Source organism: Rosa chinensis, chromosome 7 (genome assembly GCF_002994745.2).
Source record: "Rosa chinensis cultivar Old Blush chromosome 7, RchiOBHm-V2, whole genome shotgun sequence".
In the NCBI taxonomy this organism is placed as follows: Eukaryota; Viridiplantae; Streptophyta; class Magnoliopsida; order Rosales; family Rosaceae; genus Rosa; species Rosa chinensis.
Genome location: NC_037094.1, coordinates 66110022 through 66182110, shown reverse-complemented (window position 1 = coordinate 66182110; position 72089 = coordinate 66110022). Strand labels below are relative to the sequence as shown.

At 38.9% G+C, this 72089-nt stretch overlaps 3 protein-coding genes across 6 annotated transcripts; 1 reads left to right on the top strand and 2 right to left on the bottom strand.

Annotated features, from left to right (window-relative positions):
- Positions 1 to 26411: 26411 nt before the first annotated feature.
- On the top strand, positions 26412 to 36437 carry LOC112176453. Of its 3 annotated transcripts, XM_040510574.1 has the most exons (12): positions 26412 to 26659; positions 26998 to 27195; positions 27639 to 27772; positions 28077 to 28277; positions 28426 to 28548; positions 28740 to 28777; positions 28859 to 28967; positions 29328 to 34046; positions 34371 to 34526; positions 34681 to 34779; positions 34887 to 35029; positions 35723 to 36437. In XM_040510574.1, exons 3-12 carry the CDS (start codon positions 27695 to 27697, stop codon positions 35997 to 35999), a joined length of 5943 nt encoding a protein of 1980 aa, XP_040366508.1. In that variant the 5' UTR covers positions 26412 to 26659; positions 26998 to 27195; positions 27639 to 27694; the 3' UTR covers positions 36000 to 36437. The 3 variants fall into 3 exon arrangements, with proteins under 3 accessions (XP_040366508.1, XP_024170151.1, XP_024170150.1); XM_024314383.2 differs by lacking the exon at positions 26998 to 27195; XM_024314382.2 differs by lacking the exon at positions 26412 to 26659 and having other exon boundaries at positions 26731 to 27195.
- Positions 36438 to 43097: 6660 nt separating this feature from the next.
- LOC112180868 (membrane-anchored ubiquitin-fold protein 6) lies at positions 43098 to 45742 on the bottom strand. The gene is made up of 3 exons (XM_024319434.2): positions 45207 to 45742; positions 44324 to 44494; positions 43098 to 43583 (listed from the first exon to the last, which is right to left on the bottom strand). The coding sequence occupies exons 1-3, from the start codon at positions 45334 to 45336 to the stop codon at positions 43528 to 43530; spliced, it is 357 nt and encodes a 118-aa protein (XP_024175202.1). The 5' UTR covers positions 45337 to 45742; the 3' UTR covers positions 43098 to 43527.
- Positions 45743 to 48419: 2677 nt separating this feature from the next.
- LOC112178745 (F-box/kelch-repeat protein At1g22040) lies at positions 48420 to 51574 on the bottom strand. Of its 2 annotated transcripts, XM_024316953.2 has the most exons (3): positions 51400 to 51574; positions 49086 to 50547; positions 48420 to 48972 (listed from the first exon to the last, which is right to left on the bottom strand). In XM_024316953.2, exon 2 carries the CDS (start codon positions 50538 to 50540, stop codon positions 49104 to 49106), a length of 1437 nt encoding a protein of 478 aa, XP_024172721.1. In that variant the 5' UTR covers positions 50541 to 50547; positions 51400 to 51574; the 3' UTR covers positions 48420 to 48972; positions 49086 to 49103. The 2 variants fall into 2 exon arrangements, with proteins under 2 accessions (XP_024172721.1, XP_024172720.1); XM_024316952.2 differs by having other exon boundaries at positions 48941 to 50547; positions 51400 to 51573.
- Between the last annotated feature and the right edge of the window lie 20515 nt (positions 51575 to 72089).

Below are 72089 nucleotides of genomic sequence, written 5' to 3'. Positions count from 1 at the left end.
ACTCTCGGAGTACGTGAGAGAAAGCAACGGAATCCAGGTAGGGATTTAGGACTCTCCTCGGTTGGTGATTTTCTTATATATTTTATTAATATGATGCATGTTATGTGGTATGGTTTGGTTATGTTAAAATGCAATGCATTCTAACCAATCCGTGAGAAAATGTGTAATGGCTTGAGAGCGAAGGGTGGCTCTGACTTCCTTGGGTTCAATCCCCAAAACCTTCGGAGGGTTAGTTACGCCGATCGTCCGAGTATTCCGATCGTAATGACGGGCCCGATACTTGTGTGTAGCTAGGTAGTGGATGCTCTCGCTACGCTTACCTAGTGATAAAGTAAATTGAGGTAAGGTCGTGTAGTGGGTCTATGGGACCGGCCATCTGGTAAGATTCAGCGCGCGTATTCAATTTAGTATCATGCATCGATTTCGAGTAAAAAAGCATTCTTATAAAGTTTGTCGTTCTTTTAAATATTTGGTTTAAGCAAGTTTTCATACTGGACCGCTCCAAATACTTATCTGTTGATTTTCAAACCTAGTCGAATTAGAGTCCCTGTTGAGCAGCGAGGACGAAAGCTCACCCCTACTACAATATGGATGCAGGTACTGTGCACTGGGGACTGGACAGTAGCAGACGGAGCTGGGTGTGCAGAACAAGTTTGGTAAATTACCGTGTGAACTTTATTCTAAATTCTATTTCTCGAACCTCGTGTCCCAGAACTTGTTGATCTTTAGCCTTGTGTTAAATTCTCTTTCATTGGGATTCGTACCTCGTGTTAACCTTTATTCAAGTTCTGGACGAACGAAATAGATTTTAGCAATTCAAGTTTTCACCTCAAAAATATTTGTAGCTTCCGCTGTGTTTTACAAAAAGTTTTTTGTAAACAAAATGCCTAGTGGTTCTCTAGGATGTAAATCGAGAGTTCGGTTTATGTTTAAGAGACTCGCGGCACTGTAACGAGCTTAGGCTAATAAGGTGCAGCTTGGGGCGTTACACGTTCATCGATGCTAGCATCCTTTGGGATGACGAGGGGCGTGAACTCGTCGGTCTCAATTGTTTCGCTAACCGCAGCGGCTACTGTGGTAGCGGGGACTTTGGCCACCTTACTAGTAACAGAATTCTAGCCCTCAGTAGCGGGCGGCTGACTTCCTCCCTGCTCAGTTGACATGTCTGGTGATTGCAAGTTGAGAGAAAATCTTTGAGTTACTTGTTCTTCAGAAAGACCACGACAGTCTGCACGAGAGTGCGGGCTGTAACCGGAGGTCTTGTGCTTCGGGTAGTTAACGTAAACCTTTTGGTAGGGGTTTGCGCTTGACTTCCCAATGGTCGCGATCACGAAGAAACGCTATGTAGAGTCCCACTAGGCGTGCCAAAATGTTTGGCTCCAGTTTTGTTGCAGCTGGTTAACAGTCTCTTTTCTGCGCGGGCGTGCCAGCACCATTCGGGTGTGGTTGTCTAGGGTGTCCCTTGACCTGACTTATTTTGAGCGATTGTGGACAAGGAGAGCACCAACCTCATCGCGAGATTCTTTGTGCCTCTTGGTGAGGACTTTTGATAAGCTTCTTCAAAATCACACAATCGATACTCAACGTCGTTGATCGAGCAGAGCGAAAATCACTGGGAAGTGGGGAGAACTTGCTAAAGCGTAACTTTAGCTTGGCTGGTTTGCGAGGGCGTTACCCTTGCTTGGCTTGTTCCATAACCGTTGTGGTCGCGGTACTACAGTCGGCTCCCGAGGAGACTAGGACCGAAGTACATTGACAGAGGGTTTGGTGGCACTGACAGTCGGCTCTTGAGGAGACTAGGACTAGATCACCGGTAAGAGAAAGAGAAGGATTCTCTAGAGAGACTTGAGTAGTCGTAGAGATTAGTTGATGAATTGTGTCTAGTTTCTTCGTCGTAGCCTCTATATATAGGCTACTAAGCCATAGTGGTTGGCTTTAAACAAATCATGATGGGTTAAGCACTTAAGCACTAATGGAATTGTTAGGTTTAAGCACTTAAACACGAATGGAATTGTTATGTTTAAGCACTTAAACACGAATGGAATTGTTAGGTTTAAGCACTTAAACACTAATGGAATTGTGATAGGTTTTCCAATTAAGCCACCATAAAATGTAGTTGAATGCTTCCCCAGGTGCATGCCATATTTCTTAATTGAATGGAGTATGAATATTCGCATTCTTGTAGCTTGCATAATCTTCCATAATTCTGCAGGTAGGCTTTATTTAGCCTCTACATAATATATTTCGAACTTGTCGACAATATATAGCTTGAGCCACTAACATTGGCTCAATTTCTCCAAGACACGCCTTGTCAGGTTGGGTTCAAACAGAGGGGCCTTAGAGTGAGCAAGGGTATTATGTGACTGCATCCAAGAAGCACTTTTAACAGTAAACACGCCAAAGGGGGACGGGCTCCAGACAAACTCAGATGAAGTATGAAACATTGGGATAGGAAAAGCCACTATTTGACTAACAATGTCATCAAGCAGAAGCTGTCAGAGAGCATCTCTATTCCAAGAAAAATTATGAATAAAAGAAGAAACCTTGAGGGACCAATCCAAATCATTTCATTCATGTTCAAGAATAAGATGATATAAAGGAAAGGGGAGTACCCAATTAAAAGACCAAAATAAAATAGAATTACCATCACCAACTATCCATCTTAAGCCTTCACAAAGAATGTCTCTAGAATCTAAGATTCTTTTCCATGCTAAAGAAGCTGCAGTCTTTTTAGGAACTATGAGAAAATGATGGTGTTTAAGATATTTTCTTGTCACTATCTGAACCCACCAATTCTCAGGTTGGGTTAGTATTTTCCAACCAAGCTTAGCCATGGCAGCTCTGTTAAAACACTCTGCGGGTCTAATTCCAAGGCCTCCTTTCTGTTTAGGTAAGCAAGCTTGCTTTCAAGCAATCGAGGGCTGAGTATTACCCCAAAAGAAGGATCTACATTCTTTATCTAATTTATCAGTAAGCTTCTTAGGACATTTAAAACAGGACAAAATATGGTTAGGCATACCTGAGAGGTTGGATTTGACTTTCCCACCTCTTGACAGAGTATGGGATTTCCAGCCAGCTAGCTTCTTTTGCATTTTCACGATAAGATCGTTCATATTTAAAGGATCTTTCCAACAGACTATATTATGCACACCCAAATATTTCCCAATAGAGGATGTATGGTGTATTCCTAAACAATAAGCAATATCACGCTTGATTGAAGAATTAATATGTGCAGAAAAATAAATAGTAGATTTGTGGTAATTGATTTGTTGGCCAGAAGCCTCAGCAAAAGTAGAGAGAGTGGTAATAATTTGCTTAGCCGTTGAATGAGAAGCCTTGGCAAAAATGAGGCAATCATCCGCAAACATCAAATTAGAAACTCTATAACCATGAGTAGAAGTAAGAATACCCACCTGGGATCTTGCGCTCTCAGCAAGCTTATTGAACGTTCTGATAAGCAGTTCCATTGCTAAAATGAACAAATAAGGCGAAAGGGGGTCACCTTGTCTGATTCCTCGAGAAGGCCCAAAACAACCTTGAGAAACTCCATTATTCAAAATAGAAAAAGAAACAGTAGATAAACAGTTCTTGACTAAGTCAATCTAGCTTTGGTTGAAACCAAAATTATGAAGACACATGAAAAGGTAATCCCAATTCAAAAATCATACGCTTTTTCTAGATCTAGTTTTACCGCCATGAAACCGGTCTTGCAATGTTTCCTGTTGAACAAAGAAAAAATTTCATGGGCAATGAGGATGTTATCATGAATAGACCTACCCGGAGCAAAAGCACCTTGGTTTTGAGAAAAACATTTATGTAACAAAGGTCGAAGAAGCGCCACCATGATCATCGTAATAACCTTGTAAGCTACATTACACAGACTAATTGGTCTAAAATGATTTACTATCTCAGGATTTTCAGTTTTTGGAATAAGAACAATATTTGTTTTATTTATAAGTGAAAGATCAATATTATGATTGAAGAAATCAGACACTAGTTTGAATAACGGATCTTTTACCTGATTCCAGTAGGATTGGTAAAATATAGCAAGAATGCCATCAGGACCTGGCGCTTTAGGAGGACCTATATTATGAAGAGCTGTGTATACCTCCCAAGGTGACAGGCTGCATTAAAGAGTGATTATCTTGCACTGTGATACACGGATCCAAGCAAGAGGTAAATAGATTCAAAGCTTCCTTAGAAGGATTACTAGTATTAGTGAATTGTTTCTTGAAAGATTGGAGAAAGATGGAAGCAATTTGCTCCTCATCATTAGTCCAATAATCCAAGTCATTCTTAATACGAAGAATTTGATTCTTCTTTCTTCGAATGCAAGCTTGCATTTGAAAGTATTTAGTATTTTTATCTCCCAATTGAAGCCAATTTGTTTTGGCTCTTTGGCCCCAAAAAAGTTCTTCTTGTCTAAAGAGGGCTTCTAACTGGATCATTAAGTTCTGCTCTTGTTGAACAAGCAGAGAAGAATGAGTAGAAGGATGGGAGCTTTGAATAGTCTGTAACTGTGCATGGATATCTTTCAATCTCTGAAAAATATTTCCAAACACCGAGAAGTTCCACTCTTTAGCTAAAGCTTGAAAGGCATTAACCTTGGACGTAAAATTTTCAGTAGCATTTCCATTAGTGGCAGTTAGCCAAGCAGTATTAACAATGTTCTTGAAATCAGGATGTTGAAGCCACATAGCTTCAAGTCTGAAATTCTTTCGTTTCTTAGTAGTACCGGTATTAAAAGAAAGATAAATTGGCCCATGATCAGAGCCATAAATAGGTAAATTATTTAAAGCCATATGAGGAAATGAAGTAAGAGCTGGGCAATTAGCCACAACTCGATCTAGTCTTTCACTAATCTTGTGGTCATTCTGCTTGTTTATTTGTCCAAGTAAACATATTCCCTGTAAATGGAAGCGAAACTAAACCAGCACTATTTAAGAAATGCTGAAATTGAATCATATAACGGTTTGTTGTTCTAACTCCACCACACTTCTCATGTAAATTTAGAATGCAGTTAAAATCACCCATTAAAATCCAAGGATCGGATCTGCTAATAGGTAACTGCAAAAGAGAATTCCAAAGCTCTGCATGTTTCTGTTTTTGTGGATACATATACACAAAAGTCAAGAAAAAACTCAGACCATTGCTTTTATAAGTTAAACGACAATTTAAGAAACGATCATGAGTTTGTACAATATTAATGTCAAACAAACTATTATTCCATAGGAGTAGCAAGCCACCACTTTGGCCTACGGGGGGGATGCAACTATAATTGCAAAAAGATAGTTTAGTAGCTAATTTAGATGCTGCATTCTCATCACGCATCGTGTCTAAAAGGCAAAGCACATCAAAAACTAGAAGAGATCTAAAAAAGGTGACTTGTGCCAAAAAAAACCCGGCCGTGAACAGCCACGGCAATTCCAACAGAGGATACTCATAGAGATTGGGTGGGTCCAGATGGTTCTATATCCATGTTCTGAAAATAAAGAGGACCCGAGATAAACTGTAACGAGTGATCGCGACCAAAATTGTGGAAAATAGTGATCCTAAGTTCAACATAGAGAAGTGGAAGGGCATCTAGTGTGAGAAGGAAAATAGGAGCAGACAAGTTAAACAAAAACGCAAGGATCCAGGTAAATGTGTCAACTAGAAAGACAACAGAAGCAACCAAGGCAACTAGAATATCAAGGAGAACTACAGGTAAATTGCAGAGATGTGGGCAAACAACAGAGCAAAGAGTGGGTAGAGTTGAGTACTAGCATGTATTGTTCCGAAAATATATTTAAAGCGCGACATATGCCATATCCAATATTGTACAACTTTCAAGTCACTCTATTGGTGGTTTCCGGCTTTTCCTTCCACGTATAGGCTCATGTCATCCGACATGAGAAGATAGATGAAGTTACTTTCAACGACATTAAAGAAGACGAATTAATGGAAATGGCCTCACAATTTCCCTTTTTAGCTACGAAGGAAGACCTTTACTTGGCAACCAAGCATACGTTTGTGTACAAGACCTTCCAACCGATCGAGAGCCATCAGCCACCACTTTTGTCATTCTCTGGAAAAGAAAAGTCGGCAGTCAACCTAAACAAAAAAGAGTGAAATCATCGCCAATGTCATAATTGCCTCTTCTTGCTCCCCACGCCAAAGCAAACCTCAATAAATACAACCAATTCTCCAAAACCCTTTACAACATCCCCTTTTTCTTCCTGAAATCGAAGACCAATTTCCTACACACTTGCTTGTCTGAAAACTCTAAGACAATGTCGATGGCTACCTCTGGTTTTGCTGAAGCATATGTGATGAGAGACCTGCACAAGAAGAAGCTGAAGAAGGAAGAAGAAGAAGAAAGGGCCAGGTTGGGCATGGCTAGATCAGAAACAGCCAACTCCGGTGGTTGTTTCTTCTGGGTTATGAAGAAAGTGCATCCAAGCAATCCTCAGAGGACTAATTCTTCAGCACAAGTTGGGGGGACTTCCGATCAATAAGCTTGATCGTTGATGCTTTCGAGGAATGTAGGGGCTGAACCAGAAAACTAATTTCTGGGACGGCTTAATTTACAATACTCTACTTAGAATTGGCTTGGTTTATATATATTCAAAGCAGATTTCGCAAGGATATTTATTTCGACCACCCATATTTTTTTGTTTTTTGGCTATTGTAATTTTTTAATTAGATTGTTACTTAATTTTTCGTCGGCTGAAATTGTTTTTTTTGCTGCTACTCTATTGGTTGATCGACAATACTGCACTCCTATAATGAAATCCCAAATTCAAAAGGAGCTTTGTGCGTTTGATTGAAACTTGAAAGAAAATGTTGTATATGGACCGAACTAAAATTGTAGGAAAAAAAAAATATGGGAGTGATGTTTATCGATATGCTTCTATATAAATAGATATTTGTTGAAAATGTGAATTCCCATTGAAAAAATATAACCTTGCAACAGAGTAGATAAAGTTTTGGGTCTCTCCAACCATTTTGATTTTGAGTTTGATTCGAAAATTATGTTATCAACTTATCATAATATTAGAGCGGGTTAGTTGACTCGTCTGCATATATAGTTTGAGAAATCGCTAACATGTGGGGAATGTTGAGAGTGTGAATCAAAGCCAATTACATATAAGATGACATTGTTCCTTATAAAACCACTCTTTTTTTTTTTTTTTTTTTTTTCTCAATAAAGCATCAAAAATTCAAAACATTAGAAATCTCAATATTTATAAAAATGCCACGTGTTTAAGTTCACCCCTGCTACATGTTTTATCAAATCCATCATCCGATTCGAAAATTTTAAATTGATCTAATCTGCGGATGATAGCTAGCTATGGGAACTCTCTTTTTTTGTGTAAGAGTTCAATACCGGTTTCAACAATTTGATTCTTTGATGCCATGAAGTTTAGAGCTGTATTGATTAGTGCACAAGTTAATTATAAAGAGTCCTAGCCAAAAAGAAAGAAGCACACAAGTAAAGCAAGTTAAACAATACAACATTTTGAAACATTATCTCTAATCCATATCTGAGCTATACCAAATTAGCAGTGCGATTCAGATTCTTTTTATGAGAAATTAGATCATTCAAAGTCAGCTAAATACGAATTCATTTCATTTCTTGTGGAAGCTGTGAGCAGGGCTTTTGTCCTAACTATAGAACATGTCATGAGCATGATTTTCCAATTGTCTCATTCATCTCTCATGCTATTGCTGCCTAAATTGCTAAATCTGCCCAACTAAGGTGTAAGTAGAATGCATATTCATGCTATCAGTATCTCAACCTCTAAAACTACATGCATTGATTAATCATTTTCAACCAAGTTATCAACCTTATAGTTGTATATATGATGCTATTGTGTGTATTAAATTTTTAAGGTATTGGAGTAAATTAACAACCAAATTATCGTAATCTTAGTTAGTCATGTGAGTAAATACATATCATTGAGATTTTGATATGAAGGTAAAAAAGGCATTTATAATAAATAATTTGAAGTGCACCTATATACCGCCAAAGTCCCACATATGTAGGCTTGGGTCGGGTGAGTCCAAGACTCCAAGGTCTAAAACATCTATGTCAGCTTTGATTTGTAATTTAGTTTATTTCTCGTACAAAGTCGCTAATCTAGTGTAGTGGTTTTTGCTTACACATAGTACTCCGTTGGTCATAACTTCAATTTAAGTTCAAGCTAGCTTCGGTTGTGTATGTATGTTTTTTTTTCAGTTTTTGGACATTTTTTAGCAAAGAATTGAAACAGGTTCTATTAGACATCATTTTAAAAGTATTGGTATTTGGACCGGCCAGTATGTTTTTTTAGTTTTTAGACATTTAACACTGCTTTCACTTACTATGGCCTTTAATTAAACATGTTCTATTAGACATCATTTTAGAAGTATTGGTATTTAGACTTCTGAAAGTGAATGAAATATATACATACATATATATATATATATATATGTAACTCGTTCTCAGGTTAAGATTGAATAATCTTGTATCAGCTCATGGTGAGAAAAACTATTGAATGAAATATGCAACTCATTCCAATTAGTCAAGAAAAATTCATTAATTACTAGTTTTTTATAAGACTGAAGTCCAGAATTCTGAATGCTTTGAGGGATCTCGCGCGCTCACACATAACCAAACCTCGGCAATGCCAAAACAAACCCAAACTCTAACTAGCCTCGTAACTATATAGAAAAACTACTATATAAGTAGAGAATCAGCAAATGAGGACGACCAGAACTAGTATTCGATTGCAGCCCAGATCTTTCTAGAATTGGTTATACAAAGACATGGAAAATACTTCAGTACATTAATGTACCGATACATCAAATAAACTAGTTCAACACAGATGTATACTAGCTCGGTACAAGGGTATATTAACTCCATACATGTCTACCCATGTACTGAGCTAGCTAGTCTCCTTCTGTATTGAATGTAGTCTACTTGATATATCGGTACATTAATGTACTGTAGACGATCCCCAAAGACATGGGTAGATTGTTAATATATAGCTTTGAGTTTTTTGTTTTTTTTTGCTTGTATCGGGTGTTTATGAAGGCATGTGTTTGGTGGAATACTGGAATTAGCTCATGTTGATGCGGAAATCTCAATGACTTGGGCATATAGTTTGGGTTGACTTAAATTATTTAAAAATCTCCTTAACAAATAAGTTAAGCAGCAAAAAGTATACGGTAAAAAAAATTAAAAGCTACTTAATTAATTATATACCTAGCTTATAACAACATATTATAGAAGTTGATCGATGAGAGGCTGCTTCTATATAAAGGTTAAAGTTGTTTATTATTTAAGTTAAGTTTTACCAAACTAGACTTTAGTAGGCATGCCCACGTTGGGGTTCTAGCAATTAGGTTGAACCTCCCGTTTTGAGTAGCGGAGCTTGACCTAAAGTCATCTGAAAGTGAATTGTCACTCTATTTTGTTTTCAAGATTCCATTATTCCATTAATTTCAAGTGAACTTCGGAGGTAATGATGCTAAAGAAGTATGAGGACTTGAGGAGCTTGATACTATTTGGGAGCTGAAACCTCACAAGTTTAGCAACGAAAAAAAATGCATGCTGATTATAAACTATAAAGATACCTGTAATTACTAATTAGTAAGAATATTGTGGAGGAAGTGATAATGGTCAAAATTTTAATAAAGTGAAGTGCAGGCGAGAATCAAGATGACGGTAAATTTGTTTAAGATCGTAATTATTAATGGTAATTATCAAGGTAATAAACTAATAACTAGCTAGTATAATTTCCTTGGCAATCAAGCATACCTCAATAATATATAATGCATCCCATGATCAAAACAAAAGCAGCATGTTGGAATCTTGCCCAAGTTCAAAATCCAAACAACTTAAGTCAAAAGTTCAACGTAAAAAAAGAATAAACTTATTGCTACAGAAGCTTTGGTTGCTTGCTTCTCAAGAAAACGCTGCAACTATAAACTCCACTCGTCAGTGACAGTAATACCGCAATTAAGGAGCCCATCAATTCAAAGAAGAGAACAGCAGACTAACCAACACACTTGCCTTGAAAGTACTCAAGGCCATGTCCATGGCTGGTTTCGATCTTGCTGAAGCGTATGTGCTGCAAGATCGCCACAGAAAGAAAATGAAGATGGAAATGGAAAAGGCCAAGTCAGGCACAGCCGAATCTAAAATAGTAAAGTCTAGTTGTTTATTCTGGGAGTTGAAGGAAGTCTATGCAAGCAATGCAAAGAAGACTTGCTCAGCTGAAAATGCAGAAGTCGGGAGTTGAGACCATGAAGTTTGATCCTCAAGTCCTCATACTTCTTTAGTTCAAGTGAACTTCGGAGGTAATGATGCTAAAGAAGTATGGGGACTTTAGTTCTTTTCCCTTTGTTACATATTTTGGTCTTATCGACATCCGAGTGTCTGAAAGACAGTTTGATATAATTTTTTGTAAACTTTTGTTTTACTTTGTACTAGATTCAGAATAAATTGTTGTTAAAAAAAAAAAAAACTTTTTGCATGTGGGCTAAAATCTTTTGCTAGATGCATGTTCGAGCTTGTGAAAATGTTTAATACGACATGTTAAAATTAAATTGCATATTAGCTCATAATTTTTCTTCTTTTGAGTATTGCTAATTAATTAAGCAAAGAGATGTGGCTGTTTCTATTGACAGTAGAGACGGAGCAGACCTGATGATAAACTTGGAAACCCGTTAACTTAGTCAAAAGCCAGCACAGTAGCAACCCGACCCGTTAGGTTATGCTAACCGTGTTGTTATGAGGTGTGGTTTATGGCCGGTGGGAAGGCCACACTTCACTCAATGGTGTTCTTCTTCTTGTGAAATTCATCTACACTCAATAAACGACGAAATATAAAACCTACCCAAAAATATGTAGTGCAAAACCAATTAGATAATTCTGGCTTCCGAATTGTACTTAGTGCGGCATTTACCACTTGGTCACAAAACACAAATTACGACTAAATTATGTATAGTAGTGAAATTCAAAAGCATGGAGAGGTATTATGGGTTTACTATCTTGCTCACGAGTCACTCGGGCGCGAGGCATCTAATTTCTTTACGATTAAGAGTTTCATTTTCCGTCCTGAAGACTACAAAACTTCAAAACAAAAATTAATCTATAAATGACTTAATGCTCAATGAAATGAAACATGCTTTAACATATATGGAAAGGTGAATGGATATTTCATTCCAGACTTCGAGATATATGGAAGCTATCAGATCTACTTATATTGTCAAGGAGGAGGTATTTTGTTAAGGAAGAACCAAGCAAGGAAAGGTCTCTTCGAGGAAAATCTCAATAAGGCAAAACCCTTTAAAGAAGATCTCAATGAGGCAAAACCAAAATAGTTTTTATATACATTCTTGAGTTGAGCTCCTCATAAACCTAAATAAAGAGGGAAATGTATTCCTTGTGCAATTGCGATTATGTTGCATTCAACAATCTAAAATAGGTGCAAAAAGAGAAAAAAACACAATTGTATCCATAATTCTTAGTTCTTACAATAGAATACCAAATAAAAAACAGGGCTACTAAGTATCTGTGAGAACTTATATTCTAGCTATAAAATCAAAATCTAAGATCAACTTTGCGTTATAAGTATTTTTCATACCTGATTAATTGTAGAGCTTCGATCACCAGGTACTTTGTCCTCATGAATTGTGGATTGAATTTCAGATTTTGCGAGTTTTGTTCACTGTTTCATCACCAAAGACAAATGTATCTCCTTCATATGTTCGTGCTTCATAAATGAATGACAACATGGGATGCCCTCACATTGAAAAAGTTTACAAGAGCAAACTATGAGAAGATTGCTTTCCAGATGATGGTAAACAATTGTGCACTCATTCTCTTTATTGTTTTTATAACTGGATATTATGTACACACGACTTGTGCGCAAACGCATAATTCTTGATGTAATCAGTCCTTTAACCTCCTCTATCTCCTCGCGTATTAAGTGAGATACACTATCAGTGTAAATCGTCGCTACATGTTTCTCTAATTGTTGGAGTTGAGTAGTAAGCACATGACTAGAGTTATTTGATCATACGTTTTCTTGAAGGACATTATTTCTAAGCCATGCCAATGTTGTATCAAGTAACGGATGAGTTCAAACAATTTCACTTCGGTGCTAAGATAATCCTTCACACAATTGTTCATACCCTCAAACCGCTAGGTGCTACACAATCGAGCAAAAAAGTGACCACTGATAAACATTTTAACCCATTTATGCCTTTTTCAGATATCATCCTTACCCAAATTCTATCATGAAGATCAAATTTATTGACCATATAATTTCATTGTTTCTCAAAACCATATGGAGTTGCTTATCAAACATACATCTTCGAAACTCTGCAAATTCTTCAGGAATACACAAGTTACTTCAAGCATTCTTTGCAATATGCCATGTACATAAACAATGTGGGCAATCTGAAAATATTACCTCAATAGCCTTCTGCATTGTTTCATCCTTGTCTGTTAGCACAACAATGAGTTTTTTGCCCTCCAGAGACTCAAATAACATTTGCAAAGCCCATGTACATGTCTCAACCGTTTTGTCAACTGGTAATGCAAAATCAAAAATTGTAGTCAATAAATGATGGTTTGAACTAGCAAACAATACCAACAGTTTCTCATAGTAATTCGTTTTGTATGCTATCAAATACCAACACATCTCCGAAACAAGAATAATCATGCAATGAAGTTGAGTCTCTCCAAAACAAGTTAGCTAACCTGTTATTCTCATCTGTGCTATACTTGTAAAATAATTTTTTGTTTGTGGCTGCTTTTCCTTCCAAATAGGAAAGTTTAGCTTTTACATCCCCTTCGAGCAAAGTCTCTCGATGACTTGAGTCCAACTTATTGTACAAATCTTTAATTGTAAACCAACTTTAGTAAAGCCTCCAGCTCTGTCAGCCATGTATTGATATGTATGACAAATCTTAATGGTACTCTCCGGCATAGATCTGGCTAATGCTAAATGAAAATCTGGTACAAATTGTTGTGACCTGAGAAGATGTGACTTGTGTGGTTGTGCAAGAGCATGGGAATGGTTTGTTTTGAAATCAACTACGACATACAAGCTATTCTCCTTAAAATATCTTACCTTGAATAAACATGGACAATTGTACCTTCTCAAGTTCTTTAGCATACGGACCTTGTTACTGTTGGTCATATATTCCTCTCGTCTCTTTCCTTGTGCAGAAAAAAAGTAATTGATGGATTGTGACTCTCCCGGTCCTTGTACTTATATACTTGTCATCCTTTCTAACATCGAACCCTGTTGTCTTGAAGTAAGCAAAATAAAAGGTCTCTGCTTCCTCAACAAATTTAAACTCTTTGTCTAAAACATCATGTGCAGACAATTTATAAAACGTAATTCCATTATATTGTAGATGATTGATATCACTTTTCCACTCTCCATATTTTAAACTTGTAAATTAGCATCGGAAATTCGAACTTCGTTTTATACGTCTACACACTTGACATCTAATAGCACAAGACGAAAATGACTATATTACCATAACATTTTCATCTTCAAGTGAAGCCCATACCAGGAATTAGTGCAAAAACAAGAACAAGACATGAAAATGTGATACTAGAGAACTATGCAACGCAAACACTTGTGATATATATATATATATATATATATATATATAGAGGAAATAAAGAAATGAAAACTAGTGTAGCTTCCATGAAGTATACGTATGTTCGGTTTTGAATATTAGCAAGAAACAAATCCCAACAAGTAAAGATTCCACGTTAAACCAAATAAATGGAAGACAAGGAAATCTCAAGAAAAAGAAAAACAGCAACAGTAAACTGGAAAGAAGAAGAACAATGACACACACACACATATATACAGATCATATCCAGAGAGGAGCTCCGCTTTGAAATTAACGTGTGAAGTTCGAGTTTTGAGTCACTTTTCAGTCGCATATCCACATCTCGACCGTTCAGTTTTTAGGTACTAGTGTATAGATCATCTCTGTAAATTTTCAGCTAAATTGATGATTGTTAAGGCATTGAAAACTACTTTAAAGCTAGTACAGTTCAGGTTGACAGATTCAGTCCGTCCATTGGTTTAAGCGAGTTAGATAACTTAACGATCATCAATTTAGCTGAAAATTTACAGAGATGATCTATACAGTAGCACCTAAAAACTGAACGGTCGAGATGTGGATATGCGACCGAAAACTCGAACTTCACAACTTAATTTCAAAGCGGAGCTCCGCTCTGGATAAAATAAATAAATAAATATATATATGACTAAATTATGTTTAGTCCATGTACTATGACCATTTTTTCGTTTCAGTCCCTGACATTCTCAATTAATCTGAAAAGTCTCTAACGTCAAAATTTCCGTTTGATTGATCCCTCCAGCGTCAAATTAGGAGTTGACCTTAGGTGAAATGTCCAATATACCCCTCTGTTATTTTTTTTTCCTTTTTAATTACTTTTTTTTTCTTTTTCCTTTTTAATTCATTTTTTTTCCTTTTTTAATTTCTTTTTTTCCTTGTTTTCTTTTTTCTTTTTAATTTCTTTTTTCCTTTTTTATTTTTCATTTTTCCTTTTTAATTTCTTTTTTTTTTCCTTTTTTCTTCTTCCTTTTTCCTTTTTCCTTTTTCCTTTTTCCTTTTTCCTTTTTCCTTTTTAATGACCATCGTATCCTGCTGCATCGGTAGCGCCACGTCAACGAACCAATCCAGATCGACCCGAAACCCTAATTCTTGTTCTCCACGCCGGCAGCCCTTTTTTTTTATTTTTTTCCTTTTCCATTTTTTATTTTTTATTTTTTATTTTATTTTTTATTATTATTATTATTATTTTTTTAATGACCATCGTATCCAGCTGCATCGGTAGCGCCACGTCGGCGAACCAATCCAGATCGACCCGAAACCCCAATTATTGTTCTCCACGCCGGTAGCCATTTTTCTTTTCTATCACTATTCTTCTTCTTCACTTTTGGTTTTGGTCAACTTGGCCATCAAAAACCATCATTTCAACCAGACCGAAAATCCAAATCACCATTTTGAGCAAGACCCAAAAACCTCAAGGTCTGAAAAAATGGTAGTTTTCAGTGAAAAGTTTCCAAATTGAGGCTTGATGTGGAGAGAGAAAGTGAGATTTGAGTGGGAGAGAGAGAAGTAGGCTGTGAAAACAAGAGGGGAGTGGTTTAGCGGCGAATTTCAGAGCTGATTGGGATCTGCTTGTGTTTGAGAGATGGCGTCGGCGACGATGGAGGCGAGGGCGGATCCCAACAGAGGGAGATGGCTTCAGAGAAGGTGAAGAAGTGATCGATTAGCTTCTAGCCTCTTGCTTTTGCTTGATGTCTATCTCTGCACCGCCAAGCTAGGTTTTTGCTGAGTTTGGTTTCAATTTGGGGAGAGAAACAAATGGGTTGTGGAGTTTGATCGGAATGGGATTAGTGGGTTGAGGAAGGAGAAAGTTGGCAAAACAAAAAGAAAGAAAAAAAGAAAAAAAAGAAATTAAAAAGGAACAAGAAAAAAGAAGAAAAAGAAAAAAGAAATTAAAAAGGAAAAAGAAAAAATTAAAAAGGAACAAGAAAAAAAGAAGAAAAAGCAAAAAAAAATTAAAAAGAAAAAAGAAAAAAAAGGAAAAAAAAAAAAAGGAGAAAAAGAAATTAAAAAGGAAAAAGAAATAACAGAGAGGTATATTGAATATTTCACCTAAGGTCAACTCTTAATTTGACGCGGGAGGAACCAATCAGACGGAAATTTTGACGTTAGGGACTTTTCAGATTAATTGAAAATGTTAGGGACTGAAACGAAAAAATGGTCATATTACAAGAACTAAACATAATTTAATCCATATATATATATATATATATATATATATATATATATTATCTCTTCTTAGAAGTTGGAACTTCCAATAACTTATGCGGCAGATAGTACGTCCTTTTATTTTATTGCATTTTATCATTTTGTTCCGCTCAAAATTTTATCAATTTAACCTTCAATGAGCTGATGGCGCGCATCAGTGTTTTAACATCTTTACATGCAGTGGGCGGTTGAGGAAATGTTAATTTATTATTTATATGTCTCGCAACCGATCAAACTAATAAAAAAAGATAAGGAATTCTAAAGAAAAAGAAAAATAGCAATAATAAACTGGAAAGAAGAAGAACAACGACAGAAGCAACAAACTAACAACAACAACAACAAAAAAATAGTAGAGCTCCCCAAAATCAACTTCATTTGCCACAAGAATCACATTCAATAAAAACGGGTAGGTGAAATCTAGAATACCCATCAACTCATCAAGCCAAGAATTGTTTATCTTTATGAGTAAGTTTACTCGATGAAAAGTGAACAAGAAAAATAAAAAAAAGTTTGTACCAGAATTTGATGATAGGACTCCTCTTTTTCCCTTCTCTTCTTCTTGTTCTTATGCCAAATATCATCATATTATCTCTAAAGCTTACAGACACCGCCAGCAAACTCCTTTTTCCCTTCTCTTCTTCTTCTTCTCACGCCAAATATCCCACAAAATTCTGAAAAATAGAACCCATTCGATAATAACAAGTTTTCTCAAAATCAACTTGTCTTTCACTTCTCTTCTTCTTCTTCTTCTTCTTCTTCTTCTTCTTCTTCTTCTTTATTCTTATGAAATTTGCTATGAGGCTGTGTGTAGTATTCTTGGACAGTTCCAACTAAACTTTAAAGAAAATAAAGTAGTTTAAAGAGGCTAAGGGGTGAACTTGTTACCAAATTTTAAATATTTTGGACTATTGGATATATTACTAATTCAATGGTCCAAAATATTTAACAAAATTAATATATGCCAAATAGCCGGGTACCTATTCCCATTTTTTCAATAATGAATATATGATTGTAGATGCCTAGTTGTATTTCTGTTTAATATTCTGGTAGGACCTTTCCTTGGAAAACAAGCAATACCTGCATATCCACCATTATTCAAACCAATATGATTATCTTGCTTCCTTGCATCCCAAGCAACGCTGGACCTATAAATTCTACTCGTCAATTACAGTAAATTAATAACCCAAGTAAGGATCCCATTTCTCTTTTGAATTAAGCAGCTGACTAAACAAAAACACTTTGCCTCCAAACGTTTTAAGGCTGGTCATGTCTACGGCAGGTTATGATCTTGCTGAAGCATGCGTGCTGCGAGATAGCCACAGAAAGAAGGTGAAGATGGAAAAAGAAAAGGCCAAGTCGGGAACACCTCATGCATCTGAATCAGTAAAGTCTAGTTGTTGCTTATTCAGGGGATTGAAGAAAATCCATGCAAGCAATTCAAAGAGGACTTGCTCAGCTGAAAATGCAGAAGCTGGAAGTTGAGTTCGGATCATAAAGTTTGATCCCAAATTGTTTAAATATATACTAGCTAGCTAGCTAGTAGTAGTTTTTTTTGTTAATGTCTCCTTTTTCTTTTCGTTACTGTCATTATCCTAGAATTTGTATAAACTTCTATTCTACTTGTTAACTAGCAGTGAGAATAAATTGCTGTAAGAAAATATTGGGCTAAGATCTTTTCCACTACCATGTTTTTGTTTGGGTGGGCAAATTAATGTTTAATAAGACGAGTCAAATAGCATATTGGTGGTGTTTTTTCCTTCTTAATTTTGAGTCATGATTAACATTATTTAACAAGAAGACATTATGAGGGATTTCAATACTCCACTAATCAAAGACCACCTAAGCGATCAGTAATAAAAAAAAAAAAAAAAAAGATATTTAACCAAAAGCACCAAAATGAGCTAAAGTTATTACACTTATTTAGTAACAGATTTTTACTCTCACTAATCTAATTTAAACTAAAATGACAATTTTATCCTTAATCCAATTAATTAATTACAACCACTGCCATACCTCTCTCTCTTCTCTCTCTCTCTCTCTCTCTCTCCCTCCTCCTCCTCTCCGGCTCTCCCTCTCTCTCTCTCTCTCTCTCTCTTCGCAATGGCCGAGTCGACTCAGCTCCAGCAGTCGCCACTCGCGACCGTTCTCGGCCCCGACCCGGCCCCTTTCAAGACCGCAATCTCCCACCTGATTTCCTTCGACAACGAGCAGCGATCCAGGCCGAGCCCTCTTCAATCTCTGCAAGCAGACCGATCTGACTCGCTCTCAGTCAAACTCGCTCACCTCCTCCAGTTCTCGCCGCCGCAGGAGGCCCGAGCCATGTCCGCCATTCTCCTCCGCAAGCAGCTCACCCGCGACGACTCCTTTCTCTGGCCCAAGCTCTCTCCGACGACGCAGTCTAACGCGCGACGATCACTTGTCCTGTATTCAACGCGATGAGGCAGCAACTCCTGCTTCTTTTTTCTTTTCTTTTTTACTCTTTTTTCTTTTTGTTAATTTTTTTCCCTTCTTTTTTGTTTTTTAAATAGATATAAAATGTAAATTATTAAAGTAATAAGCTACAAAATGGTGCTATGCCAAGGGCAATACAGGTCTATTCAGTGGTGTAGCTACAGTAGGGCGAGAAGGGTCATCTCAGTTTCTGAAATTAGAGCATGATTGGCTGATATATACACAATTGCATACATATATTATATTTAATACCATGATTGACCATTCTGAGTTCTGACATAAAAACAAAAAATTGTTTCTAAATACTTTGGCCCATTCACCCACAATTTTTAACGGATTCCATGATAGTCTAGGTTTTTAATATATTTAATTAGTCCTATATATACACACACTTTATTCATACCACAATAGTTTAGGTAATTAATTCATGAATAATCATTTAGTTCTATATCTATATAAATTTAGGTATATACATTTTGATTTTGTGTCCTGTTCGTTCTCTCTATGCCGTTTTCTCTTGCATTTTTTTTTTCTCTCTTTTTCTTCTTCTTCTTCTCCTTCCCAGTGAAACGGCAAATTGTCTTTAAAATTATGAAAGCCTTTTTGAAGAAATGTCATAAGAGAAAAGCGTGTTTGTTTAGTATTATTATTTAAATTCTGACCCTCCTAATTAAGATTTCTGGCTACACCACTGGGTCTATTGGGAGGCACTAGAAGTCTATTGGGGGGCAATAGATGTTTTGAATTGATGTAATCTCTTAGTTTTTTTTTCTTTAATGAAAGTTTTATTTGTCTAATTTTAGGAATATTGGTTCTCATTTCGGCAACCGACAGTATTATTGGGGGCCAATGGACATCTATTGGAGGACAATATACATCTATTGGGGAGTAATATACTTCTATTGCCCCTCTATTGGGGGGCAATAGACGTTTATTATGAGGCAATAGACTATTGAGGCAATAGACGTCTATTGAGGGGCAATAAATGTCTATTGGGGGCAATAAACCTTTCCGGTGAGATTTTCAGAAAATTCCAGTGGGCGGTAGTCGATGACCAGATTCTGGTAGCCAGTGACTGGAATCCGGCGGCCGGTGAAGTTTCTATGGTTTCTCTCTCTTCCATTCTCCCTCTCTCTAAGTAATAAAGGGGTGAGGGTAAAATGGTATTAAAAAAAATCTTAATGGGGTATTAGGGAAAACCTCCTTAGAGTGTTTTGGGTAAGAGAGAATTAAAAAAACTTAATGGAGTAAGTGGGAAAAAAGTCTCTAAAAATGGGGTAAATGGACAAAAAAAAAAAAAAAACCAAGCATGCATATGATGTATTGTAATTATGTTAATGTTTAAGCAAATTCAATCCCACTAGATTAGCTTCATGATCGATATACCGAATATGAATGATGTTGTCAGTCACTAGATAATTGATGAAATTTGACAGGCCGACAATGTATATAGAGGCATAGATTTTAATTTCGATGGAAAACTAGATGTAACATGAGTTCTATATATAGGGTGGTTTACGTACAGTGAGAAACATATGACTTTGCGAAAATGTTCTCGAAATTATGTTACTTTTTTGAGAAGTTCAACGGTATATTAATATACCGATATATTAAGTAGACTTAATTTGATACAGATGTAGACCCATTTTTTTAGGGTCGTCTAGGGTACGTTGATGTATGCCATACCATTATTTTTTTTATTTTTTTTATTTTTAATAAATTAATGTAGTGGAAACCTACTGAACTGGTTAACAGGTTATCCACTTAAATGTTGACATGTGTCATTTAAAAAAATAAAATTTACTATATTAACAACAGATTCTATCTTGATATGTAATAATATTGTTCAGAAACATATAATAAATATTGTCAAAATAATAAATTACACCTGGTAGAACTAAAATTATGACTTATGACCACACTTATTGTGGTTATTGTAATTGAGTGGTCAAAGATGTAAATATCATAGTTAAACAACTTTTATCAAATGGAGAACATTAATTATCAAATGGAGAACCTTTTTACAATATAGAGTACTTACATATCTTTTAGTCTAATATTAATTTTACCATGTTTACAACACAATTGTTGTCAGAATTGTAAAGTTGTTGATTATCTTGTAAATGATGCAGTTTTTGAAGTAATTACTACAAATTAGGGCTGTCACTCGGTCGGTTCGAATCGGTTATAGGTATTACCAACTTCAAAACCAAAGCGTTCGGTTTCAAAATTGAGCTACCAATTACCAACCAAAATTTTCGGTTTTTAATCATATCTACCAAATTCGGTATTTCGGTTTTCGGTATTACCAACTTTAGAACAACTAATTCTTTGTAATATAAATTAGAATGAACAAAATTAGGTTTTTCAATTTTATAACAGTAAACTTCGTATTCATCTACTAATCATAACTTTCTTTTGTATATATGACATCAAATTTTATCTATTTTCAATAAAACTAGGTTATTTAACCATCTTGGACTAGGTTACTCAAAATACATGTACTATTAATTATGTAGTATATTGATTAATGTTCATACTATTATGAAAACTTTTATGTTTATTTCTTAATATACATGTATGTGTATTGAAAACCATAGTATATAATGCTAATATTTAGATAATCGGTAGATTCGGTATTTACCAAAACCAAACCAACTTTTTCGGTAATTTTCGATTTCGGTTTTATCGGTCTCGATTACCAAAAAGTCGGTTTACCAAACCTAAAGTATCGGTTGGTATTCGGTCGGTTTGGTAATTACCAAACCAAGTGGCAGCCCTACTACAAATAGAACAAAAGTGACCACTTTTACATCAATTGTTGGGGGTCGTGGCAAAATGTGTAGTCATTCTAGTAATCATTTCATTAATGAAAAAAAACATAAAGATTTACCTAGGCCCGACATTTAGACCCGTAACCCGCAAACCCACACGATACCAGCACGAACCCGCCCTATTGTTAATCCGGGCTGAAAAAATCTGCAGGTCAAAAACCCGCAAATAAACTGGCCGGGTCGTGCTAAACCCGTTATTACCCGTTGGAACCCGATAACTAAAACTCATTTCTTATTTTCCTCTCTTTCGGCAACCAAGAGCAGCCTCCATCTCCCTAGCCTCGGCGACCTTGGATCTCTGCTTCAATCCATTGGTTAGCGCCACAAGCAAGCCCTGCACGGAGCCTTTGAACTGCTCGATCTTCTCCTTGAGCTCCAAGAGCGGGGCCTGCATGCTCACCACTGCGGAGTCGACGTCGACGAGCTTGGTGGTGAGGTTGACAAAGTCAGCGTAGTCGTAGTTGATGAGGTCGTGGCTGAGGGAGGCGAGATAGGACTAGAGCTCGGATCGGAGGGTGTTGAAGGGGACGAAGGTTTGGAGGTCGGAGATGTCCGGGGAGAGGAAGAGCGCGGGCTTGAACCAGAGGGGGTGGGAGTCAAGGGGGTCGGAGAAGAAGTCGGTGTTGGATCTGTGCGGTGCTGATGGAATTGGATCCGCCATTGGATCACTTGCCGTTAACCGGTTCTAGTTGCTTTAAAAAAAAATAAAAAAATATGTTTAAGGGTTTGAACGGGTTCCAACAGATAACCCGCAAACCTGCCGGGTTTAGCTCGCGAAACTCGTTAAGCTAACGGGTTTTTACCGGGTCAGCCCATTAAGAACCTGCACATTGCCAAGCCTAGATTTACCATTGTGATAACAAATTTGTTATCACACTTGTTAAATTATCCATAAACTAGTACATTAGTTTATGTGGAGTAATTACTACAAATAGAACAAAAATTACCGCTATCACATCAATTGACATGGATTACGGTAAAATGCATGGTCATTGAAGTAATAATTTCATTAATGATAAAAACATGAAGGTTTTCCACTCTGACAATAAATTTGTTGTCACACTTGTTAAATTGTCCATAAACTAGTATATAGGTTGTAGGTGGAGTAATTGCTACAATTAGAACAAAAAGTATCTTGTTTATAAGGCCTGCTCACCTGAGGGACAATTTTTAAGGGACTGTGAGGGACAAGTGAATCTGACGGCTAAAAATAAATGTACAGTTTTAAGTTATTATAATTTCTGCTTTTATATTTAATACATGTGGTTAAGATACATTTGTCCCTCACAGTCCCTTAAAACTGTCCCTCAGGTGAGCAAATATGTCGTTATTTTATCAATTGTTGTAGTTTATGATAAATTACGTCGAATGAAAATATATTACTTTAATTACGTAAGGGAGAACTTCATTACACCAATGAGGACATACATGGTTTTAGTCAAACTATAATTGTTTACCTATATGATAACGCATTGTGGTAACATTTGTAATTTAGTTCAAAAAGCAGTAATAACAAGTTGTACGTGAAGTAGTTACTACATCTATAACAAAGATTATCTATTTTTATATTAATGGTTGTGGTTGTCGTAAAATGCATGCAAAAGAATTATATTTGGTTAAGAAATTAATTAATTAGTAATAAAGACTATTTAACTAATACTAATTTCGTGATCCTAGGTTAGAAGGTTTTTGTTTTTAATAAGGAAAAAAAAATGTAATTGTCAATTGTGTAATTTTCAATTGATAATCTAGTATTAATCAAACATTAATTGTTTTTTTTTTTTTAAGGGTTTGGAACCTAGCCTAGCTGGGAGGCTCAGCCCCACGCCCGGTTCCATTTATTATAGATAAATTATGAAACAGAGGGGACATAAAACCTGACCCCGTGCCATACAAAGAGAGTAAAGGGAATGGGAGGTTCAACTAAGACCACTCCCAAAAAACCCAAAACAAAAAATAGAATGACCAGTTCGTACAACTTGGAACTCTAAAAAAAAGCCCAAACAAAAAAACAGATCTAAGAGAATCTATAACTAGTACGTGAATTATAATCATGACTATACTGAGTATTGATGAACGAAGGAAGAGAAGCCCACCAGACAGATCCTTCATTTAAAGCGCCATAGTTAGCTAGCGCATCTGCAACACTATTGCCTTCTCTATATATATGGGATACATGAAAAGTAAGTTGGCTAGCTTGAAGCAAACAATTGTACCATAGAGTTCTAAGTCTCCAAGGAATAAGACTTGGGGCACAAAAATAATGTAGTACAAGCATTGAGTCTGTTTCTAACCATATGTGAGTCCAATGCCTAACCCAAGTCACCTGAATGGCTTCAATAACAACAAACACCTCAGCATCAATAGCACTAGGAACATCAACTCTGGCCGAGAAAGCACCAATAAAAGTTCCATCTGCATTCCTAAAAATACCACCATATCCAGCCCTAGTAGTGCCTCTAAAGGACCCATTTGTGTTCACTTTCAGCCAATGTTTAGGTGGAGCCAACCATGTCATAGGTTTAAAAGACTGTGCACTGCACCTCAACAGTGATATTTCCAGCAATAGAAAAATTGGAAGAGTAGAAGCAGAATTTGTATAAGGCTTAAAAACTAGGTGGGTAGTTTCCTTTAGAACCAAAATGAAACGCTGTGTAAAGCGCCCCAAATTAAAAATACTACCATTATGTCTGATGCTATTACGTTCAGTCTAGGTAAACCAAAGCAGACTGTAGACAACCATCCTCCACAATAGCTTCGAAGCAGGAGATAGGCGCCGAAGCAAAGCAGCCGAAAACAAGAAGGCTAGGTATGGTTCGTGCCAAGGAGGGAGACGAAAAAGAGAGAAAACCCAAGCCCAAATCTCTTTGATAACAACACATTCCAAGAATAAATGCGCAAAGGTTTCAGTGCTTACTAGGCAAAAGGAGCACTATGAGCAAAGATGCACTCCAAGGTTTTGTAGAAAACTGTCAGTCTTTGCTCGCCTATTAAAAACATGCCATGCAACCAAGCTCTTCCTTGGCTGAATTGACTAGTGCCAGATTAGTTGTCCCCAATCAACAGTCTCACCACGTGGAGATAAAAACATGTAGGCCTCTTTAGTAGTTAACGTTCCAGAGGTAAAACATTAATTGGCTAATGATAAAATTAATTAGTAATAAGGACTATTTAACTAATTGTAATTTGGTGAGCCTAACTTAGAAGGTTTTTGTTTTTAATAAGCAAAAAACGTAATTGTCAATTGATAATCAATTGGCTAAGGGCTAAATAGGTTACTAAATTTTAAATATTTTGGATCATTAGATATATTACTAATCTAATGGTCCAAAATATTTAACAAAATGGGTGTATGACAAACACCCGGTACCTAAGAAAATTTCCATTTTTTCATAGAGAAAGGAGAGTCTTTTATCTCTTTTATATATATTTTTTATTATATTTTTGAGTATGTGATGCTATATATTTCTAGAGATACACAGGTGAAAAACTTGACACATTTGAAATTTCAAAGTATTGTATACTTTTCATAAAAAAAAGTATTGTATACTTTTCACTTACTTTCTTCAGTTTTCCTCTTTAACCTTAAGTTTTTGAAGTGGAGTTTACTTTCTTCAGTTTTCCTCTTTAACCTTAAGTTTTTGAAGTGGAGTTTACTTTCTTCAGTTTTCCTCTTTAACCTTAAGTTTTTGAAGTGGAGTTTTTTAGTCCCTCCTTACTGCTATCTGCCGGTTTCTGGTGACATCAAATTGACTTCTACCCGTATAACAGTGGCATAATTGATTAGCTATTATATGTACACGTAGTGGAACTAATGATCCGAAAGATCTTATCTCATGTAAAATCAAATCACATGCATTCTGCCGCTATGATTTTTGTTTGACCTGCTGCTATCTCATGAATCATGACTCCCCTACTTTTGGTTGTTGTCTTAAAACGTCTTTTCACTGTCTACTAATTAATTTCTCATTCATCATCAAGCTCTAAAGATACAGAAAAGAAAAACATCTTAGCATAAAGGTGCTTCCGGTGAACGTGTTTCCTGATGATATCACGTGCAAGATGCATTTGATAAACTAAACCACAGTTGTGGACTGAAAGTGCGAACCTCAAATACGTTTCAGATACCGTAACTTGATGTTTAAAATGTTTGTCGGGATGGTAAGATATCTTGCAACTATTTTAGGTAGATCTTTGAGATATTGGATAAGAAAGGTCTTGTGTTTTATTGCCGCTAATAACGTTGATGAGACATAGGCGAAAGTTTCATCTCGAAGATTGTTGAAATTGTAGGACAGGATGCAAATGAGGAATATAAACCTGACGGAGGCACTCACAGTTTTCATTGAAAATACAGCGATAGCACCAAAGCCATGTGCATGGTCATATACAATGAGGTCACTGATGGAGATGGTGACCCTCAAATTTCTTCAGGCCCAAATTCTTTGTAGTTTGCTCCCACACATCACCATCACTGCACAGCTCCACTGCACTGCACAGTACTTTTTATGCGTCTTGGCCATACCCCATTGTTCTTTTGTTTGCCACTGTATTTATTTTGGCAAATTCTAACCTAATATAATGTTTCAGTCTTCTTTGTTAATTTAACCAGATATTACTAAATTTTGGTGTCTTCTTTCTTTGGCAATAAGCATGCATTCCTACTAATAGACTTCAAAGCTTATATTTCGACGTCAAAATGAATCTTAAGAAATAAGAACCTAAATTGATGTACATCTGATATGATGTGTGTCCATATCATGCCAATGCACATGATAGAAGTTATTGCCAAAAAAGAAAAAAGAATAAAGAAACAAAAAATAGTATGTGGTTTAGCAGGTGTAGCAGTGTAGGAGAGAAAATGGTGTGTGGAAGCAAGCGTTACAATGGTGTCTCGTGAAGTAAATTTCATTATAGATATTATGACAAACCATAAACGAAATATGTTCGTGTATAATGCAATGATGTATCAATACATCAAATAAATTAGTGCGGTATAGAGATAGACTGACTTAATGCATTGGTAGACTATTTTTTCTTGGTCTCAAGCAAACATTTCCGTACTTCACCAAATAACCAATGCAGTGAATATGAATGTCTTCTGGGAATAATCAAGACCAAAATTAATTAGTGATTTAGTGCCACAATGGTCAAAACCAAGGGGCATTAAAGTAAGATCCAACCACTCCAACACTAAGAAACCCAGAGAATGACATCACGGTTTCAAAAGTAAAGGATTTAACATAGAAAGAGAGAATCTCAGAGACCAAATGCAGGCTTTGGCGGGTTTCCAGAAATTGATATTTGAGCTAAAACCCCAAACAGCTCCACCTTACCTTATTAAACCCTCTCATTTACTCCTTATTTACGCTACCCACCAATAAACCACACACATTTTACAAACAAGTCCTCTCTCTCTCTCTCTGATTTGGATTTTGGAATCTTCTCAGTAAAGACTAGTAGAGAGTTAGCTAGCTGTTCCTTCTACACTAAGCACCATCCACAGATCCACAGCTAAGCCTAAGGTACCTACCCCCACTGTTACTTCTTGCATTATTATAGTAAAGATTGCATCTTTCTTTGTTTTTTCCATGAGGGTCAGACTTAATTTATATTTTTATTTATGGGTTTTGAATTTCCAGTGTGTCCCAAGTTGCAGACTTTAGTGTTTTTACAGCTTCAAGTTTTAATCTTTTGGCGTTTCTAATTATTGGGTTTGAATTTTTTGACAAAAATGCAAGAGACTTAAGAAACCTGTCTAACCTGTCTGCTCAATAATGGGTTTCTGACGATTTGTTCAAGGCAGAACAGTGTAGTGTGATTTGGGTATCTCAAAGTTTTCACCTTTTCCACATTTGGCTAGGCACCCCATTTTGGGTCTGTGGAGGTGGGAGCTGGATTGATTCTCTCCAAAACTGTGTCGTTTTTGGGCACTGTCAGTTGTTGGGTTCAGTGTAGCAGTGGCTTCTTCTTCTTCTACTTCCTTCTTTTTCTGGGTCTTGCCTCTGTCGGTTTCTGGAGTTGGAATCTGAGTTGGATCCGGGTTTCAAATTCTTTCTGGGTTTGTGCTCTTCTTTTCTTTTCACTCTTGCTTTTTCATTTTTGTTTCAGCTTACATTATCTCCTGCTTGGCTTCTGAGAAATTAAGGTGGAGATTGATGAGAAGGAAAATCTTGGATTTAGTTTATTACTGGGCCAAATAGTTTACTTTGGTTCATATAAGTGCAAGTTTTACTTTTCCTTTGATTTCATTCAGAGTTGATGTCAATGTTTTTTGTGCAATGATTTATAATGCAGTATGATCTGAACTTTTTTTTTTTTTGGCTAAATGACTGATCTATTTTGTTTATATCTGCTTTCTGGAATGAACTTTCTGGGGTCTAGTTGTTTATATCCCCTTTTTGATTTTGGAAGGGGGAAATGTGAGAAATGATTGGTTGGAAATTTCTTTCTACTTTCTCTGGAAACAACATAACAATCTTTCATCGACTTACAATGGTGCAGGAAACGAAGGCGGGAGCTTGATGCTACACAGTTTAGTATAGATTGATTATCCAGAAATGTCGAGGATCACTAAGTGGAAGCTTGAGAAGACAAAAGTGAAGGTGGTTTTCAGGCTACAATTCAACGCTACACATGTAAGTTCTAACTTTTAGGATTTGCTGCTGAAATTCCATCTTATCGATTCTTTACTTATGTTTTAGATTCAACTCTTAGGGAGCATACACCAAAACAAAACAATTTGGTACATTGCACATGCTCGCAAATGTAATAAGGATTATGACACAGGCTGAAAATTTTACTGGTTAATGGCTAATGGCTTAAGTGAACCTAAATATGCTTTTTGTTATTATATAGCATGATAGGAAACAGTGGTGCCTATAAATCTAGAAGCTGCATTGTATGCTTTACTGAATATAATGTTTCTCTTTCCATGTCTAGATTCCCCAAAGCGGATGGGATAAGTTGTTTATATCTTTCATACCTGCTGATTCTGGAAAGGCAACTGCAAAGACAACCAAAGCAAATGTGAGGAATGGAACATGCAAATGGGCAGATCCTATCTACGAAACTACAAGACTTCTACAAGACACTAAAACAAAGAAATTTGATGAGAAGCTCTATAAACTTGTGGTGACCATGGTAGTATTCCTTCAGAATTCTAATTTATTGAAAAAAAAAAATTTCTGCTTCAAAATTAGGTTTGTTTATGAACTCCTTTTTTCTGTAGCTATTATCGTGTTTAAACTGAGTTTAACTTTGTCTTTGGCCTAAATCTAACTGATATCAGGGCTCTTCACGGTCTAGTGTCCTTGGGGAGACCAATATCAACCTTGCTGATTATGCCGACGCGTCAAAGCCTTCTGCTGTTGCACTGCCTCTACATGGATGTGATTCTGGAACTATTTTACATGTGCGGATCTCTGAAGTTCAAATATTTAAGACATAATGCTATCCTGGGAAAGATAATTGTTTTATTTTTGTTATTTTGTAACAGCTACTTGGTTTGTCAGTTAGCTTCCAGTAAATACTGTTAGTTATTCTTCAATTGTTAACTAATGTTACTCCTTTTTAACCATTGTCTTGTTTCTTATTTCATGTCAGGTAACTGTACAGCTATTAACTTCCAAAACTGGTTTCAGGTTAGCATCAAAACATGTAAACCTCTTATTATATGTGATTTCAGACTTCCAGTTGTTAATTGGTACTTCCAATCCTTTCAGAGAGTTTGAACAGCAGAGGGAGCTCAGAGAGAGCGGTCTATGTACAACGTCAGACCAAAGCAGAAATGATGTGTCCACTGCTAAAAGAATATCATCTTCCGAAGATACAGTAAGTGATCAGATGGATAGTCATTAAGGATTCATTATTTTTTCCTGTCTCTCATTGGTCCTTTATATTGCTGGTGAGAACGGTAGGTCCTACTTTTGCAGAGTTTATGGGTCTATCCATTTGCTTCTATTGTTTGCCATAAGCCAGTTACTGAGAAACATGATTTGGTCTCTTGCATATTGTGAGAGTGATAAGTAATTTCTTTTTCTTGTATATGTAATGTTACTTGAAGTTCCCAAATATGTGAGACAAACATATATATAAAGCATCATATCTATCTTTTTCTGGATGGGCTTATTATCTTTTTTATAGGTTTTCTGTTCTGTTTCTTTAACATATGCTACTCTCTTCTTTATACAGATCAATGCGAGAGTTAGGTTCAAAGAAGAACTCTCTCCCCTTGAAGACGAGGTTGGGCGGAATGAAGAGTTTCCAGACTCAACTGTAGGGTTTGATGGTTCTTCCAATACTTCAGAAAGTTTATACACTGAGAAACATGATACCTCCAGCACCCATGAGATTGACAGCCTTAAGAGTACAACCTCTGGTGATTTAGGTGGACTGTCCCTTGGTCAAAGTCCTCGAAAGGAGAAAGGAGACCACTCTGATCAACGTTTCTTGGCACAGGGGACCAGTGAGTGGGCTCATAGTTGGGCTTCTGACTATTCTGGAGATGCCGACTTGCCAAATGCTTATGAGGAGAATAGTAGACTTAGAGGAAGCTTGGAAGCAGCTGAGTCATCCATTCTTGAGCTTAAGCAGGAAGTAAGCTCTTTACAGAGCCAAGCTGATGAAATAGGAGTTGAAGCCCAAAAATTTTCCCTTCAACTTGATGCAGAAATTTGTTCAAGCGAACAGTTAGCCAAAGAAGTTTCTATACTGAGATCAGAATGTTCAAAATTGAAAGAAGATCTTGAAGTGCAGAAAAACTCCAAATTAAGAATTCCATTCACCAGCACAGAAACTATTGAGACAGGTCAGGAGGACTTTTTGCAGGAGTTACAGCTCAGGTGGTTAAAGGGGCTTGGGGATGTGGAGGATAAAATTAAAGAGCTTCAAAGCAAAGCAACCGTTGGAGTACATGAGAGGGACTTCAGGTCCTTTCATTCAGATTTAGAGGCATTGCTTGGTGTTCTGAAAGTTCTAAAGCCAGTAACTGGACAACCGATTTTGGGGATGAACAAGGCAAGCATAAAGGAGACGAATGAAACGAGTGTACATAAAGATGAGCAATTAGTACTAGGAACTAGGTTTGATGCAGATTTCTATCCCGAAGGTATGCTTCATAGTCTAAGTATGCCTGGCTTGGTGTCACAAGAGTTTGATTCTTTAGATGCTACAAATGGAATGAAAAGCAAATTCTTTGAGCTTTTAAGAGAGTTGGATGAATTAAAAGCTGAGCGAGAGAGCCTTGCCAAAAAAGCAGACCAGATGGAGTGCTACTATGAAGCTCTCATTCATGAATTAGAAGAAAATCAGAGACAGATGATGGGGGAGTTGCAGAGTCTCAGAAATGAGCATTCTACTTGCCTGTACACAATTTCATCTGCTAAAGCTGAAATGGGGAGAATCCAGCTAGATATGAACAATGAGATAACAAAATTTTCCAAAGAAAGGCATGATTTGGAATCTCTCACCAAGGAGCTCGAAAGAAGGGCTGCTACAGCAGAAGCAGCACTTAAAAGGGCACGCTTGAATTACTCCATTGCGGTGGACCATTTACAGAAGGACCTTGAATTGCTTTCTTCTCAGGTCCTGTCCATGCATGAGACTAATGAGAACCTCATTAAGCAGGCTTTTGCAGATTCTGTGCTTCCAAGCTTTCAGGGGCGTGAGGTGATGATGCAGAATCCGAAATGGGAATCAGAGATTTTTCATTCTGGAAAGCACATGCAGCGTCCAAACCAAAGCAATGGCGTAAAAAGACAACATTTAGACGGGGATATACTATCAGACGATCTGAGAAGATCTCTCCTCTTGCAGAAGGAAACATACCAAAAGGTTGAAGAAGAAGTTTATGAAGTGCATCTGGTGAATGTATATTTGGACATCTTCTCAAAGACCCTAGAGGTCACTTTGATTGAAGCAAGTGCTGACTTTGGATTGGTCAAAGAGAAAGTGCATGAACTTACACACCAGCTGGAGCTTTCAACTGAATCAAAGGAGTTATTGATGCTGAGGCTACAGACTGCCTTGGATGAGATTCGCTGCCTGAATGAAGACAAGTACATTTGGAATTCAAAGTGCAATGACTTGACTCTAAAGAACCAAAATTTGGAAGAAGATTTTCGGACTGCCATGGATGAGATTCGCTGCCTGAATGAGTACAAGGATACTTGCAATTCAAAGTGCAATGACTTGACTCTGAAGAACCACAGTTTGGAAGAAGATTTGCAGAAAGTTACTAGAGAAAATAATCTTCATTCTCAGAAGATTGCTGAATGGAAAGATCTTGTAAAAGAATATGAAACCTATGAGAGCAAATATAGAGCCTGCAGTACAGAAAAATTGGAGTTAGCAAATTTATTGGAAAAGGAAGCCCTAGAGAACAAGAATCTTCAAAACAGACTTTCATCTTTGCAGGAAGAGCTGAAAGCTGTCAGAAATGACTGTGATGAGCTGACATATGGAAAGGAGAGTCTACAGAATATTGTAAATTCTTCACAGGGTAAGTTGTGGAATCTGTTGGCATCATATGATATAAAGTATAAAGGTCTGTCTCTGTCTCTCTGCAGTGAATATAACTCTCAAAATTTGGGATCCAAGGATTTAACTGCTGTGGTGGTGCAAATAGAAGAGCTTCAGCACAATTTATATGAGAAGATTGTCCAGCTTATGGAAGAGAAGAAAGACCTAGCACAAGAAAGAGATACTTTAAGAGCAGCCAATTCTGATAATCTGATCATGAAACAGAAATTTGAACAGGATCTACGGGGTATGATGGATAAACTAGATGTTTCAAATGCCCTGGTGCAAAAGCTTCAGTTACAAGTTGGGGCCATTGCTAACAAACTTCAGATTAGTTCTGAGATTGAAGAGAGATATGCACAACAGCACAAAGAACTGTTGGCTGATCTGGATCAGTTGGAAATGGAGCTGCAGCAAATTTCTTTTAAATACCAGGACCTTGTGGAGGAAATTATGGCGTTGGAGACTGTAACCGACGAACTAGGAAGGTGTAAACTGACGATAGCAGCATTATCGGAGGAAAAAGAAGCTCTAGTGGTGTCCTTGCAGGATAAAACTGAAGAATCTTTCAAGCTTTCTCTGGAGGTTAATAGTTTGCAAGGAAGTTTGCTGTCTTCACGTGATGAGTTGCACATTGAGAAAAATCAGAGAGATAAGTTAGCCAGTACAATTTCAGATCTCACTTCCCAATTGGACCAGAAGCATAGTCAGTCTCTAGATTTTGATCAGCAGAAGGATGAGCTGGTCCACCTCAAACAGTTGTTATCAGAATCAGAGCTAGAGAAATCAAGAGTTTGTGGTCTCCTGTTGGATACCGAGAAATCTCTAAAGGATGCTCGTGAAGAATGTTCTTCTATATCTGCTCTGCAAGCCCATTTGACTGAAATGTATGAATTTTCAATAGCTGCTGATGTTGGACTCACTTTCACAAAGACTCAATACGAGACCAAGATTGAAGAGCTTGATCAGAAACTTCACTTTTCTGATAGCTGCCTATCTGAGCTTTGCGACAATCATCTTCATGTAGAAAATATGCTTAACAGATGTCTTGCAAGCGAAAAGCATTTAGTTGAAGAGAACACCAAACTAATGACAAGATTAAATGATGCTGGTGAAGAATGTGCTTTTGTATCTGCTCTGGAAGCTCAGCTGTCTGAAATGCATGAAGTTTCAATAGCTGCCGATGTTGGACTCACCTTCGTAGAAGCTCAGTATGGGGCCAAGATTGAAGAGCTTGGCCACAAACTTCACTCTTCTGATAGTCACCTTTCTGAGCTTTGCAACAATCACCTTCATGTGGAGAATAAGCTTAATGAATGTCTTGCTAGTGAAAGGCATTACATTGAAGAGAACACCAAATTAATGGCAAGTCTCAGCTCCCTTAACTCTGAGTTAGAAGCCTCCATTTCTCAAAACAAGATACTTCTTGATACAAACAGTTCCATGAGGACAGAACTCAAGGAATACAAGAAAAGAGCTGAAAATGCAGCAGCTATTGATCATGTGGATAAAAGTCAGTTTGCTCCTGAGATTGTAAGGCTGGAGCATATTGTGGTGACTTCTAATGAAGAGATTGATAACCTGATATTCTCCAAGGAAGAACTAGAAATCAAATATTTAGTGCTCAAGGCCAAGTTGGATGAACAGTGGACTCAAATAGCCTCTCTGGAAGCATATAAAGATGAATTGACAGTGATGCATAATAATGAATGCAATGATCTTAAACAGAGGCTTGCTGAACAGGTTTTGAAGGCAGAGGAATTTAAGAACTTGTCCATCCATTTCAAGGAGCTTAAAGACAAGTCTTGTGTTGAGTGTCTCCATGCACCTGACAAAAGAGAACCAGAAGCGCCGCCAGCTCCTATGCAAGAGTCCTTAAGAATCGCATTCATCAAAGAACAATATGAAACCAAGCTGCAAGAACTGAAACAACAACTTGCTATCTCCAAGAAGCATTGTGAGGAGATGCTGTGGAAATTACAAGATGCAATCAATGAAGTTGATAACAGGAAGAAATCTGAAGCTACTCATGTAAAAAGAAACGAAGAGCTAGGAATGAGGATCTTGGAATTGGAGTCTGAGCTACAATCATTGCTTTCTGAAAAGCGTGAAATAATGAGAGCATATGATCTGATGAAGGCTGAAAAGGAATGTTCATTAATAAGCCTCGACTGCTGTAAAGAAGAAAAACAAGATCTTGAAGCATCTTTGCAGAAGTGCAACGAGGAAAAAGTTCAAATTACTTTAGAACTCACTTCAGCAAAAGATTTGCTTGAGAGCTCTTCATCTTCTAATCAGAGAGAAGGGAATGGAAGATTACACAAAGAAGATGGCATTTCTGATGAAGCAGCTGGGCTGGAATACTTGAATTCCATTGATGAACCCGAGAAGGTAATTACTACTTTTTGCCGAGATTATCTTGCTTTGACCATTTATACCTTTACATTTTGTGCAAACATGGAGCATGTTTATGTAATTATATACTAATTTCTTAGCTTTAAATTCGACAAACAGATGGACTATGTAGCATGTTTTTGTAAGCTTATACTGGCTTTAGAACTTTGAATTTCATCCTCTATTTTAAACATAGTAATAGGATATTCATTCCTATCAAAGAATATTGGGTTTTTTTACTTCATTTCCTTTTTACACACACACACACTTGTGCTTTGTATCTTGAAAATTCTGTCTTTAACAATGTGCATCATCGGACAGGATGATATTGTATCCAGAGGTATAAATGGAATTTCTAGTGTTTTACCCTCGAACCAAATGGACGTGCTTAATAGTGACGTGAAGCATTTGGTTCTTGCCAATGAGCATTTCAGGGCCCAAAGCTTAAGGTCTAGCATGGAGAACTTAAATAAGGAGGTATGTATTTCTTTTGCAATGAGAATATGATTTTGTATTGCTACAGTTTGATCGGATATAAACTATAGAGAACAATCCTATCATACCAATGTCCCGACATAATAATTTTTTCTAAGACAACAGATCTTTCCTAAACCCTGTCATCTTCTTGCAGTTGGAAAGGATGAAACATGAAAATTTGCTTCCCCAAGATGATCATCATTTTGACTCAAATTTTCCTGGTTTACAAAGAGACCTGATGCAATTAAATAAGGTAAATAAATTTGTGACCCTCTTTTGTTTCTGAAATTTATTAAATTTTTGACACTTACAATATAAATTTGTTCTTCAACTGATATCTTATTTTGGATATTTGATCAGGTTAATGAAGAATTGGGAAGTATTTTTCCCTTGTTCAATGAGTATTCTTGCAGTGGCAATGCATTAGAGAGAGTACTAGCTTTAGAAATTGAACTTGCAGAAGCATTGCAGGCAAAGAAGAAATCATCCTTCCAGTTTCAAAGGTACATCTCCTGCAACTCCATTGCATAATGCTCATGCTGGAATGGAGAAAAAACAAAAAAAAATTTAAGGGTGTGGTAATTTATAAAGATATTATTTATCTCGAGATGCAAATTACTAGCAATGTTTTTGTTGTGTTTTCTTTTTCAAGCCATAGGAACCATTATTTAAACTAGTATTCAACTGCTATCATACTAAAGAACTTCTCAAATGGGTACAGAAGCAATCATGATACAATTTTTGTTTTCTTTTGAATTAATTATTTTAATTCACTACTTTTGAGTTTTCTTTTTTCTTTTGGGTGCTAGCGTACCAAGTTCTGGACTTCCTTGGGGTTAAGTTCTTCCACAAACATTTAAACCTTTTATATGTATCATATTGATACCTTGAATCAATATATTGATGGGTCACTTAGTGGGGTGTGTCGCAGTGGTTACTTGCCATTTGCAAATGGTTTCTACTTTTGTGTATCCCCCATCAGCCTGCATGGATCCAAGTTTCACAGCTAGGAACCAGAAAAATTTTGTAATTCGATTTGTATATTTGCTTTTAGACATTGAGGGATGCAAACATTGAAAGCAGAAAAAGGAATCCAATTTCTCATGAGTTGAACAATAACATTGAAATAGCTGAACTAAAAGCATCCAATTCCTTGTGAGTTAAAAACTAACATGATATCCACCTCCTGTGTTCAGTTCTTTCTTGAAACAACATGATGACGAGGAAGCAGTGTTTCACAGCTTTAGAGACATAAATGAGCTGATTAAAGACATGCTGGAGATCAAGGGAAGATATGCTACTGTGGAGACAGAACTTAAAGAAATGCATGACCGTTACTCTCAATTAAGCCTTCAATTTGCAGAGGTTGAAGGAGAGAGGCAGAAACTAATGATGACTCTCAAGAATGTTCGAGCATCAAAGAAAGCACTATGCTTAAACCGCTCCTCGACAACCACTCTACTGGATCCCTAGTCAGTCATTGTTGCCATCCCATCTTGTTTGCAAAGATACAACCCTTTACTGGGTTAAGAGGCTAAGAACTGATGGTCCCAGATGCCTTGATGCATTATGTCATTGATCATGTCAATGATGAATAACGATGGTTAACTAAGCTGATGGTGGTGAAATTTTTGCAATTTTAGAAGGTGGTATTGAAAGTCAAGGGGCAGTGTAAATAACAAAAATCAGCTGGTTTTGTATCACTGGTTGATATAGTATCATCAGTACAGATCCCTGTAATGCAATTTCCTCAGTTGTATAGTACAGTTCTTTCAAGTTTCACATATATCTTCAAGAAAGAATCTAAACCTCTTCCCATAGTCTGAGTTCATTTTGACCGGAATTGGCAGATGTATATTGTCCTTTTGCTATTTGGGTGTTGGAAAAGACTTGTCCACAGCCTTTGATCAACAGGGGATTGATTATTTCTGGTTTAAAAGGTATGATATGTAGGGATGATAAAAAAAAACAGAAAAAAAATGAGAATCAAACTCCAAATGTGGGACAAATGCGCAGTATCTCGTATTATGACTAATGAGCTTCAACACACTTTTTTTGTTTTTGTTTTGAGAGAATAGAATTTCAATATTTAAAAATACTGTAAATAGTAATTATTCTATGGTACGGTCTTGACTATCACTATAATGAGGTAGTCAGATCAATTTGTTTTTTGAGAAGAGAAAATAACCAAAACCTCAAGAAACCGCGGTTACAGAGACCATTAGGCCAAATGGCCCAAACTCTAACCACCAAACGCCTATTTCCAAGGCTACATTGAGTATATAAACCCAAAAATTCCAGTAAAACCTCGTAATCAACCGCAAAGAAGACAACGTCCTCTTCAACACCGTGTCCGAAGGTGCTAGACCACGTGTAAAGGATCGCTTATCAGCAAATCGACAACAAAAGTAAACCAGAGTTGAACAAAATCGTCCTCGTCCTCGGGAATGACACCATTTACATGGCATAACACCTAGACCAATTCCTAGCTCAAGAGAGTAGGAAACCAACCCTAGCTCAGTAGAGTAGGGACTTATTAAACCTAAACAAACCAAACTAAAAACCCTAACTAAAACCAAACTAAAGCCAAACGACACCAAAGCCCAAAGACAGTGGCCCGGCCCAGACCCAGACCCCACTTCCCCCAACAGCAACCATGCAAACAACCAATCCCACCGCCGGCAAACACCATCGTCATCACCCCACTGCCTCGCCACTACCTCTCCACGCCCAAGTCGAAGGTGACCAGCGTCATTTCTGCCGCACCGCCAGCCCGCCTGAAAGTCCTGTGTTGTCCCACCACCGGCAGCCCCTGCTTTGCGCCAAAATCCCTCCATCCCGCAATCAATCTCAGACCGCCAGTAAGGAATATCATCCTTACCACCATCCACCATCCTTGGATCGAACTCTAGCAACCCAAACCAGATTGCCATCTGTCGATCTGATCTGCGCACCATAGATTCCGACGATGCCGCCACACGCCTATCGCCATCCGGCGACGTCGTATCACGCGCCACCCAATCGATCCACGTACCAGACTCCGAGCTCCACACCACTAGCCACCCCTTCCTCTCCCAGGAAAAAACCCCAAGCGTTCTAACCAGCGAAGCATCTCCCACGCTGCCATTCCATCGACTAGACTCACTGGACACAAGGTCCCCGTTGGCCCGTCCACCTCCTCCTCCGCGGCCGCCGCAAGGGCGTGCCGTCGGACAGGGCATGAGTCTTGACTGAAGAAACCTAGATGGGAGGAGCTCTAGGTCAGAGAGCGACTAAGAGGGACCCGAATCCAGTGCAGCTATTAAAACTAGTCAGATCAGTTTGTTAAGAACACATATTGTATGACTTTCACGTGATTTTATTTAACATATTGCACGTAAATTTTATTTTAAAATTATAGGCTTTCACTAAAAATTTTCAAGAAATGAATGTTTAAAGCTAAAATAAGATATTGGAGAAAGATTAACGATATGTAAGTATATAACAAAAGACAAGTGCTTGAATGGTTCTCTTAACCATTATGCTACTCAAACCAATTAATTTTCTTGTCTTAGCGTGTGGTTCCTATTTGATCTCATGCTTTTATTTGTTTTGGAATAATACGAAGATCAAAATAGTTAAAGCAAACATGTAATGATGGATGAAGTAAGTCATATATGCATGCAAGTGAAAGAAAGATATTTCTTGTATATAAACAAACAACAATTGGTTTACAAGAGCCGAAACCCTCTAGGTTTCGCGTAGCAGTGCGGCGGCGCTCCAATCCCGTCTGCAGCAGGGCGCTCCGGCGTTGCAAGTGTTAGTAGGACGAGGTTCACCTCCTTCGTGCTTGCAGAGGTGGTTTGGCCGGAAGAGAAAGTTGAATGTTCAGATCTTGCTTCGAGTTTGTAAACGCACCCGGTTTTGTTTTGGGGCTGCTTCAGGGTCGACGAGGAGGCGGTAGACGACAGGCTCTCGGGGTTTAGGGGAGGAGGGCAGTCGGAGACGTCTGCTAGAGATTCGTTTTCGGGTTGCTGGATAAGGCTTTTGGTTTTGTGTTTGCGGAGCCAGACTATTGCAGCGAGTAGGTTTGGTCGGCTGATAGGAGCATAAATGCGATAAATATAATGTGAAACCTTTATACTTTTCTTAGCTATTTCATTTAAAAAGTCAGTTTTAACTTTGTTTTCTTTTTAGGTAGTTCGTGGAGTGATTCAAGAGAAATAAGAGCTTAAAAGGAGCAACGAAGCCATGGATCGTGAAGTACTGATGCAGAGGACTAAGTTTGATCAACCATTTGGCCAGAAATTACAAGGAAAGTCCACGGAATTCATTGTGAAAACAGTTGCTGCAAAGCAGAAAACTGCAGTTTCAGAATCAGCTTTCTGGGAACGGTTTTGAGGAGAAATTATTGCATTCTTCCAGATGCAGATTTGCAGAAAGGCCAGCGAACCTTGAAGACATGATGTTATACTTAAACAAGAGCCAAAGAAAGGGTCAGAAGTTTCAACGAGGTAGTTGGAAACCAAGCGCAAATTAGGCTTCCCAATAAGGCAGAAACTGTCAGCTTTTCATGAAGCTTTTGGGAGATCTTTTCCGGCGATTTTCTTGGATTTTTCCAGAAGGTTATTGATCATTCTAGATGATATGATGTCATAGAGCACGTGAGAATCAAGAACCATCTAGAAACGTGGCAAAACGAAGTTGTTCCTTGTCCAAGAAGGAAGCTTCAGAGACAGAAATTGAATCCTAGTCAAAACAGGGCATTTTGGCCGAGATTCTTCTTTGGACGGATTTCCAGAGCATTTTTGGAAGGTTATTGCTGCTGCAAATATGAAAGAGAGTCCTAGAATGATTCATCAAGATTTTGGGAAGAATATTAAGTCTTGAAAATCATTTAATTATGCACCAAGTAGAGTAATCCTCAAGCAACTAGGGGAGGCTTTCAAAGCAGAATTGGAAAAGGAAACTTGGGCTGTGTATTCTATATATATAGAGGCTCTGAACACGTTCAAAATCACCACCCTACAGCGTCATCTTCTCCTCCCAAACCCTAGCACACAAAGTCCTAAAATTCCCAAGTCTTCAAGAAGAAAAACCGTGCAATCCATCTTCCATCCTCCATCAAGCTTCGCCTTGAACTATCTTGAAGAAGTGCCTGCATCCAAGGCTGCCTAAAAGTGAATTCGTGGCTCTCATACTCTCCCTTTTACGGTTTTTGTCATCTTGTAATCTAATACTCATGTTTTTATTTGTTGAAAATAAGACGATGTGTGACTAGTAACTTTTTGTTAGGGGCAAGGTTTGAAGCCCCAATTATGTAGAACATATGTTTGTTTAAATCTAGTTTCTTGATCTTTGGTGTGAATTGGTTGTTTAATTCTACTTGATTGAAAACTTTTGCATGTGTTTGTTTTATGGTGGCCAACATAGGATTTATGCATGTAATAGGAGCTAGGTTTAGAAAATAATTCACCTAATCGTCTTGTTTTCTAATCCACAAGTATGCAAGGCTTTGGACCAAAGCTGATGTTTTAAACAACTAGAAGAGCATGCTAGGTAGGTGTTCCACACTAGACTGCAACTCTATAATCAATCGTTTCCATGAGATCTTAATACTTCAAATGTGTTGACACTATATGTGTTGTTGATAGGATAGCGTTCTATACTTTGATTGCATGTTTGATAGGCTTAGCTATTGTGCGTTCACGTAGACTAAGTAATTAGGGAAACATTTATAAGGGACATGATCTGCTCCGACTTGTTTCTTGGTTGGTTTCTATTCACACCTTAGCAATTGAAACTAGGTTAACTTAACATTGTTTGAAAATAATTGGTGGTGGATTTCCGAGTCTCTAATGTTTTCTCCATCTTATTTTTCTCAAACTTAAAATCGAAATTGCTTTCTTTGTTTTGCTTTTATTTTCGTAAAACCTAAAAACCCCCAAAACATTTATTTTTCTTTTCTTTTTCTATTTTGTTGCTTCTTCTCCCCTCTCCCTATTCTGCGTTTGTGTTCTTCTTTGAGTTAGTTTCTTTGTTTGTTTGATTTGTGTTCTTTGTTAGTTAGTTTGTTTTTGTGTGATTAATTTGTTACCCTCAGTCTCTGGCATCGAACGATCCTTGCTTATCCTTTACTACTGAAGACTATATTTTGCAGGGTTAATTTGAGCGCCTATTTTGGGCGTATCATCGGCGGTGAGATGGTTGCTATGGCCCCCTGCCAGGGGAGGCCACCGGATTGATGAGGCAGTGGCGGACGGCTTCTTGGAGGCTCTAGATTTGGTCAGCGGGTTGGGAATGTAGGGTTTGGGAAGTGGGTCTTTGGGCCTCTGCCTTCATGGGTTGTAGCGATGCAGTCTAGTGAATTGGGCCTCTTAGTCCAATTCCCCTATTTTCTCACCTTCGTTTGGATTTGGGCCTTCTTGGGGTGGTCGGTCATGCTCTTTGTCCTGCATCTGTTCCTTGAATGCTGCTGTGGGTGTGTTAAATGTTGCGACGAACACCAAAAGAGTCTTAGGCATGTCATTTTAGCCATTGCAATTTAGTCATCTCTGGTGAATATCAAATAAATTGAAGTGAGATGAAAAAAAGATTATAACTTTTGCCAACATGATCGGCGGGAAAACAAGAAAGAACCCGATTGTTATCCTAAATGTTGAGAATGTGTATAAATATAACTCCCACATTGGAAAAATATAACTTTGGTTATGAGTTTATAAGGGTTTGGGCCACTCCATCCATTGGCAATTGGTTTTGGATGTGAACCCCATATTACTTTATCATGGTAGCAGAGCCAGGTTACCCACATATTTGGTTTCAGTGATGGCCACACGTGCTCACCGTCACCCAATATAACTTGTCCACGTGTATGGCTTGAGAAATCGCCTCACGTGTGGGGGCGTATTGAGAATATGTATAAATATAACTCCTACATTTTTCCATTTGCTTATGGGTTTATAAGGATTTGGACAACTCCATCCATTGCCAATTGGTTTGTAGTCGAGGCGGAAGGAAGCGCGGATTGATAGGTTTGATTGCTGGCGGCTTATCGGTGAGACGGAAAGCAATGATTTGGTAGTCGAGGCGGAAGGAAGAGCGGATTGATAGGTTTGATTGCTGGCGGCTTATCGATGAGACGGAAAACAATGATTTGGTTGGAATGGTAGTGCTCCTTGCAGTACGGACACAGTAGAGGCATAAACTTGCCAATGTGGTGCTCCTCATACCAGTTTTTCTTCAGAAAAATTCTCCTAATTACAAATTCTTTAATTTCATCCAATATCGCAATTGGTTATTGCAGTACGGATATAGTAGAGGCATAAACTTGCCAATGCGGTGCTCCTCATACCAGTTTTTCTTCAGAAAAATTCTCCTAATTACAAATTCTTTAATTTCATCCAATATCGCAATTGGTTATTGATTGAAACCATAGACAATTCTCCTAATTACAAATTCTTTAATTTCATCCAATATCGCAAGTTGTTATTAATTGAAACCATAGACCATACCAGAAGCTTTACGTTCATAAACTATAATCTAGCTGCGTACGGACATAGTAGAGACATAAACTTGCCGATGCGGTGTTCCTCATACCAGTTCTTCAGAAAAATTCTCCTAATTACAAATTCTTTAATTTAATCTAATATCGCAATTGGTTATTGATTGAAACCATAGACGATACCAGAAGCTTTACGTTCATAAACTATAATCTAGCTGTAGTACCTAAAGATCATAGGTATTAGTTGTCTTATCAATGAATGACATCACACAAGATAATACTTTAATTACATAATTGAGAACTTTATTACATGAATGAGGACACATGCTCTATTTGGTCTAAAATATAAAGATTTACCACTTGGACAACACATTTACTGTCAATTTTATAAAATTATTTATAAACTTGTAAATGTGATCCTAGACGGAGTAATTACCACAAATAGGACATTTATTGCAACGTTTTTCATCATTTGTACTTATATATAATAATATGCGTTGTCAAATATGTAATTATCTTATCAATGAAGAACATCACACAAGATAATACCCCAAAATTGAGAACCTCATTATCTCAGTGGGGACAGATGCTCCATTTGCTCTATAACTGAAGGTTTACCACTAGAACAACATATTCATTGTAACATTTGTAAATTGGTTCATAGATGTTTGAGGGAGCCTCGTTAGCCTTGTAAATATGGTCATAGGTGGAATAAGTACCCCGAATAGAATTATATTTCTACATCTACAAGGTAACATAATATCATCATATAAGCAATTATTTCATTTCATGATAAATTAATCAAATTAGACCTTAGTTATAATTAATTAAGGAAAGTATTAATGATGTAGTTAATTAGTAATAAAAGACTCATTAGTTTTTTTTTTTTTTTTTTTTTTTCACTAATGATTTGGCTAAGAAGTAAACTGGTTACCTACCTTTCAAATATTCAAGTAATGGTCTAAAATATTCAAAAAAAAAAGAAAAAAAGGGTTGTATAGCAAACACTCCAATACCTTAAAATTTTCTTCATCTCATGCTTTTATTTGTTTTAGAATAATATGAAGATCAAAATAGTTAAAGCCAGCATATAATGATCGATGTAGTAAGTAATATATACAAATGAAAGAAAGATATTTCTTGTACCACAAACAACAATGGGTTTACAATAAAACTCTCAAATCAATTGCTCTCTGTTCTTCTCCTTCTTCTTCTTCTTTTTTTTTTTTTTTTTTTTTTTTCTCTTTTACCACTTGTTTGCATGGGCGCCAACAAATCCGAAGCTCCCAATCCAACAGTGTGGTTCATGTTTCATAACAAATCACATGCAATATGGAACTGAAAATGGTGTTTTACAGACGGAATAACAAGATTCAAAGTAACTAAAGCCAGAGCTGATGGGTTTATGAACTTCTTGCTGCCCCTAGTGATTGGGAACTGAGATCTCATCAGCAATGAATGAAGAATACATGGCGTGAAACTAAGAAACTGAGGAAGCTCTGCCTTGCTTGTTGCCTGGAGCTACAATATTGTGCATGAACATCGAGGTGTTTCCGGTGAATCATTCTGCAATTTATCTGTGGAAAATTCAACCATTAGATGCTAGTATCTGGAAATGCTTTCCATTGTTTGAAACATAATCAAATTTCCACATGTTATATAATGTATGCTGCCAGAGTTTCTAATGTGAAGTACATAACGTTTTTGTCAGCCACAACGTGTAGTACCACAACTAGTAACTGAAAAGAAAAATCTCCACCATTAAATTTTTTTTAGAAAGTGAAAATTTCTAATGGAAGAATGATAAAAACATACGAAAGTTTAAGAAGGGATAACCCAAAGAAAAACGAAGTCACTATATATAACACCAAAATGAAGGGAAAGGACCAAAAGAACAACATAAATAATAGTAAACGAGAGCCCAGTATGCTTTAAAGTTTACACCACGGAGCCTTACGAAAGGCAGCACATTGAATATCCATTCATATATTACTCTCAGCTTGCTTGTATACTGCAATATCATTAAGAAGCTGTAATTATGAGAACAAGCTTCAGAGATTAATGGTCGGCTAAAATGGACTCAAGACTTCTAACATGCTGAGTTGTCTATGCTTAGTGTCAAGATACGGAGAGATTGATATCCATAAGAACTTTGCATCTTAACTAAATCAGATTGGCATAGAAACCGCTCATCATCATGACCAATATATTGGATACTTAGGGGAAGAGACTAATAACAACAACAAATTCACCAAATGTGATAGAAGATATAGGCTACATAATCGCAACCATGTCCAAAAATAGCAACATAATTTACCACTCTTTTTGTCTGCAACAGGAATACGCACAACCACATGCATAGTGATGAGACCTCCTGGGAGTTCACCAACTGGAAGTCTAGAATCAGCAAGTGTCCTGTTGTTTTCCAGTATCTTTCCCGCATTAATAAGCTTCAAATCATTTATCGTCCTTGGACCATTTTCTTTCTCTATAAGATGTTGTATTGAATGAGAAAATATGTCAATTTCAAATCAAAGCACAATGTTAACAATGTAATCATTCAGGAATTCATTCATAAATTTGGGCAAAATAGAGGCCATTCTGCATTTGACTAATATTTGGCCTTGGCTGCTGCTAGGGAGGAAACAAAAAGCAGGATATGGCCAACTATCAATACTGGAAACACATATGAAACATGAATGATAAGAACACACTACTCAATTCATGAATTATAGGTCGAATAAACAAAAAATTCATTACTCAGTATATGGCCAACATAAGCATACACTTAAAAAATAACTCGAAATGGTTTAATGATTCTTCCACTACATCAAACCATCATCTTGGAACTATACGTACACTAGAGGACAGAGTAGGAGCCTCAAAATTGCTTAGACAAGAAACTGCAGATAATAATAACACAAAACTATTTCCAAATTCTAACCTATGTTCTTCACTTATAGTAACAGTATCTTGGTTTCAACACTCTTGGCCAATAAATTATGTGGCCTTCAACTCTTTTACAGATTATTCAAAGTATATGGCTCCAAACATTAGTTCCAATAAAAATGACTTACAAAGGTCTAAGAAGAATCAATGTAAACATAATGACAAAGATTGATGCAAAAACCTCCCAAGAAAAAACCAACAGAACCATATAAAAGCAACAAGTACAGAACTTTTAACAAAATATATATAACCTTTGGGCCATTGTGTAAGTATTTTCTCTTTGAGTGATGCTACAGTAGCAGCTGGGCTATACTTGTGTGGACCTATGTCGGTGCCATCGGATAATCTGAATTTGACCTCAACCAAATCTTGGGTTGCCATTGATGAACTTTTCAGCAACACCCCACTTCAAAATCTCATCACACTCTCCAAGAAACCAGGTTAGTTTCCACAATCAGAGAAAACCCAGATTGAATCTGATAAAGATTTACTTATTAGACCCCTGAAAAGCTGAAGGCTTTGATGGCCATGGAAGAAGCAATATCCAAAAGAGATTGAAGTGAACTTGGAGTTCACACACTGATAAAGATTCAAGCTTTTGTTGATGTAAAACCCAGAAGCAGGGAGATTAGATATCTGTGAAATCAATTCAGAGAAAGAAGAAAGAGTCCTCCTTTTGCTTTTGGCCAGTACAAGACACCTCCTTTTGAATTGCTTGATGTAGAAAATAAGGAGGTAGAAAGTGCCCAAAACAATCTGATGAGGTATTTCACCAGAATTAACAGAAATTTCAAGTCATTAAAGAATGTGATTACTTATTTGCCCATATACTTTATTAATTTGATGATAGCGAAATTGCTGTAGTTATTTTATGACTTTTTTTTTATGCTCTACAAAATCAAAGGAGAGGACCACAACAAAGAAAATAATTATATCGTGACGATATATTGTGTTAACATCATACGTGTAAAGATTAAACAAATAATAGCATAAGATTTATATAGATTTAGTATATCTTCTTATTCTTTCCTTTTTTTTCAAATGTGGAGATTTGTTGGCAATCTTAGAGAAAAAAACAAATGCTTTGGGGTTAGCCCAAATGAGGAGGAGGAGGAGTGAAAGAGAGAGAATTGGATTAGGACTAGGTTCAAGTTACAAGATTAATTCTCTTAGTTATTGGAAAATAGCTATCGCACCTTTAGATTTCCTAAAACAATATGGAGTTCACTAAAAAACTAGTGATCACAGTGGAGCACAACTAAAATGAACAAAAAAATCTCATATATTTTCTATCTTCTTTTCTGGCTGTTTGTTTTAGCTTGAAAGGGTTCAGGTTTTCTAAGCGAAACTGAAAATCCAATTCTTAATGCAATTGATCCACAATCCTGATGCAAGCGGGAAGCTATACAACCCTAAGGTTAGCGATCCTAGACTTTCTCTGATGAACACACCAACGGTCTAGGGTTTTTCTCATTGCATTGACCTCGGTCAACCACTTTGAATAATAATAGGTAGTGTTATGGTAAAATGTTCTATTAGTGCAAGTGCACGTCAGTGCATTGAATATTCTCTCTTTCTTCAATATAGATAAATTATGTATGATTCACATACGGTGCATTGAAGTATCTAGGTAGTTAATTGAATTCAAACAACACACTATTTAGTTCCTTCCCAAAAATCATTTAACAATTCGTGGCTTTTATTAAATTATTAACTGAGGTAAGCGCACAAGTGAAGAACTAAAATCCATGGAGTGAAACAAGTTCAATAGAAAAGAAAAGAAAGTGCTAGTAATTTGGGAACTGAAGACAAAGTCAAGAATGCAAGTCACGTGTGAAAGTTATAATTAATTAATTCATCAGATCCTAGTTAAGTAAATATTATTTTCATGAGCTGTATCTCCATTTGTGAGTTGAAGCAAACCACTCATGATTTATTGCTTGGCTGGGCTCGTTTGGCTTCTCTATGCCCATGCATGGTTGGTTGGCGGCAACTTAATCGCACTATCATTCATAACATGTTTTAAAAGCTTTAGTTCAATGTAGAAAAATCTCTCTCCACTTTATAATAATCAAGAAGATTAGAAGAAGATGATAGACTTTTCACTAATGGGGAATTAGAATCAAACATACTTTTAAACAAGAAAACTCAGGCATATAGCATAGAATTTCCAGATGTGACTTGTATAATGGAAGCATCCAACTTAGTTTTGAATTTTGATGCACCATTACTGTGTGTTTTTTTGCTTTATATGATTATTTGGTTCCGAAGTTAGAAGGGAGGCGAAAGTTTGAACTCTGACATTAATAAGGTGTGAGAAGTTGAGTACTCTAGATTGTTGATTGAATTAGTCACTAATCCCCCCATGAATCAAAGTCATGGAAGGCAACCATAAAAATTGGCAACAATAACATCTCCATCCAGAAAACTGTTTTCTAGGGATGTTATCACTTTGACAGATTCAAATGGAGATAAATGATGAAGACTTGACAGAATGAGCGTGAATATGTCAAACTCAGATGCGGAGTCAGCAATCTTATCCAAACCATGTGCACCAGAGGAAGTGTTTATATGAACAGTGCTATTTACAAACAGATCATTTCATACTGATGCACATTTAGCATCTTTTACAGTATTTGATGACTTTCTGCAGGGTTTCTTCTTCGTTAGTTGATTCCTCTGGTTTCATGTCTTAAACATTCACATAATGTTTATGAATTCAAGTCCATCGATTTGCCAAAGCAGCAGGACTAAGAAGTTTCATGTCTATTACACGTTCTTATCCTAGGCCATCTTTACAGTAATAAAGAACCGACCGCCTACAACAGATTTGACAGCAGTTAGCACAAGCACCAGAAAATCTAAAATACTTCAACCAATATAGGATATCAACCATTATGAGAACAAGAAGTAGTGCTCAGCAATGTAGCGCAGATTCATAAATTTCACTGATGAGTACCATTATATATCTGATTGTATAGAACTAGATCAGTACCACCTTCACTACTAATGTCAACTAGACAAACTTGAGCATTGTCTCCTATCAGAAAGCAATTCCCAATCATTTTATTGGAGGTGGATGTCTGCACAAAAATATCTGTCAACATATTCAAATTCTGCATTATTGGCTGACTGAACGAAATCTTATGCATAATTGCATAAACCCATGTTCAAAAGGATATGTTCATCACATGGTTTTTCTCGACTAGTCTCATTCCTCTATTAAAAAAGTGAAACAGCAGTCAATGTGCAAAATCTCCTGCTGGTTGAACTCACATAGTTGGCATGGGTATCCTTGAAAGGTTTCATGTGATTCCATGGATTTAATCAAATTTCTGATCTACAAACTGCACAGTTTAGATCAAGAAATAATAATTTTTCTGTCAAGAATGGACACAGCAATCAGCAACAGATATTCAGATCATACAAGCTTTTTTTTTTTTTTTTTATAATATCTCCTAGTTATGCAATTGACAGATCCTGATAGTAGAAGAAAAGAAAAGACTGTCTTTGAGGCCCAAAGCCCATTACCACATACACAAATGGTGGACAGAGCTCATCACTAGGTGGCAAAGCTACTGATAGAGTTTTGATATTGATCATGTAACTCATATTTGGGGCTGCACCCAAATCCAACTCAGCCATGCAATTTAAGGCATAAAGATAAACTTAATCAGATAAGCTTAGACAAGGTTGAGAACCAAATTATTCCTCATGTTGTAATGGGATAGTAAACTGTTTTTCTCTACCTCCTGGAAAAAAGATAAATTTAAGTTTATATAGACAAACGTAGCAAGTCACTTAACAACATCAGATTCACCATAGTGATTTGCCATATCTGCCAAATGATCACACAGATATATCAAAATCCAGAAACCCAAAGAGTAAAGGCTATGATGGAAGATGAATTACATAGTTATGGAGGATCATGATGGAAAATAGATCCCTATACAAGAAGCATAATTTGTAGACTTCAAAGACTGAATAACTAGTGAAAGCGCATCGTATCATATTTCTCTGTTTAAAAAAATTCTGGATCAGAACAAGCCCATTTGAAATGCTTTAAACAAGAAATTTTCATAGTAAACCACATATACGATATTATATGAAAGGCCAACCCATTGACTTACAGGGATAGTCGCCTTAAACTAAATGTCAATAACTTGACAACTGACCAAATCACTTGACCCAAAATCCTTAGTGCCAATGGCTTTCCACACAACTGTATCTGATTCTGCCAGTGACTCGGGATGTTCATGTAATAAGGATCCAGCTACGACAGAACACGAGCTTGACGACAGTGAACCCAAATTGTTCCGCAGATCAGCCCGCAGAATAGCGATATCATGATTAATATCTTTTGTTATAACATGAAGCTTTCCATGAAAACCAGCAAGTAAATATGGAGATTCTGAACCAGCCAAATCACACATGGGGACTTTCCGTATAACAACTTTCCAAGCATCTTCCTGTTGATCATACACCTTAATCTTGCCACTATCCAAAGAACTCGAAGGATCAAAAGCATACAATTCACCATCTACCACAACACTCAACTTCGTACCAGCTTGCCGAGCAGGCCAACCGTCACCCATGCCATTTGGCATTTCAATCCATGAATTTGTCTCAGGATCATAAATTTCTCCTCCAACATCAACAAAAAAGGGCCAGGAATACAGGCTCTGGGATACACATAACCTGCCCATGTATGGAGTCAACCCGGTGGCAATAGGCTTTAGCATGTCAGTCAAGAAGGCAGTAGGCAAGGCTTGAGCTTTTGAGAATGGCATGCTTGGTACTTCGGACCACGTACCTGTGGAGGGGTCAAAAACTTCAGCAGATTGAAGAGGAGCCAATCCACCTTGGCCTCGACTAACCCCTCCAACGACATAGAGCTTGTTATTCAGAATGCCCGTCTTACCATAGGCTCTACTTGTGGACATGGCTGGCACTTTGCTCCATGCATTTTGAATTGGATCAAATCTCCACACACATTTCATAGTTGAAGTTTTACAAAATCCACCTAGAACATAGAGGCATCCATCAAGAGCACCAATGGCACAACCACAAAATGGCATTTGATCAAATGAGTTCTTTCTCCCAAGCCAGCCCCTAATAGTATCAGCAATTTTGATGCTTGGCCCAACCATATTCCATATCGAAAACCAAGGCAAACCTCTAGTATACTCTTGTTCATAAACTACGTTTGGCATCCGAGGTAACCTCTGCCACTTCCTTGACAGGGGGTCAAAAGCATGCCACGAGAGTTTATCCTCTTCAATTTTAGTCAACAAGTACAGCCATTCTTCTGTTTTTCCAAGCTCTTTTCTCAACTTAAATAGTTCGGAGCTTGTAACAGTTTCCTTCCACTTCTGTGACACCAGCCTGATATGGGGATAGCAAATTCTAGGAAGTCTAGCAATAATTTGGATTGAGAGCTCATCAGGAAGGTTGGGAATTAGTCTTTTGCTCTCCTCATAAGTACATGATGACATTCTTTGCCGCTTACAGGTATCATTCTGAGAAACCTCATGATAATCGTTTGTCCTAGATTTGGGACCAGCCAAACTCAAAATAGCCCCCATTCAATATCTGCAAAGTATCAGTAAGCCTATGAAACTCATGCCTTTATGTCAGCCCCAAACTTGGGACCAAAGCAACACAAAAAAAAAAAAGAGAGAGAGAGAGAGAGAGAGAGAGAAGAGAAGAGAATATTGGATATCTTTTGACCTCATGATATTTTACTGCAAAAAGATACTAACTTCTTTTCATTAATGGAAAATTAAACTACACACAAAGCTACAAAACAGTGAGTCAACAGATCAATTCACAGTAATTAACAGATGCGCGAAGAAACTTTTGAACATTTGGCTTCCAAAGCTACTCAGAGGTAACACTCCTGTTTTTGACTAACTTGAGCTAAATTATGCTACTTTTTTCATAGTAGTATGCTAACATGCAGATACAAGTTCCAGAGAGCACTGGTCTAATCTTCCCAAAGATTTACCTTTTTCCACCCAAAAAGGTCATGACTTTACTTTCATCATCCTATCAAATGATCACCTATCTATATCCAAATTCAAATTTTACAACTTTCACCAAATTTCTCAAAAGAATCCATAATATATCTGATCATTATACATTTCAGATTGGATGAAAATGAAAGGTAAATAAGATGTAATCCACTGAAATGCAGCCTCTGAACCTTAACCAAAGAAAACTGTACAAAACCCAGGATCAGAATCAAATCAAAGACAAACCCAAATGGAACAATTACTAACCAAGCAATAACAACAACAACAACAAAAAATCCCATAAACACCAAAATTGCAGCAAAAATCCCAAAAACAGAAACATATTACAAGCCTTACACACACCAAGTAAATCTTTCAATACTCAGCCAAAATCAAAGAAAACCAGAAATTGGGTGTGCATGAATTGTACCTCTTGATCCAGAAAATGAAACCCTCAAATTTGGTAGGTTAGAAAACCAAGGACATCTATCGAAATGCTTTGCTTCTATTGAAGCTTGATCTGCTTCAAGGTGGTGTTTATGGCGGGTGACTTTAATGGGAGAACTATTGGAGCTTATTGGATCATGACATGTATCTTGTGCCACGTGTTTGGAATGTAAGATAAAATATCAGTCTTTAGGACGACAAAGACTAATACTTTTCGTTTTTTGCTGATTAAGAAAGACCGAGTTTTTCAGTCTTGGACAGTCCCAATGATGAGCTCACATGAATGCCGACAAATGGTGGATTGTTAAATTACAATGCCCATGTTTTGTTTGATTGTTTCGCATTCTTCGTGTTCGTGGGAGAAGAGTGATTGATCATTGACTGGTAAAATAGGCTACGTTACGAGTGGATTGACTTGACCATAACATGGAGCGAAATTGAATTGCAATTCATGTGCTCCAATTACTCCGATGAAGATTGATTTGCTATGAGACACTGAAATCAATTGTTTATTACTAAAGTGGAACGAGTGGGTGTCTGTTGCTTTCTGTTCTTTTCTTTCTTTTGAGAGGAAAGGTGTTTGGACTTTAGTAAGAGGAGAGCTGCTATATTTCGACGTCTAGAGCCTAGAGAAAATAAAAGGTAGAACACTGAATTCAAGCAATCTTAACGCCCAAAGTAGGGATTGTGAAGTGGAGCTAGTAGATTTCTTTGACACATCCAGCTTAATGGCGTGTAGAAGAGGAATCAACTTTGGATTTGTTCTCACTATCAAAGGAATAATCACCACGCCTACTAAAAAACAGAACACGATCCGTAGTACTTAAAGTCAAAAAATCAACGCCAAAACCATATCTATAGATGTACAACCCACCATTAAAGAATTAGACAACATATCAGGCTCGGAAGGATGTGCCTCTACATACTTTCAGATCTTCTCAAAACATGACCACTAATCATCGAAGGAAAATGCTTGGTATCTAGATTTGTAAATGGAGCGGGTAGATCTAAATCCGAATCTGTTTAATAACAATAAAATTCAACCCGACCCGATTTGATAATCCGACTGATAGTTAATAGCTCAATCTAAATCTACATCCGGCAGATTGACAGATACCAGGTCTACTAGTTCGATTTGTTTATTATAATGAATATTCTTAAATTTTAAATAATTGTTTAAGTATAATGTATTTGAGAGAGATTGATGAGAGAGATGTGTTCTTATTATTGAGAATAGGAGCCCTATATATAGGGATTACAAAGTGCTAGTTCTAATGTTACAAGGAATACCAATCCGTGTAGGATTGGGAAATCTAGAACCTTCTCTCCTATTGCTACTCCTAGTTTGATAAGGCACACTAAATCGATATTCCTTCAACACTCCCCCTTGTGCCGCTTCAAACTTGGTGGTGACGCTTCATCCGTTGCCTCGTTAAAAACCTTGCCAGGTAACAAAAACCCTGTGGGATAAAAATAACCCTGGTCGAAGGACAAAAAGAGCACAACACGTCCTTCACTCTTCGAGATCGAACATGTAGACATCATAACTCCCCCTGATGTCGATATCTCCCCCTGATTGCTATAATCGTGGGAGTTCGGATAACTTTCTCAATCCGATGCTCTTCACATGTTTCTCGAAGGTGGATTTAGGTAACGACTTAGTGAATAAGTCCGCTACATTATCCTCTGATCGGATTTGATTCACTTCAATCTTTAGGAGTGATTGTTGTTGCTGATTATAAAAGAACTTAGGCGATATATGCTTGGTGTTGTCGCCCTTGATGAAACCTAACTTCATTTGTTCAATACAAGCTGCATTATCCTCATAAATGCATGTAGGTTCATTTGTGGTAGACTTCAAACCACAACTTCCTTGAATGTGTCGAATTACGGACCTTAGCCATATACATTCACGTACAGCTTCATGTAGAGCAATAATCTCTGCATGATTTGAGGAAGTAGCAACAAGGGTCTGTTTTGTAGACCTCCAAGATATCGCAGTGCTTCCCATGGTAAAGACATAACCAGTTTGGGAGCGACCTTTGTGAGGGTCAGAGAGGTACCCTGCATCAGCAAAACCCATCAAGACATCATTGTCGTTTTGATGGAGGGAGATAGGAGAATGCCGGCCACCATGAGCGGTGGCGGCGCCGGCGGCGGCAACATGGCCGACGGCCATTCCATGGACGGGGGCGTTTTGCCTCTTGGGGTCCAATCCCAATTTTCCGTCATTCCTTTTCTCTCTGTAGGGATAGAATAGGCCCATATCAATCGTACCTCTTAGGTATCGAAAGATTGTCTTTATACCAATCCAATGGCGGCGTGTTGGCGCAGAGCTATGTCGAGCTAACAAGTTCACTGCGAATGAGATATCCGGTCTTGTGCATTGAGCTAAGTACAATAATGCGCCTATTGCACTCAAATAGGGCACCTCGGCCTCTAATGGTTCTTCGTCCTCATCCCTTGGACGAAACGGATCTTTTCCGGGCTCAAGACTACGGCCGATCATGGGAGTACTCGTAGGCTTTGCTTTATCTTCATTAAAGCGCCTTAGGATTTTCTGAGTATATGCAGACTGATGGATCAAGATTCCATCACTACGGTGCTCGAGTTCTCAACCGAGACAAAACCGTGTTTTCCCAAGATCTTTCATCTCAAATTCGGATTTCAAGTATTTAGCAGTTACCTTCAACTCATCTAGAGTTCCAATTAGGTTCATGTCATCGACATAAACTGCTACGATTGCAAATCCGGAACTTGTTCTTTTAATGAACACGCATGGGCATATTTCATTGTTAATATATCCCTTCCCAATCAAGTAGTCACTTAGACGGTTATACCACATCCGTCCGGATTGTTTTAATCCATATAGTGAGCGTTTTAATCTTATTGAAAACGCGCTCCGTGGTTTAGAGCCACTTGATTTGGGTAATTGAAGTCCATCTGGAACCTTCATATATATCTCTGAATCTAGATCCCCATAGAGATATGCTGTAACCACATCCATAAGCTGCATGTCAAGTTTTTCGGAAACTACCAAACTGACAAGGTAGCGGAACGTTATGACGTCCATTACGGGAGAATATGTCTCCTCGTAGTCAATTCCAGGGCGTTGTGAGAAACCTTGCGCCACAAGGCGGGCTTTGTATCTAACAACCTCGTTTTTCTCATTACGCTTTCTAACAAAGACCCATTTATGGCCAACAGGCTTTACACTTGGGGGTGTCTGCGTTACAGGCCCAAATACCTGTCTCTTTGTTAGTGAATCCAATTCAACCTGGATTGCATCTTTCCATTTAGGCCAATCCGCTCTTTGTTGACATTCTTCAACAGAGCGAGGTTCGATATCATCATATTCTATAATTCCTTTTGCAATATGATATGCAAATGCATCATCAATCGCCATAGAATTTCTATCCATCATCTCATGTACACTAGTGTAATTTATGGAGATCTCTCTATTCTCTGGAGTTGGTTCTGACATTGGAGCGTCCCCCAATGATGTCTCTTGGACATAACCATAATCCGGAATATTCTCATGAGATGGATTATTTACATCGATGATTAATGGATTATTTTGTGCCGAACTCACTTTCTTTCTTGGGCGAGAATCCATCGAACCTATGGGCCTCCCGCGCTTCTTGGCGGGAGCCGTGGGCCTAGCCACAACGTCACCATCATTGAGAGATGGGACGTTGGCGCCATGCTCATGCATTCTTGAGTTGGCGTCATGTCCTCTACTTTTAGGGACATCAATCCTTGCAGGCACGTTTGCAGCAGGTATGTGTGATCTCGTCACTTTAGCGATATCAGAAAACGCATCAGGCATCGAATCTGCTACGTTCTGAAGATCGAGAATTCTCCGCACTTCAATTTCTGACTGTGCGGTTCGGGGATCAAGATGAGACAGAGTGGGGACAGACCACGACAATTCCTGTCGTTCCTGTTGAACATTGATGTTCTTATCTCCCCTAACGACGGGAAGACTGTCTCATCGAAGTGACAATCCGCAAATCTAGCGGTAAAGAGATCGCCTGTCAAGGGTTCTATGTAGCGGATAATCGTTGGAGAATCATATCCAACATAAAGGCCTAATCGTCTTTGAGGACCCATTTTGGTGCGCTGTGGCGGCGCAATAGGCACATAGACTGCACACCCAAATATGCGTAAGTGTGAGACATCAGGCTCATACCCAGTAACCATCTGGGACGCAGAGAAGGGTTGAGTGGCAGTGGGCCTCAGACGAATAAGCACAGCTGCATGCAATATTGCATAGCCCCAAGCAGAAATAGGGAGATTGGTGCGCATCACCAATGCTCGAGCAACCATTTGTAGTCGTTTAATGGTGGCTTCTGCGAGACCATTTTGGGTATGAACATGAGGAACAGGATGTTCAACATCAATCCCAATGGACATGCAATAATCATCAAAAGTCTTTGATGTAAACTCCCCAGCATTGTCTAATCTTATAGACTTAATGGGATGATCAGGGTGGTGAGCCCGTAACTTAATTATTTGTGCTAGGAGTTTAGCAAATGCAGCGTTCCTTGTGGACAATAGCATGACATGTGACCAGCGTGTCGATGCATCAACCAACACCATAAAATATCTAAATGGTCCGCATGGTGGTTGAATGGGTCCACAAATATCACCTTGGATTCTTTGCAAGAATGGTATATTTTCTTTGGTGTCCTTTGCATAGGATGGTCTCGATCCTAACTTTGCTAAAGAGCAGGCTTTGCAGAACGAATGATGGGCTTTGGAAACAACCAATGAGGATTTTGGTTGAGCCATGAAATCACAATGGACCTTAGAAGTAAAAATGGGAGTCAAGGGAGCAGGGGTGGCGTTAAAGCCACCCTTGGGCCGCAGGGGGATGGCGGCGCCGACCGGGGATGGCCGGACTTGAGGGGGAAAGGCGCCGTGAGGCGCAGGTGCTCCTCCTTGATCCAAATTTCGAGTTTTACTTCCTTTCGTTCTGAAAAAGGGATGTCCGTGTGAAGTCTTTAATATACGGATCATCATGTCACGACCTGGGTGTCCCAAACGGTCGTGCCAAAGCCTATACGTGTCGGAATCCCATAAATCATCTCTCATGACATGGTTGGATTCAATGACTCGAATAGTGGTTGCATACAACCCACTAGAGCGACACATAAGTTTCTCTAATACTCGTTTATTTCCGTAGTCATTAGAGGTGATGCAAAGGAACTCTTGTCCATTCTCACAATGCGTTTCCGCATGAAAACCATTGGCTCTTATATCTTTAAAATAATAAAGTTCGAAAAACATGTCTACGACATGAGATAAAATAAATCGATACTTTATTAATAATATCCAATGATGACACCAAAGTTTCGTGACCATAATCTAATCCAATATAAAAATCAAATCGTAGACAAATCGTAGTCACTCTATCCGTTCGGCAATTTCAATTTAGTTGTGACCAGGTAAGGTAAGGCGAGATTTTGGTGGAGCGTTGCTCACTTTTAAAACCGTTCTCTCAGATCAAACCTTGCCTAGACATCACAAGTACTCTTGAGTACGCCTAGAGGGAAAGAGTTAATACAATAAGTCATTTTATTGATATAAGGCATAATTGCCATGACATAATTCTTGGAAAAATAAAAGACTATAAATAAAAATCTGCGGTATTTTGTCTTCATCGCCAGATTTAAAGTCTTTGTGAACTCGAAGTCTTGATCACCATGATGCGACTACCTTCGTAGGTACATTGCAAATTCAGGTCCATTGATCAGACGTTCCATATCAGAAATAGACACCATAAAGAGGATTCTCCCTTGATTGAGGCGCATTGGCGCAATATGCATAGTCCCTAGGACTGGTGGCGTTGGAAAGTGGTGCCCATGGCCAACGTTGGCTCCATGGTTTCCAACCCTATTTCCCTCAAAATCACGCCTCCTACGGTCGTGGGATTGTCGCCTTGAGCGATTACCTTCTTGAGCATTTCGATCGTATGGATCATGACGTCGATGGCGACTTTCTCTAGCCATAGGACGATGCTCTTGATAGCTATCTTGAAGCCTATCAAATCTTCTTTTCACAAGTTCATTGCCATGTCTTTCAGTAGTGACCATAGCTTCAATAAGCTGTTGAAAACTTGTGATTCGCCTTGCATTTACATGAGTCCGGAATAAGTCAGAGGACCTCATAGCATAGACGGGGAAGGTATTGAGGGTTTTCTCAATCAATTGGTCTTCTGTGATTGTTTTTCCACAGAGACGCATCATTGCTTTGATGCTGAGAGCTTCCGAATAAAATTGCATGACAGTGTCAAATTCATAGAAGCGAAGATCGTTCCATTCTGCTTCTGTATTCGGAAGAATGGAGTCACGAACATTGCCATATCGTTCGCGAAGCGCATGCCAAAGCTTTATGGCGCTATCCTCATTTATGAACTCAAACTGGAGGTCACTATCCATGTGACGTTTCATAAAGGCAAGTGCCTTGGAATTATCTTTCTCAGTTTGAGGGTCTGGAGCTGTTTCTATAAGACAAAGCTCTTGGATTGTATGCAATAAATCACGGGCAATGAGGTGGATCTCGACATCAGTGACCCAAATTAAGTACCTTTTGCCTGCATAATCCAATGGAACAAAATCGAGTTTGTTTGTGTTTGACATCCTGAAAGATGAAACAAAAACAAGTTAGTTTCGGAGTCAATGCTTCCACGAAAACTAAATAAGATTTCCGAGCTACGCTACCAAGAAATCGATTTCCAAGAATAATTGGATTAGACCGAAACAATGATGTTTAAATGGTCAAAATCTATGCTCACGAACGCTCTTAGTCCGTAGCTTACGAACGCTCTTAGTTCGTTAAATCGATGGGCCGAAACCACAAATACCGGCTAGGACTAAGGAAAACCACAACGGGCTAATCCCTACGGATACTGAAACGTGTTTAAGTATCCTATATAAAAATTACCGGATAGTGTTTTTGTGGTTTTGAGCCCTAAACCACAAATACATTATAACTGAAACGGATACTCCTAGCCGACATAGCCGACTCAACATGGTCGGCTAGCCCTATATATAGGGATTACAAAGTGCTAGTTCTAATGTTACAAGGAATACCAATCCGTGTAGGATTGGGAAATCTAGAACCTTCTCTCCTATTGCTACTCCTAGTTTGATAAGGCACACTAAATCGATATTCCTTCAACACTCCCCCTTGTGCCGCTTCAAACTTGGTGGTGACGCTTCATCCGTTGCCTCGTTAAAAACCTTGCCAGGTAACAAAAACCCTGTGGGATAAAAATAACCCTGGTCGAAGGACAAAAAGAGCACAACACGTCCTTCACTCTTCGAGATCGAACATGTAGACATCATAACTCCCCCTGATGTCGATATCTCCCCCTGATTGCTATAATCGTGGGAGTTCGGATAACTTTCTCAATCCGATGCTCTTCACATGTTTCTCGAAGGTGGATTTAGGTAACGACTTAGTGAATAAGTCTGCTACATTATCCTCTGATCGGATTTGATTCACTTCAATCTTTAGAAGTGATTGTTGTTGCTGATTATAAAAGAACTTAGGCGATATATGCTTGGTGTTGTCGCCCTTGATGAAACCTAACTTCATTTGTTCAATACAAGCTGCATTATCCTCATAAATGCATGTAGGTTCATCCCCAAGAGGCCTACATGAACCATTGAATTATATGGCCATGTTGCCGCCGCAGGCGCCGCCACCGCTCATGGTGGCCGGCATTCTCCTATCTCCCTCCATCAAAACGACAATGATGTCTTGATGGGTTTTGCTGATGCAGGGTACCTCTCTGACCCTCACAAAGGTCGCTCCCAAACTGGTTATGTCTTTACCATGGGAAGCACTGCGATATCTTGGAGGTCTACAAAACAGACCCTTGTTGCTACTTCCTCAAATCATGCAGAGATTATTGCTCTACATGAAGCTGTACGTGAATGTGTATGGCTAAGGTCCGTAATTCGACACATTCAAGGAAGTTGTGGTTTGAAGTCTACCACAAATGAACCTACATGCATTTATGAGGATAATGCAGCTTGTATTGAACAAATGAAGTTAGGTTTCATCAAGGGCGACAACACCAAGCATATATCGCCTAAGTTCTTTTATAATCAGCAACAACAATCACTACTAAAGATTGAAGTGAATCAAATCCGATCAGAGGATAATGTAGCGGACTTATTCACTAAGTCGTTACCTAAATCCACCTTCGAGAAACATGTGAAGAGCATCGGATTGAGAAAGTTATCCGAACTCCCACGATTATAGCAATCAGGGGGAGATATCGACATCAGGGGGAGTTATGATGTCTACATGTTCGATCTCGAAGAGTGAAGGACGTGTTGTGCTCTTTTTGTCCTTCGACCAGGGTTATTTTTATCCCACATGGTTTTTGTTACCTGGCAAGGTTTTTAACGAGGCAACGGATGAAGCGTCACCACCAAGTTTGAAGCGGCACAAGGGGGAGTGTTGAAGGAATATCGATTTAGTGTGCCTTATCAAACTAGGAGTAGCAATAGGAGAGAAGGTTCTAGATTTCCCAATCCTACACGGATTGGTATTCCTTGTAACATTAGAACTAGCACTTTGTAATCCCTATATATAGGGCTCCTATTCTCAATAATAAGAACCTTTTCTCCTTATTCGTCTGAGGCCCACTGCCACTCAACCCTTCTCTGCGTCCCAGATGGTTACTGGGTATGAGCCTGATGTCTCACACTTACGCATATTTGGGTGTGCAGTCTATGTGCCTATTGCGCCGCCACAGCGCACCAAAATGGGTCCTCAAAGACGATTAGGCATTTATGTTGGATATGATTCTCCAACGATTATCCGCTACATAGAACCCTTGACAGGCGATCTCTTTACCGCTAGATTTGCGGATTGTCACTTCGATGAGACAGTCTTCCCGTCGTTAGGGGGAGATAAGAACATCAATGTTCAACAGGAACGACAGGAATTGTCGTGGTCTGTCCCCACTCTGTCTCATCTTGATCCCCGAACCGCACAGTCAGAAATTGAAGTGCGGAGAATTCTCGATCTTCAGAACGTAGCAGATTCGATGCCTGATGCGTTTTCTGATATCGCTAAAGTGACGAGATCACACATACCTGCTGCAAACGTGCCTGCAAGGATTGATGTCCCTAAAAGTAGAGGACATGACGCCAACTCAAGAATGCATGAGCATGGCGCCAACGTCCCATCTCTCAATGATGGTGACGTTGTGGCTAGGCCCACGGCTCCCGCCAAGAAGCGCGGGAGGCCCATAGGTTCGATGGATTCTCGCCCAAGAAAGAAAGCGAGTTCGGCACAAAATAATCCATTAATCATCGATGTAAATAATCCATCTCATGAGAATATTCCGGATTATGGTTATGTCCAAGAGACATCATTGGGGGACGCTCCAATGTCAGAACCAACTCCAGAGAATAGAGAGATCTCCATAAATTACACTAGTGTACATGAGATGATGGATAGAAATTCTATGGCGATTGATGATGCATTTGCATATCATATTGCAAAAGGAATTATAGAATATGATGATATCGAACCTCGCTCTGTTGAAGAATGTCAACAAAGAGCGGATTGGCCTAAATGGAAAGATGCAATCCAGGTTGAATTGGATTCACTAACAAAGAGACAGGTATTTGGGCCTGTAACGCAGACACCCCCAAGTGTAAAGCCTGTTGGCCATAAATGGGTCTTTGTTAGAAAGCGTAATGAGAAAAACGAGGTTGTTAGATACAAAGCCCGCCTTGTGGCGCAAGGTTTCTCACAACGCCCTGGAATTGACTACGAGGAGACATATTCTCCCGTAATGGACGTCATAACGTTCCGCTACCTTGTCAGTTTGGTAGTTTCCGAAAAACTTGACATGCAGCTTATGGATGTGGTTACAGCATATCTCTATGGGGATCTAGATTCAGAGATATATATGAAGGTTCCAGATGGACTTCAATTACCCAAATCAAGTGGCTCTAAACCACGGAGCGCGTTTTCAATAAGATTAAAACGCTCACTATATGGATTAAAACAATCCGGACGGATGTGGTATAACCGTCTAAGTGACTACTTGATTGGGAAGGGATATATTAACAATGAAATATGCCCATGCGTGTTCATTAAAAGAACAAGTTCCGGATTTGCAATCGTAGCAGTTTATGTCGATGACATGAACCTAATTGGAACTCTAGATGAGTTGAAGGTAACTGCTAAATACTTGAAATCCGAATTTGAGATGAAAGATCTTGGGAAAACACGGTTTTGTCTCGGTTGAGAACTCGAGCACCGTAGTGATGGAATCTTGATCCATCAGTCTGCATATACTCAGAAAATCCTAAGGCGCTTTAATGAAGATAAAGCAAAGCCTACGAGTACTCCCATGATCGGCCGTAGTCTTGAGCCCGGAAAAGATCCGTTTCGTCCAAGGGATGAGGACGAAGAACCATTAGAGGCCGAGGTGCCCTATTTGAGTGCAATAGGCGCATTATTGTACTTAGCTCAATGCACAAGACCGGATATCTCATTCGCAGTGAACTTGTTAGCTCGACATAGCTCTGCGCCAACACGCCGCCATTGGATTGGTATAAAGACAATCTTTCGATACCTAAGAGGTACGATTGATATGGGCCTATTCTATCCCTACAGAGAGAAAAGGAATGACGGAAAATTGGGATTGGACCCCAAGAGGCAAAACGCCCCCGTCCATGGAATGGCCGCCGGCCATGTTGCCGCCGCCGGCGCCGCCACCGCTCATGGTGGCCGGCATTCTCCTATCTCCCTCCATCAAAACGACAATGATGTCTTGATGGGTTTTGCTGATGCAGGGTACCTCTCTGACCCTCACAAAGGTCGCTCCCAAACTGGTTATGTCTTTACCATGGGAAGCACTGCGATATCTTGGAGGTCTACAAAACAGACCCTTGTTGCTACTTCCTCAAATCATGCAGAGATTATTGCTCTACATGAAGCTGTACGTGAATGTGTATGGCTAAGGTCCGTAATTCGACACATTCAAGGAAGTTGTGGTTTGAAGTCTACCACAAATGAACCTACATGCATTTATGAGGATAATGCAGCTTGTATTGAACAAATGAAGTTAGGTTTCATCAAGGGCGACAACACCAAGCATATATGGTATTAACTCTTTCCCTCTAAGCGTACTCAAGAGTACTTGTGATGTCTAGGCAAGGTTTGATATGAGAGAACGGTTTTAAAAGTGAGCAACGCTCCACCAAAATCTCGCCTTACCTTACCTGGTCACAACTAAATTGAAATTGCCGAACGGATAGAGTGACTACGATTTGTCTACGATTTGATTTTTATATTGGATTAGATTATGGTCATGAAACTTTGGTGTCATCATTGGATATTATTAATAAAGTATCGATTTATTTTATCTCATGTCGTAGACATGTTTTTCGAACTTTATTATTTCAAAGATATAAGAGCCAATGGTTTTCATGTGGAAATACATTGTGAGAATGGACAAGAGTTCCTTTGCATCACCTCTAATGACTACGGACATAAACGAGTATTAGAGAAACTTATGTGTCGCTCTAGTGGGTTGTATGCAACCACTATTCGAGTAATTGAATCCAACCATGTCATGAGAGATGATTTATGGGATTCCGACACGTATAGGCTTTGGCACGACCGTTTGGGACACCCAGGTCGTGACATGATGATCCGTATATTAAAGACTTCACACGGACATCCTTTTTTCAGAACGAAAGGAAGTAAAACTCGAAATTTGGATCAAGGAGGAGCACCTGCGCCTCACGGCGCCTTCCCCCCCTCAAGTCCGGCCATCCCCGGTCGGCGCCGCCATCCCCCTGCGGCCCAAGGGTGGCTTTGACGCCACCCCTGCTTCCTTGACTACCATTTTTACTTCTAAGGTCCATTGTGACTTCATGGCTCAACCAAAATCCTCATTGGTTGTTTCCAAAGCCCATCATTCGTTCTGCAAAGCCTGCTCTTTAGCAAAGTTAGGATCGAGACCATCCTATGCAAAGGACACCAAAGAAAATATACCATTCTTGCAAAGAATCCAAGGTGATATTTGTGGACCCATTCAACCACCATGCGGACCATTTAGATATTTTATGGTGTTGGTTGATGCATCGACACGCTGGTCACATGTCATGCTATTGTCCACAAGGAACGCTGCATTTGCTAAACTCCTAGCACAAATAATTAAGTTACGGGCTCACCACCCTGATCATCCCATTAAGTCTATAAGATTAGACAATGCTGGGGAGTTTACATCAAAGACTTTTGATGATTATTGCATGTCCATTGGGATTGATGTTGAACATCTTGTTCCTCATGTTCATACCCAAAATGGTCTCGCAGAAGCCACCATTAAACGACTACAAATGGTTGCTCGAGCATTGGTGATGCACACCAATCTCCCTATTTCTGCTTGGGGCTATGCAATATTGCATGCAGCTGTGCTTATTCGTCTGAGGCCCACTGCCACTCAACCCTTCTCTGCGTCCCAGATGGTTACTGGGTATGAGCCTGATGTCTCACACTTACGCATATTTGGGTGTGCAGTCTATGTGCCTATTGCGCAGCCACAGCGCACCAAAATGGGTCCTCAAAGACGATTAGGCCTTTATGTTGGATATGATTCTCCAACGATTATCCGCTACATAGAACCCTTGACAGGCGATCTCTTTACCGCTAGATTTGCGGATTGTCACTTCGATGAGACAGTCTTCCCGTCGTTAGGGGGAGATAAGAACATCAATGTTCAACAGGAACGACAGGAATTGTCGTGGTCTGTCCCCACTCTGTCTCATCTTGATCCCCGAACCGCACAGTCAGAAATTGAAGTGCGGAGAATTCTCGATCTTCAGAACGTAGCAGATTCGATGCCTGATGCGTTTTCTGATATCGCTAAAGTGACGAGATCACACATACCTGCTGCAAACGTGCCTGCAAGGATTGATGTCCCTAAAAGTAGAGGACATGACGCCAACTCAAGAATGCATGAGCATGGCGCCAACGTCCCATCTCTCAATGATGGTGACGTTGTGGCTAGGCCCACGGCTCCCGCCAAGAAGCGCGGGAGGCCCATAGGTTCGATGGATTCTCGCCCAAGAAAGAAAGCGAGTTCGGCACAAAATAATCCATTAATCATCGATGTAAATAATCCATCTCATGAGAATATTCCGGATTATGGTTATGTCCAAGAGACATCATTGGGGGACGCTCCAATGTCAGAACCAACTCCAGAGAATAGAGAGATCTCCATAAATTACACTAGTGTACATGAGATGATGGATAGAAATTCTATGGCGATTGATGATGCATTTGCATATCATATTGCAAAAGGAATTATAGAATATGATGATATCGAACCTCGCTCTGTTGAAGAATGTCAACAAAGAGCGGATTGGCCTAAATGGAAAGATGCAATCCAGGTTGAATTGGATTCACTAACAAAGAGACAGGTATTTGGGCCTGTAACGCAGACACCCCCAAGTGTAAAGCCTGTTGGCCATAAATGGGTCTTTGTTAGAAAGCGTAATGAGAAAAACGAGGTTGTTAGATACAAAGCCCGCCTTGTGGCGCAAGGTTTCTCACAACGCCCTGGAATTGACTACGAGGAGACATATTCTCCCGTAATGGACGTCATAACGTTCCGCTACCTTGTCAGTTTGGTAGTTTCCGAAAAACTTGACATGCAGCTTATGGATGTGGTTACAACATATCTCTATGGGGATCTAGATTCAGAGATATATATGAAGGTTCCAGATGGACTTCAATTACCCAAATCAAGTGGCTCTAAACCACGGAGCGCGTTTTCAATAAGATTAAAACGCTCACTATATGGATTAAAACAATCCGGACGGATGTGGTATAACCGTCTAAGTGACTACTTGATTGGGAAGGGATATATTAACAATGAAATATGCCCATGCGTGTTCATTAAAAGAACAAGTACTCCTTTTTGTCCCATGTTGTTGAAATTGAAGTGCGGAGAATTCTTTTCGATTGAATTCTCCGCACTTCAATTTCAATAATAACACATCAATCTAATAACACATCAGAATTCTCTCAAATACATTATTATTGAGAATTCTCCCTACTCATAATTTCAGAATTCTCCGCACTTCAATTTCAATCGTGCTGATAACGTGTTTAAGTATAATGTATTTGAGAGAGATTGATGAGAGAGATGTGTTCTTATTATTGAGAATAGGAGCCCTATATATAGGGATTACAAAGTGCTAGTTCTAATGTTACAAGGAATACCAATCCGTGTAGGATTGGGAAATCTAGAACCTTCTCTCCTATTGCTACTCCTAGTTTGATAAGGCACACTAAATCGATATTCCTTCAACACTCCCCCTTGTGCCGCTTCAAACTTGGTGGTGACGCTTCATCCGTTGCCTCGTTAAAAACCTTGCCAGGTAACAAAAACCCTGTGGGATAAAAATAACCCTGGTCGAAGGACAAAAAGAGCACAACACGTCCTTCACTCTTCGAGATCGAACATGTAGACATCATAACTCCCCCTGATTGCTATAATTGTGGGAGTTCGGATAACTTTCTCAATCCGATGCTCTTCACATGTTTCTCGAAGGTGGATTTAGGTAACGACTTAGTGAATAAGTCCGCTACATTATCCTCTGATCGGATTTGATTCACTTCAATCTTTAGGAGTGATTGTTGTTGCTGATTATAAAAGAACTTAGGCGATATATGCTTGGTGTTGTCGCCCTTGATGAAACCTAACTTCATTTGTTCAATACAAGCTGCATTATCCTCATAAATGCATGTAGGTTCATTTGTGGTAGACTTCAAACCACAACTTCCTTGAATGTGTCGAATTACGGACCTTAGCCATATACATTCACGTACAGCTTCATGTAGAGCAATAATCTCTGCATGATTTGAGGAAGTAGCAACAAGGGTCTGTTTTGTAGACCTCCAAGATATCGCAGTGCTTCCCATGGTAAAGACATAACCAGTTTGGGAGCGACCTTTGTGAGGGTCAGAGAGGTACCCTACATCAGCAAAACCCATCAAGACATCATTGTCGTTTTGATGGAGGGAGATAGGAGAATGCCGGCCACCATGAGCGGTGGCGGCGCCAGCGGCGGCAACATGGCCGGCGGCCATTCCATGGACGGGGGCGTTTTGCCTCTTGGGGTCCAATCCCAATTTTCCGTCATTCCTTTTCTCTCTGTAGGGATAGAATAGGCCCATATCAATCGTACCTCTTAGGTATCGAAAGATTGTCTTTATACCAATCCAATGGCGGCGTGTTGGCGCAGAGCTATGTCGAGCTAACAAGTTCACTGCGAATGAGATATCCGGTCTTGTGCATTGAGCTAAGTACAATAATGCGCCTATTGCACTCAAATAGGGCACCTCGGCCTCTAATGGTTCTTCGTCCTCATCCCTTGGACGAAACGGATCTTTTCCGGGCTCAAGACTACGGCCGATCATGGGAGTACTCGTAGGCTTTGCTTTATCTTCATTAAAGCGCCTTAGGATTTTCTGAGTATATGCAGACTGATGGATCAAGATTCCATCACTACGGTGCTCGAGTTCTAAACCGAGACAAAACCGTGTTTTCCCAAGATCTTTCATCTCAAATTCGAATTTCAAGTATTTAGCAGTTTCCTTCAACTCATCTAGAGTTCCAATTAGTTTCATGTCATCGACATAAACTGCTACGATTGCAAATCCGGAACTTGTTCTTTTAATGAACACGCATGGGCATATTTCATTGTTAATATATCCCTTCCCAATCAAGTAGTCACTTAGACGGTTATACCACATCCGTCCAGATTGTTTTAATCCATATAGTGAGCGTTTTAATCTTATTGAAAACGCGCTCCGTGGTTTAGAGCCACTTGATTTGGGTAATTGAAGTCCATCTGGAACCTTCATATATATCTCTGAATCTAGATCCCCATAGAGATATGCTGTAACCACATCCATAAGCTGCATGTCAAGTTTTTCGGAAACTACCAAACTGACGAGGTAGCGGAACGTTATAACGTCCATTACGGGAGAATATGTCTCCTCGTAGTCAATTCCAGGGCGTTGTGAGAAACCTTGCGCCACAAGGCGGGCTTTGTATCTAACAACCTCGTTTTTCTCATTACGCTTTCTAACAAAGACCCATTTATGGCCAACAGGCTTTACACTTGAGGGTGTCTGCGTTACAGGCCCAAATACCTGTCTCTTTGTTAGTGAATCCAATTCAACCTGGATTGCATCTTTCCATTTAGGCCAATCCGCTCTTTGTTGACATTCTTCAACAGAGCGAGGTTCGATATCATCATATTCTATAATTCCTTTTGCAATATGATATGCAAATGCATCATCAATCGCCATAGAATTTCTATCCATCATCTCATGTACACTAGTGTAATTTATGGAGATCTCTCTATTCTCTGGAGTTGGTTCTGACATTGGAGCGTCCCCCAATGATGTCTCTTGGACATAACCATAATCCGGAATATTCTCATGAGATGGATTATTTACATCGATGATTAATGGATTATTTTGTGCCGAACTCGCTTTCTTTCTTGGGCGAGAATCCATCGAACCTATGGGCCTCCCGCGCTTCTTGGCGGGAGCCGTGGGCCTAGCCACAACGTCACCATCATTGAGAGATGGGACGTTGGCGCCATGCTCATGCATTCTTGAGTTGGCGTCATGTCCTCTACTTTTAGGGACATCAATCCTTGCAGGCACGTTTGCAGTAGGTATGTGTGATCTCGTCACTTTAGCGATATCAGAAAACGCATCAGGCATCGAATCTGCTACGTTTTGAAGATCGAGAATTCTCCGCACTTCAATTTCTGACTGTGCGGTTCGGGGATCAAGATGAGACAGAGTGGGGACAGACCACGACAATTCCTGTCGTTCCTGTTGAACATTGATGTTCTTATCTCCCCCTAACGACGGGAAGACTGTCTCATTGAAGTGACAATCCGCAAATCTAGCGGTAAAGAGATCGCCTGTCAAGGGTTCTATGTAGCGGATAATTGTTGGAGAATCATATCCAACATAAAGGCCTAATCGTCTTTGAGGACCCATTTTGGTGCGCTGTGGCGGCGCAATAGGCACATAGACTGCACACCCAAATATGCGTAAGTGTGAGACATCAGGCTCATACCCAGTAACCATCTGGGACGCAGAGAAGGGTTGATTGGCAGTGGGCCTCAGACGAATAAGCACAGCTGCATGCAATATTGCATAGCCCCAAGCAGAAATAGGGAGATTGGTGCGCATCACCAATGCTCGAGCAACCATTTGTAGTCGTTTAATGGTGGCTTCTGCGAGACCATTTTGGGTATGAACATGAGGAACAGGATGTTCAACATCAATCCCAATGGACATGCAATAATCATCAAAAGTCTTTGATGTAAACTCCCCAGCATTGTCTAATCTTATAGACTTAATGGGATGATCAGGGTGGTGAGCCCGTAACTTAATTATTTGTGCTAGGAGTTTAGCAAATGCAGCGTTCCTTGTGGACAATAGCATGACATGTGACCAGCGTGTCGATGCATCAACCAACACCATAAAATATCTAAATGGTCCGCATGGTGGTTGAATGGGTCCACAAATATCACCTTGGATTCTTTACAAGAATGGTATATTTTCTTTGGTGTCCTTTGCATAGGATGGTCTCGATCCTAACTTTGCTAAAGAGCAGGCTTTGCAGAACGAATGATGGGCTTTGGAAACAACCGATGAGGATTTTGGTTGAGCCATGAAGTCACAATGGACTTTAGAAGTCGAAATTTGAGTCAGAGGAGCAGAGGTGGCGTCAAAGCCACCCTTGAGCCGCAGGGGGATGGCGGCGCCGGCTAGTGGTGGCCGGACTTGAAGGGGGAAGGCACCGTGAGGCGCAGGTGCTCCTCCTTGATCCAAATTTCGAGTTTTACTTCCTTTCGTTCTGAAAAAGGGATGTCCGTGTGAAGTCTTTAATATACGGATCATCATGTCACGACCTGGGTGTCCCAAACGGTCGTGCCAAAGCCTATACGTGTCGGAATCCCATAAATCATCTCTCATGACATGGTTGGATTCAATGACTCGAATAGTGGTTGCATACAACCCACTAGAGCGACACATAAGTTTCTCTAATACTCGTTTATTTCCGTAGTCATTAGAGGTGATGCAAAGGAACTCTTGTCCATTCTCACAATGCGTTTCCGCATGAAAACCATTGGCTCTTATATCTTTAAAATAATAAAGTTCGAAAAACATGTCTACGACATGAGATAAAATAAATCGATACTTTATTAATAATATCCAATGATGACACCAAAGTTTCGTGACCATAATCTAATCCAATATAAAAATCAAATCGTAGACAAATCGTAGTCACTCTATCCGTTCGGCAATTTCAATTTAGTTGTGACCAGGTAAGGTAAGGCGAGATTTTGGTGGAGCGTTGCTCACTTTTAAAACCGTTCTCTCAGATCAAACCTTGCCTAGACATCACAAGTACTCTTGAGTACGCCTAGAGGGAAAGAGTTAATACAATAAGTCATTTTATTGATATAAGGCATAATTGCCATGACATAATTCTTGGAAAAATAAAAGACTATAAATAAAAATCTGCGGTATTTTGTCTTCATCGCCAGATTTAAAGTCTTTGTGAACTCGAAGTCTTGATCACCATGATGCGACTACCTTCGTAGGTACATTGCAAATTCAGGTCCATTGATCAGACGTTCCATATCAGAAATAGACACCATAAAGAGGATTCTCCCTTGATTGAGGCGCATTGGCGCAATATGCATAGTCCCTAGGACTGGTGGCGTTGGAAAGTGGTGCCCATGGCCAACGTTGGCTCCATGGTTTCCAACCCTATTTCCCTCAAAATCACGCCTCCTACGGTCGTGGGATTGTCGCCTTGAGCGATTACCTTCTTGAGCATTTCGATCGTATGGATCATGACGTCGATGGCGACTTTCTCTAGCCATAGGACGATGCTCTTGATAGCTATCTTGAAGCCTATCAAATCTTCTTTTCACAAGTTCATTGCCATGTCTTTCAGTAATGACCATAGCTTCAATAAGCTGTTGAAAACTTGTGATCCGCCTTGCATTTACATGAGTCCGGAATAAGTCAGAGGACCTCATAGCATAGACGGGGAAGGTATTGAGGGTTTTCTCAATCAATTGGTCTTCTGTGATTGTTTTTCCACAGAGACGCATCATTGCTCTGATGCTGAGAGCTTGCGCATAAAATTGCATGACAGTGTCAAATTCAGAAAAGCGAAGATGTTTCCATTCTGCTTCTGTATTCGGAAGTATGGAGTCACGAACATTGCCATATCGTTCGCGAAGCGCATGCCAAAGCTTTATGGCGCTATCCTCATTTATGAACTCAAACTGTAGGTCACTATCCATGTGACGTTTCATGAAGGCAAGTGCCTTGGAATTATCTTTCTCAGTTTGAGGGTCTGGAGCTGTTTCTATAGGACAAAGCTCTTGGATTGTATGCAATAAATCACGGGCAATGAGGTGGATCTCGACATCAGTGACCCAAATTAAGTACCTTTTGCCTGCATAATCCAATGGAACAAAATCGAGTTTGTTTGTGTTTGACATCCTGAAAGATGAAACAAAAACAAGTTAGTTTCGGAGTCAATGCTTCCACGAAAACTAAATAAGATTTCCGAGCTATGCTACCAAGAAATCGATTTCCAAGAATAATTGGATTAGACCGAAACAATGATGTTTATATGGTCGTTAATCGATGCTTACGGACGCTCTTAGTCCGAAGTCTTACGAACGCTCTTAGTTCGTTAAATTGCGTGAATCCCCACGATTCCGCTTTTCAAGAATCGAACCCACGTTATAAGAAAGGTGGGATGTAGAAGAAGGGAGGTTTTCAAGTCCCCGAGAAAAGAAGAAGTATTTAAAATGCTGAAGGCATGAACTTTATTCTTAAAATACTTACTTGCTTAAATACTTACTTGTTGATTTCGGGTTTTGGATCACGCGCGTGTTGATGCAGGCGTGATGTGGTGTTGAATGCGTGGGGCAGCAGGGGCTGCAGTGATGTTGCAGTAGCAGTAGGTTGCAGCAGGAGAAAGAAGAGCTGCTGAGGTGGGTGTGCTGCAGGGGCAGCAGATATACGGCAGATTCTGTTCTGAACAGCTTGTACCTCGATTGGTGTACAGATCTCAATATGACTCCGATAAGGCTGAAATTCGGAGGTTAGATGGAAGAGACAGAGACGAACAACTTTGATGAAGAAAGTTTTTCGATCTGAGCTTCCGAACTAGACGTTTCGAGGCTTGCAAGAAGACGGATGTGCACAGGAACGGGAAAAAGATGCAGTGGGTGTGCGTTGGCTTGTTTGCGCAGCAGGGATGCTTCGGTGGCAGCAGGCTGGAACGCAGGGCTGCAGGGAGGGAGCAGCAGGGGCTGCTGTGCAAGGTTGCAAGCACACGGGCGCTCGGGCTGCAGCAAAGGCTCGGCTAGCTCGGGCTAGGGGCTGCTTTGTGAATGAGTTTTGGTTTTCTGTTTTGTGGTTAGAGTCGTGCTGATAACGTGTTTTGGCAATCGTTAGAAGAAGAAGAAGAAGATCGAGAATTCTCCGCACTTCTTTTCTCGATCTTCAATTCTCGTTAAGTACCTTGTAGATTTTCCTACCAAAATCTACTGC

Excerpts from the sequence above, each read along its gene's own strand:
- LOC112176453 (XM_024314383.2), top strand. The coding sequence starts at position 27,695 with ATGTCGAGGATCACTAAGTGGAAGCTTGAGAAGACAAAAGTGAAGGTG. Across the intron at positions 28,778-28,858 it reads ACTTCCAAAACTGGTTTCAG|AGAGTTTGAACAGCAGAGGG; the intron begins GTTAGCATCAAA and ends CAATCCTTTCAG. Across the intron at positions 34,527-34,680 it reads TGGAGAACTTAAATAAGGAG|TTGGAAAGGATGAAACATGA; the intron begins GTATGTATTTCT and ends ATCTTCTTGCAG.
- LOC112180868 (XM_024319434.2), bottom strand. The coding sequence starts at position 45,336 with ATGGCAACCCAAGATTTGGTTGAGGTCAAATTCAGATTATCCGATGGC. Across the intron at positions 44,495-45,206 it reads ACTTACACAATGGCCCAAAG|AGAAAGAAAATGGTCCAAGG; the intron begins GTTATATATATT and ends AACATCTTATAG. Across the intron at positions 43,584-44,323 it reads TGTTGCAGACAAAAAGAGTG|ATAAATTGCAGAATGATTCA; the intron begins GTAAATTATGTT and ends AATTTTCCACAG.
- LOC112178745 (XM_024316953.2), bottom strand. The coding sequence starts at position 50,540 with ATGGGGGCTATTTTGAGTTTGGCTGGTCCCAAATCTAGGACAAACGAT.